This window comes from Paroedura picta, chromosome 15 (assembly GCF_049243985.1).
Source record: "Paroedura picta isolate Pp20150507F chromosome 15, Ppicta_v3.0, whole genome shotgun sequence".
NCBI classification, from domain to species: Eukaryota; Metazoa; Chordata; class Lepidosauria; order Squamata; family Gekkonidae; genus Paroedura; species Paroedura picta.
The window spans coordinates 25,287,430-25,358,908 of NC_135383.1; the positions used below are offsets into that span (position 1 = coordinate 25,287,430).

A 71,479-nucleotide genomic window follows, 5' to 3' on the forward strand; every position below is an offset into this window, starting at 1 on the left:
CTGCAGGCGTCCCCTTGTTCATGAACTGTCATTCGGGGTGGGGGGGGGTAGAATGAATACCAAATTGGGTCAAATAAATACTTGAGCTTTCTCATTGTGCATTCATCTGATAAGCCACTTCTGTTTTTAACGTGAGCCGGGTGCTTATCGTGGACAAAATGTTTGGCCGATAGGAGGGACGCTGGGTGAGAACGCAGGCAGGGGGTCAGAGCGGAAATCGGGGAAGGCAACTCTGTCTGGGCTCCGGGGTTGCCAACTTCCGTACTGGCCTCTGCTCCTGGGCCACTAATAAAAGTCTGATCCGCCAAATCAACCCCATTATCAAACTGTTTCAAAGCATTGCTTGCCGTTTTATGCAGAGCCATTGGTCGTTAAAGGCACAGGAGACAGGGAGAGCTCCAGGGGCAGAGGTCCCCCACATGGCTCCCCTGGGCACCACAGTACGACCCACCAGCACTTTTCCTAGAGCCCAAGAACATTTAGTAGGTGGGTGGAGCAGGCTGGGTCTTTGGCTTCTGGCTGGCCATGGGAGATTTGATTGGCATTGCCATTCTTAAAAAATGTTGCCTTGGCAGTAGCTGCTACAACAGAGCATGGGTCTTATCAGCGCAAAGGATGGTCAGGCACAGCGACCACATTGCGGCAACCGTTCTGTGGCTGACATGCAGGACATTCAGGAGGTATTAGAGGGAATTCTGCATTGCAAAGAGAGGGACTGAAATGCGGGTTTTGTTGCCAGAGGACCTAGTGATGGCCATAGGAAACATCAGCTAGAAAAGTTAGACAGATTTATGGAGGAAAAGTCTGTCAATGGGCACTAGCCATTGGGGCAGTCAGCCTCTGCATCTCTGAGCCAGGAGGCTACATCAGGGGAAGGGGAAGGCCTCGGCCTCTATACCCTGTGGCTGGCCCTGCAGGGGAACTGGCTGGCCCCTGTGTGAGATGGGAGGCTGGACTGGAGGGACCCTCCCTGGTCTGACCCAGCAGGTCTCTTTGGAGGGTCTTATCAGGGGAAGGCCTTGGCCTCCCTGCCCTGTGGCTGGCCCTGCAGAGGAACTGGCCTGCCCCTGTGTGAGACGGGAGGCTGGACTGGATGGACCTTCCCTGGCCTGACCCAGCAGGGCTGATACTCTTATGAAGGTTTTGGCCTCTCCGCCCTGTGGCTGGCACTGCAGAGGAACTGGCTGGCCCCTGTGTGAGACGGGAAGCTGGACTGGATGGACCTTCCCTGGTCTGATCCAGCAATACCTTCCCTTGTGGGACTTCCCTGCTTGCTTCCGTCCATGGTGAGAGCTCTTCATTGATGATAGCTCTTTGCTTCCTGTCATTACCCCAGTTTCCAATCCATAAGAGTGCCCAAACTTTGGCTCTCTATGGACTACAGTTACCATGAGCCCCTGCCAGCATGCACCGTTAAGAAACCCCAGGGCTTCACAAACACGGGTTGAGAAAACCTGGTGTGGAGCTTTGTTTCAGGATGGGTCAAGACGAAGGGGTCACAATACGGGGGGTCATGAATGTATACAAACTCAAAGGAGGAGAAGAGGACGTTTCTCAAACTTTTCTGACTCCATGACAGGAAAGAATCTCCGTTGCCTCCAACAAGCCCCTCCTACGCCTGGGGGGCGAAGAAGAAGCAGGCCCAAGATGGCAGCCAAGTGCCAGAACGCCAACGGGTTGGGTTACTGAAAGTGTCCAGTTCAGGATCTTGGCCGACACATGCAGGTAAGCTGGATGCCTCTTGCACCTGAGTCATTGTCAGGATGCCATTTAGCAAGGAAAGACAAACAGCTGGGAACCTGGATGAGGGTTGGGAAGTATCTGAACTGGGAAATTCCTGGAGATTTGGGGTTAGAGCTTGGGGAGAGGAGGGGCTTCTGCGGGGCATAAGGTCCCTGGGCCCGTAACCCGAAGCAGCCATTCACTCCTGGGAAAGTGACAGAGATCCAGGCCCCACCCGGAGGTTAGCCACCCAGGACACCAGGGGACGGGAAGGCGGCACAGTGGGCATCTACTCGCCTGACCATCTTGCACAGGGGCCAGGGAGTCTTAGTCATGCATGAGGACACCTAGGCCCATTCCGCACACACAGAATAATGCACTTTCAATGTGCTTTGGCAGCTGGATTTTCCAGTGCAGAACAGGAAAATCTACTTCTAACGTGTACTCAAAGCGCATTATCTAAGATATGCAGAATGGCCCTGGTCCTGGGTTCAGTTCCTAGCCTCTCCAGTGGAAAAGATCTCCTGTGGCAAAGTGTTTGTTCTCTTTAGCTTGGAGACATGACAACTGAGGGGTGACATGAGAGAGGTTTGCAGAAGAGTGCCTGCAGTAAAGAAGGCAGAGAAAGAAAGGATGGAAGAAAGATAATGCAGTAAAAGCAAGGCGATATATATGCATGAGCATTGCAATAGTTAGTTCCATGGACAATCCCCTTCCTGATTTGTTTGTTCTACTTCAGTTCAAACCGTTTTCTAAAAATTCCAGCCTGAACATTTTAGGTTTGCACCTTCCCTCAAGCAATAGGCTTGTCTACTTAAGTCTCAGAGACAATCCAGTTCAGCCCTCTACCTTCTCAGGGACTTAAAAATCACTCACTCCTGACAGGTGCTCATCTAATGTCCTCCTAAAAACCTCCGACAAAGGAGACTCCACCACCTTCCAAGGCAGCATAGGCTGTCTAGGGGTAGCCCTCACTGTTGGGAAACGCTTCCTAATATTTCAGTGGAACTTCCTTTCCCGTTATTTGAATCCATGGCTCCTAGTCCTCGTTTCTAAAACTGAAGTAAACAAGCTGGTTCCCTCTTCAACAGGTCTACCTCTTGCATACTTAAACACAGTTACTCTATCAGCACTTGTCCTCCTCTAGAAGGTTTTGGCCTCTCTGGCTTGTTGCTGGCCCTCCAGAGGAACTGGCTGGCCCCTGTGTGAGACAGGAGGCTGGGCGAGATGGGCCCGTCGCCTGGTCCAGCAGGGCTCTTCTGAAACCAATTTTCTGATGGCCTTTTGGTGACCAGTCTTTATTCTCTGGAGTTGGAGTGGGTTTTTCTCGAAAGCAGCTGAGACATCATGAGCTCAGTCAAGTGACGGTCCTTAAGAACGTTGTCCTTCCTCTGCAGATTCCCCAACTTCGGCATCAGACACAACTATTATTTCAGCGGCCTCTGAGGCAGAAGTAAAAGAAGCTCTAAATGTCATGCAGAAGTTTCTTCAGGAAGCTCATCAGGTATCAGCATTCTGCCTTCCTTACAAATAGAAGCTTCCTCAGGTTGCCAGCTCTGGGTTGGGGAATTCCTGGAGATTGAGGGATGGATGGCGGGGAGGGGAGAAACCTCAGCAGGGTAAGACACCTCAGACGACTCCCTCCGTCCAAGCAGCCATTCCCTCCAAGAGAACTGATCTGTCTTGTTGGGAAACCAGAGGCAACTCCAGGAGACCTCCAGACCCAACCAAAAGATAACAAAGTGGGAACACACAAAGGAGGATGTATGCAAACAGGAAAACCAAAACATGTGGATCTAGAAATCTCGCAGGTAACCGAAGAATTTGTGTGTGCCAACTAGAAATCAACATTAAACATGAAGAAAAGATCTTATTGTGAGTTTTCAATCATCATCCTCACAACAACCACTGACGAGAATCCGAGGTACCAGCTAGTTTCGTTGTGAGACTTCCTCAGCTTTGTATTCATGACTGTATGTGACCCAAAAATTCAAGCAGAGCTCAAAGTCTCTTAGAAACAGGATAGAGGTCATTCCGAGTCTAACAATAAAACTAGATAGTACCTGTTAATCTAGTCTGTGGTTTTCTTGAGGAGGTCTTTGAAAGACTCAGAAGATAAGAACTTTTCTCCATGCTTAATGCTGAGCCCCAGCTGGCACACAAAATTTCCTCAAAATCTAAACATTTATCAGGTGAGATGACCATATATGGACATGTTAACCTTCCCCCCCTCCCAAAATGGCCAGTGATGGGCCTGGGGGGAGGGGACGGGAGGGGCTCTGGGTGGGCGTGGACACAGCTCTGCTTCCTAACCATAGTCTGCAGGATCGCGCCACTTCAGGGGTTTCACATAGGTAAAAAAAGTTGAGAAAGTCTTCCTTAGACCCTCCATGCTGTAGTGAGTTTTTCCTGCATCTTCTCCAGCTGAAGACCCTTGATTCACCCCCTGTGTCCTCTGGGTGGATTAAGGGGGAAGTTTTAAGTAGGGGATAATTTTCAGAACAGAGAGACTCAGCCACACGTCTCCTTTAATCTGGAAGGCTGACAACTTCTCCAGCATGACGCGAGGGGGCCTGGCCTGTAATTCCTCAATAGAAACACAGGCGCATAGAAAGACAGAGCCGGAAGGCCGCCCCAAGAGTCATCTAGACCAACCCCCTGCACAACACAGGAAACTCTGCCGCTGTGCCCGCTTGCAGGGAGGGCAGTATATAAATGGAATTTAAAAATCTGAATAAATATATAAACGCACAGCTATATCCCTCACCCTTGGACCTCTGCTCTATGACAACAAGAAGGCAAATATCCTCCAGGATCCCTGAGACAATCTAACCTGGAGGGAAATTCAGGTTCAGGACGTGTCTGTCGGCATTATCCAAGGGCATGTAAGAAAGCATCCCTCCTCGCCCTCCCTCTCACGGTTTGTCTAAATAGCACGGGAAATGCACTCTGTGCATGCTCAAAGGCACTCTCCTGTCAAGACACGATATTGGTCTGGGGCCAGGGGACCTGTGTCCGGTTCAGGAGGAAGGAGATCAGCCATTTATGGGCTGTCCCCCGAATTCCAGTCCCGGCGAGCTGGTGCAACAAGCCGTGTTCCACGACGTCAAACGCCGGCAACAGATCCAACCTTCCAAGGAGTGCTGACCCGCCACTCTCGAGCTCGTTCCGGAGGTCGTCCATCCGGGCAGCCAGCACCGTCTCCACCCAGTGGCCAGGTCGGAAGCCAGACTGATACGGGTCAAGGGTCAAACTTTGCTCCAAGCATGCCAGGAGCTCATCCAGCACAGCCCTTTCCCAGAAACGCCCGAGGGTAACCGGGCCGAGATTTACTGGGTTGTGAGGATCCAGCAATGTGTTCTGTAGTAGCGGATAAACTGCTGCCCTCTTAAGCCTCTCCGGGAAATCCCCCCCCCAGATGAGAGAGACAGATTGAAAATCTCCCAGAGAGACCTTAACACTCTCTCCTACCCTCCCGTCACACGATTGGAGTAGCCAGGGATAAGGAGGGCTGGTGGTCACCCACACCAAATTCAGCAGCTTGGGTTAAAGAAAGCCGGCTGAAGCCATCAAAATGTCCCCCCTCCCCCCCCCCCCAAGATGGCCAAAGGCCATTTCTGAATCAAGCGTGGAGGGAAGGTCATGGCAGAGCAATGAGATGCTGTGATTCTCAGACAGGATTGGACCCTGTCCCGAAAACTGGGGCAGTCTAGCCACCTGGAAGATGAACTGTGAGTGGGGGCGGATGGGGAGGGGCAGGTGTCTCCTCTCCAGAGCAATGTCTTGCGTCACTCATAATTCCTACACTTTCAGGAAGGGAATTGTTAATTTCCAACCCTGCAGCTCCTTAGAAGAGTTGCTGTTTGCCCCCCACTTTTCTCTACTGAAGGAGTCTCAAAGTGGCTTCCAGTTGCCTTCCCTTCCTCTCCCCCAACAGACACCCTGGGTGGGAGGGGAGAGCTCTGAAAGAGTTGGGACTGGCCCAAGGTCTCCCAGCTGGCTGCCTGGGAAAGTGGGGTGCGGAATCAAACCCGGCTCTTCAGATTAGAGGCTGCCACTCTTAACCAGGCTGCACTTAGGGACCACCTCGCTCTTTCAGAGTTTGAGCTTTCAAGGATCAAATCTCCCTTCGCCAGGGACCGTCATTACGAGGTGGTTTGAGCCAAACGGCTCTAGGCCACGCCCCAAAGTGTGCATAAAGCAGTCTGCAGGCCAAGAGGGTTGTTAGAAAGGTGAACTGCCACGGGGATAGGTCCAATTGGGTCTCTGTGCTAGTCTGTCCGGAGCCGCAGGGAAGAGACAGACTCCTGCAGCACGCTGCTCCCTTCCTCTGGCTTTCCATTCTCTGTGGTTAACTGCAGTACTTTCCATAGATGAGATGGGTAGTCATGTCTGTCTGTCTGGAGCAGCAGGAAAAAAGCCAGAGTCCAGGAGCATCTGAAAGAAGGACGGAAATCTGTGGCAGGGGAGGTGCTTTTGTGAGTCGCGGCTCACTTCTTCTGATCCAAAGTGTTTGTCTTTAAGGTGCCCCGGAACTCTGGCTCTTTCTAATCTTTTGTACGTATGAATCATAACAAGGTGCTGTTGGACTCGAATCCATGGTTCATGTAAAATGTAGAAGAAGAAGAGTTGGTTGGTATACCCCAAAACAGATCCCAGTCACCTTGCCTCCCTCTCCTCACAACAGACGCCCCATGATGTAGGTGGGGCTCTGAGAGAGCTCTGTGAGAACTGGGACTGACCCAAGGTCACCCAGCTGGCTGCCTGTGGAAAATTAAACCTGGCTCTCCAGATTAGAGGCCACCCTTCTTATCACCTGTGCCACGCTCCTGGACACAAAACTTGCTGTTTTCCTGCAGACAACACAGATTGGGAAATACCTGGCGATTTGGGGGCGGGGCCTGAGGAGGCAGGGGTGGGGGAGGGACCTCAGTCGGTTATGATGCCGTGGAGTAAACCCTCCAAAACACCTGTCTTCTCCATGGGAACGAATTTCCGTCATCTGGCGATCAAGGGGAATAACAGGAGATCTCGGGCCCTCCCTTCAAGGGCTCTCTTCAGGATCCCTTCTTCCTCTTTCCCCCTCACCTTCACCTTTCTGACCTTTTGTTGGCTGGATTAGGAGGCGTCTTTCAGGGAGCGGTTCCTGGACTGCATTGATAGGATCACCTTCACCATCAACGAGAGAGGAGAGCAGTTCAAGGAGGAGATCTATAACGCTTCCTTAATTAGGGATGCTCTGCAGGTGAGTGGGGGCGGGGCCAAGCGGAAGCTGAAGGAACCCTGCCAAGGGCCTAGATGGGCCGCTTGGCTTGCAGGCCCCGCCATTCACGCCCTAGTCAGGAGGCCTTGCTTCCCGTGGGGCAGGGGAGAGGAAGAACCTTCCCCAGCGGCCTTCTCATGAATCACACCCTTGGCCCGTCAAGGTCACTCTTGTCCACTCCCTGCCAGAGGGTGTTGTGATGGCCACAGGAATAGCGGGATGGGGTGGATTCATGGAGGAGAAGGCTGCCAATGGTCACTGGTCATGGTAGCTCTTTTTATGTCCTTTGGACTGGCCGCAGCTTCCCAGAGTCTCAGGCAGGGTGCTTTCACGTCCCCTTCTGATTGGCCCTTTCAGCAAGAGATGCCGTGGGATCAAACCTGGGACCTCCTGCATGCAAAGTGGAGGCTCTGCCATGGAGCTACGGCCCCTCCCCTCCTCCTCATCCCGTTTCCCACCATGTTTCCTTGCTGCAAATCTCATGGCTGACAACCCTGCGAGTTATTTTCTTACATGTTCCATTATCAAGACTTCATAACTCGGCATTTGGGAGAGGAGCTTGGGGAAGAGAGGGGAGGGACCTCAAGGGGGTTGTTGTTGTTAGTTGCGAAGTTGTGTCCGACCCCATGGACAATGTTCCTCCAGGCCTTCCTGTCCCCTACCATTCCCCGGAGTCCATTTAAGTTTGCACCTACTGCTTCAGTGACTCCATCCAGCCACCTCCTTCTCTGTCGTCCCCTTCTTCTTTTGCCCTAAAGGGCTTCCAGCATTAGGCTCCTCTCCAGGGAGTGCTTCCTTCTCATGAGGTGGCCAGAGTATCTGAGTTTCATCTTCAGGATCTGGCCTTCTCAAGAGCAGTCAACTCAACAGGGTACAAAGCCCTAAAATAACTCCAAAGCAGCCATTTTCTCCAGGGAACTGATCTCTGTCACCAGTGACCATTCTGAGAGATCCCTAGGATACACGTAGACCTTGGCAACCCTCTACTTGCCTCCCCCCCCCACTCCCCATTCATCATTCTCAGGTTAAGGATGCTTCCTGCGTTGTGCTGGAGGGTGGACTAGATGACCCTGGAGGGCCCTTCCAATTCTATGACTCTATGATTCCCCTGATTCGGCTCCTTTCTCATCACCTCTTGCTTTGCTTTCCCAGTTCCTTCTTCCCTTGGCGTTCTCCTCTTGCTCCCACGAACGTGAAATGACCTTAGCCAGAATGACCCGGCTGATCGGCTGCATCCCAAACTGCGCCATTGGCAAGGTGAGCAGCCTCTCGTGTCCCGGAGGTGCCGGCCCGGCTTCTGCCAGGCATTCAGCGGATGGGGTGGGTGCACAGGGGCCGGTTGGGAAGCCCAGGTGGGGGTGTTTGTATTTGCATTTGTGTTTTGTGTGTCTGGGTGTCCCCCTGGAGCTGGGCCCAATCCTGCCAGTCCTGACAAGCTAAAAAATAGAAAATGGGATGCACAGGGGTTAATGGTTATACAAAAAAACACAATCCCCTGTGTAAAGACAACACAATAAGAACTAAGACAAAATGAAGGATAGCTTAAGAAGAAGAAGAAGAAGAAGAAGAAGAAGAAGAAGAAGAAGAAGAAGAAGAAGAAGAAGAATTGTTGGTGCTGGATAAAGGTTTTCTAAGAGCCTCTTGTGGCGCAGTGGTAAGGCAGCCGTCTGAAAGCTCTGACCATGAGGCTGGGACTTCAATCCCAGCAGCCGGCTCAAGGTCGACTCAGCCTTCCATCCTTCCGAGGTCGGTAAAATGAGTACCCAGCTAGAGGGTGACACCCCAAGGGTCAGACATGACTCGGTGCTTGCACAGGGGATACCTTTACCTTTAAAGGTTTTCTAAGCTAAGCAGGGCTCACCCCAGTAATTATTTGGATGGGCGATGTCCGTGGAATTTGGGTGGGAGTTCCGCCAAGGATTACTTGGGTTCGCGACATGCAGGCGAGATCTGGGAGCCCAGGTTGGAATCTGCCACGGATGCCCTTCGGGTGACCTCAAGCTGGTCGGGGGCATCTCTCAACCTAGCCTGACAGGGTTGTTGTGAGAGGACAACGGAGGAGAGGAGAAGGATGCAAGCCATTTTGAGTCCCAGGCAGGGTATGAATGAAATCACGGTCATAAATAAAAACAAGCCCATGGAAGCTACTTTGGTCTCTGAGCCGTCTCGCTTCCTTTGCCAGGGAATGAAGGCCCTCAAGCTCGGGCAGCTGGTAGGATGTTTCACCCTCTGCTGCAGTGACTCCTGCGATGAGGTGGCCCTCTGGGCGGCCGACGGACTCCACCACGTGTACACGCTGGTCATGCAGCTCAAGTGTAAGAGAAATCCCTGCCTATCCTTGGTGGGACCAGCACTGCTCTGAAGATTATGACCAAAGAATCATAGAATAGTAGAGTTGGAAGGGACCTCCTGAGTCATCTAGTCCAACCCCCTGCACTATGCAGGACACTCGCAACACTATCGCTCACCCATTGTTACCTGCCGCCCCCTTGAGCCTTCACAGAATCCGCCTCTCCGTCAGATGGCTATCCAGCCTCTGCTTTAAAATATCCAAAGATGGAGAACCCAACAACTCCCGAGGTAGCCTGTTCCACTGAGAAACAGCTCTGTCAGGAACTTCTGGATGTTTAGACGGAATCTCTTTTGAATTAAATTCATCCCATTGGTTCCGGTCCATCCCTCCAGGGCAATAGAGAACAACTCTGCTCCATCTTCTACATGGCAGCCTTTTAAATACTTGAAGATGGCTATCAGATCCCCTCTCAGCCGTCTCCTCTCCAGGCCAAACAGACCAAGCTCCCTCGACCTTTCCTCCCACGTCTTGATCTCCAAACCCCTCACCATCTTTGTTGCCCTCCTCTGGACATGCTCCAGTTTGTCTAGATCCCTCTTCAACTAGGGTGCCCAAAACTGAACACAGGACTCCAAGGAAGGCCGAACCAGAACAAGAACAGAGTACAGCAATACGATCTCCTCCCGTCATCTGGACATGATACTCCATTTGACCAGTCCCTGAGGGATCAGGAGACTGTTCAGGGCGCTTCTAGAAAGATTGTTCTTGAGGAACCGGCCCATTTTCCTCAGTTAGAAATGCCCCGTCTCCTTTACAGTATGGCAGGGCCGTGCCTGGTGCCCTCTTCCCTCTCCAAAGCCTCCTCCCCGCCCTTCCAGATCTCAGCCCCAGGCTACAACAACTCAGGTCCAGTAAGCTCAGGGTGCCTAGCTCCGAGGAGACCAAGCTGACTTCAGCGACGGCCAGGCCTTCCTTGGTGCTGTCCCCATCCTGGGGGAACGCTCCGCCAAATGTGATCAGAGCCCTGCTTGCCCTGTCCTGCCAGCCCCCTGGTCAAGTCCAGGATTAACATCAGGAACCGCTGACCCCTCTGTCTGACTCTGCCCGGCTAGAAACCCAGTTGAGGGCGGTCCCCTATGAACGCACAAGCACCCCGCCCCTATTAGGGGCCCCAAGTGGGATGAACCTGATAGAGAAAAGCTGTGTCTGAAACGGGACAATTTCAAATGCAAGAAACAGACTTGCTTGATATCATTTTCTTAATTTTACTTTGCTTGCAGCCACACACAGAAATGATCGTTTCTGCCAAACCTCTTTCATCAGTTGTGGCCACAATAAACAAGAGTTAGTGCGAATGAATAAGTACAAAAAAGGATGTGCAGGTTTCGTTGGTGGGAAGTAAATGAATTTTTAAAGAATTTTTAGAAGAAGAAGAGTTGGTTCTTCTATGCCGCTTTTCTCTACCCGAAGGAGTCTCAAAGCGGCTTCCAACTGCCTTCCCTTTCCTCTCCCCACAACAGACACCCTGTGAGGGAGGGGAGGCTGGGAGAGCCCAGATATTACTGAAGAAGAAGAAGAATAGTTGGTTCTTAGATGCCGCTTTTTCTCTCGAGTCTCGAAGCAGCTTACAATTGCCTTCCCTTTGCTCTCCCTACAACAGAAACCCTCTGAGGGAGGTGGTGCTGAGAGAGCTCTGAGAGAAATGCTCAGTCACAGCAACACTTTCAGGGCTGTGACTGGCCCAAGGTCACCCAGCTGGCTGCATGTGGGGAATCAAACCCAGCTTGCCGGATTAGAATTTACAGAGTATTACGTTCTCTTATCATGGACTTTTATTTCTTGTGGCCACAACTGATGAAAGCAGTTTGGCAGAAATGACCATTTTGTGTGTTGCTGCTAGCAGAATAAATTAAGAAAAAGGCAGCAAGCAAGTCTGTGCCCTGCATCTAAGACGGTCCCGTTTCAGACACAGGTTTCTTCTCTTGTGTCGGTCGTTTCCGACTGGGCCTCCCACACTGTTCTTGTTGCCCCAAGTATTCTGGACAATTTTAAGGTGTGATGTTTAACCTTGGCTTTTAATGTTCTAACATTTAATTATTAAATTAATACAAGTTTATTTCATTCTATATTTTTGCACTAATCATTTTGCATCACTTCAATGCAACCTAAGTTCCTGAAAATAGGGCAGAATATGAATTCCAAAATAAATAATGGAAGGGACACTTTCCAAACGTGGCCATCCCAACACCGACCTCTGGGTATGTGGGGGTGGGGGGAGAGAGAAAGAGACCCCGATGGTCCTAAGAGAGTCCTCGGTGCTGTGTCCCCTCTTTCAGGCAGGAACCTGACTGTGGACAGTCCGAAGTACCAGGCTCTGATGAAGGAGTGGGAAGAAGAAAAGACCTTCTGGCTGGCCTGGTTCTCCGATGGGAGCTACGCCACCATGGTGACCGCATTCTTGTTAAATCCTGCAGTTTGCACATTTGGGGTTCAGGGATGCTGCAGCACTGTCCCTCAGAGCACAGAAGCACCTTAGCAGCAGGGGATCCCTGGTAGGGCTGCCAAGATCGCCTGGCCCAGGAGGGAGGTGGGGCTGGGAGAACCCTGACAGAAATGCTCTGAGATCTAACAGGACTGTGACTAGCCCAAGGTCATCCAGCTGGCTGCAAGGGGAGGAATGGCGAATCAAGATGAGGAGACAGAGATCCGGTTGGAGTTGGATGGCAACTTCTGTGTCTTTAAGAAAATCGAGGCCAGCCCTGTGCTCCTAACAAAGAGACCCCGGAGACACAGGGCCTCCCAAGATGACTGTGGGCATCCTTGTGAGAAGGGGCCCCCTAGGGGCAAGGAGGGCCACCGATCAAGGTAGAGAACTGCAGCCTTGAGAAATGCCTTTACAGATGGCACATGGCGCTGGCACACCGATCCTGTGACTCTGTGAAGAAGCTTTGGAAGGATCATGATTTGCCAGTGGTTGAATGTGATGCAAGTAGCCATAGTGAGATTTGGGTCTTAGCAAAGGGAACGGCACCAAGTTACAGCAGCCATTTTGGCTTGGCTCCGCCTCCAGAGGCAGCCATATTGGGGTGAGGCTCACCGCCTTCAGTCAAGATCTCAAAGGTGCCTGCAAGCTCCAAGAGGTTAGGCGATGCCGGACTGCACTTGGAACTGAATGGTTCTGGAAATGGGAAGCAGAGGTGGCTGGCCTTTGCAGAGCCTTCCTTGGTGGTCTCCCTTCTAAGTTCCTACCCTCATCAACTTCCAACCTATGGCAACTCCAGCAAAGGGGTTTCAAGGCAAGGGAGAAGCAGAGGTGGTTGGCCATCGCCTTCCTCTGCAGAGCCTTCCTTGGTGGTCTCCCCCTTGCTTAGCTTCCGACTTATGGAGATGTCAGCAAGGGGCTTCCTAGGCAAGGGAGAAGCAGAGGCTTTGCCTTCCTCTGCAGAGCCTTCCTTGGTGATCTACCTTCCAAGTACTGACCCTGCTGAGCTTCCTAGATCTGATGAGATTGGACCACACCATGCTGCCTTCCCTTCCAGCACCTGCTTTCCCTCCCAGTTCCAGTTTGGTATAGAGGTTAAGGGCAGTGAGCTCTAATCTGGAAATCAGGCTGAGTTCCCCACGTCTCCTCCACACGCACAGCCAGCTGGGAAATGTTGGACCAGCCACAGTTCTCATGGAGCTGTTCTCGCAGAGGAATTACCACAGAGGACTCTCAGCCTCACCTACTTCATGGGGTGTCTGTTGTGGGGAGAAGAAGGGAATCAGGGGCCAGCCAGTCCCTCTGGAGGGCCAACAACAGGGCATGGAGGCCAAGGACTCCATAAGAACATCAAAAGATCAGAACAGTGAAGGTCCATCTACTCCAGCTTCTTGTCTCAGGGGCCAGCAACAGGGCATAGAGGCCAAGGCCTTAAGAGCTACTTCTAACGAATCTCAATACCTTGGACAATCCTGGCTCCCACTGGGGGGGGATACCTCCCCACCAACGCCTGGTTCTCCTGAAATCTTTATTCATTCATGTATTCATTTGGAAAAGAGCCACACCTGTCTCCTCTCCAAGCCCTGCACTTCTGTGAATCCACCCTGTAAACCTCCTGGAATTTCCCGGTCCAGAGCATGCAACCTTACCTGTAGGTGTGGAGATTCCTTCTAGTGAATCCCTGGGTGCAAGGCAATATACATTACCCCCCTCCCATGCGCACACTGGCTGAAGCCCCCTCCTGCTCTGTGGTTGAACCTCTTGTTGGCTTCCTTTTCATCTCCTGCTTTCCAGGTTTTCAAGAAACTGCTCCGTCCCGAGGAGCAGATGGATTTCATTCTGATGGCCATCAGAGGCATGAGGCACGACACTATCCACAACACCAAGTGTGCCGTCCGCATACTAAGAACCATGCTGAGGAGCCCCGTGCCCGATTTGGTGAAGGTAAGAGGCGGGGGGTGGGGGGATGTCCATTTGATTGTTGTTTCTGTCCTGTTTTGCCTTTCTTTCCCCCCAAAATCATCTTCTGCCAAAGTAGGTCTTGCAAAATTCCTTTAAGTCTGGTTTGGTGAAGAACATGTAAGAAGAGCCTTGCTGGAACAGACCAGTGTGTGTCCCTCTAGTCCAGCATCCTGACTTTCACAGTGGCCAACCAGCAACAGGGCTCAGAGGCCAAGGACTTCCTCTGATAAGAGAAGAGCTCTGCTAGATCGGGCCATTAGTCGATCAGTTCCAAGATCCTGGCTCTCATAGGGGCCAACCAGTTCTTCTGGAGAGCCAACAATGGGGCAGAGAGGCCAAGGCCTTCATAAGAATCTCAGAAGAGCCCCACTGGATCAGACCAGGGGTCCATCTAGTCCAGCCTCGTGTCTCACACAGTGCCCAGCTGGTTCCTCTGAAGGGACAACAAGAGGATGTAGATGCTGAGGCCTTCCCCTGATGTTGCCTCTTTAAGATTCAGAGGTTTAGTGCCTGTTAACGTGGAGGTGCCACTCAGTCACCACGGCTAGTTGCTATTGATACTTATCCTCCATGAACCAATCAAACCCTCCTTTAAAGCTGTCTATTGCTGAGGCCATCACTCCGTCCTCCGGCAGCAAATTTCACATTTTACTCACTCTCTGTGTAAAAGTCCTCTTTCCTTTTGTCCGTCCTGAACCTCAGCTTTGCTGGATGCCCTGGAGATCTAATCTTATGCGTCGTCTTATACAGCTCTCTCATGTCCCCTCCCCTTAGTTGTCTGCTTCCTAAACGGAAAAGTCCGAAATCTCTTCAGCCTTCCCTCCTAGGGAACGGGTCCCAAGCCCCTCCTCATCCTCTTGGTTGCCCTCCCCTACAATTTTGGCTGTTCTGCAGTGAACTGTTTGCGATCCGGTGACCAGAACTTGCACATACTTCCCCCTTCCCCCAGGAAGCCTAGGATCTGTATATTATTCATCTCCTTTATTTATATCCAGCCTTTCTCTATAATGAGAAAGTCCTTATCCTCACAACCACCACCTTGTGAAATAAGTGTTGGCAGAATTTAAATATGCAAAGGAGCCGATAACTGTCTGCTTAAGGAATAAATAGCTTTGTTCAAAGAGAGAGGGGAGAGAGAGAGAGAGTCCTAGTGGTCCGACTAACTGTTCTTAAGTGGGCTCAAAGGAGCAGGAAGTCTCCAGCTGTGCCGATCAGTGTTGCAATCAATACTGCATGCATAGCCCACCCCATCTCCACGGTGAGTGATCTTGCTAGTCTCCCACGTGGGACTGCACAGAACCCACAAAGATGAAAACAGGGTTGCACTTAACTGTAACTGTTGTTCATCGAGTGGTCTTCTGTGCAGTCACACAACCCTCCCTCCATCCCCACTGGGCTGCTTGTATTGATTGTTTAAGCAGCAAAGGGGAAGGACTGAGGGGAGAGCGCTGGCTCCTCCCACATCACATGACTTTGGGCAGGAAAGTCACTCGGTGAGGGGAGGGGCTAGCACTCTTGGGAGCTTTTTAAGCTTTCAGCTGGCTAGTTAATTCTCCGTGGCAGAACCCATGTGTGACTGCACAGAACACCACTTGATGAACAACAGTTACAGGTAAGGGCAACCCCGTTTTCTTTGATTCCTGATTGAACTGTGCTAACTTGACATCTTCCCAGTGCCCCCTGCAGGGTATTCTTTATATATGCTGTTGAATCATGCACATGGCAGATCTTGCCTGTTCAAACTGGAAGAGAGGATGCGCAGGCATCTCTATCGAAATGTTCTTGGCACGCAGGGCAAACTACCATTCCCGAGTTGCTTCAGGTGAAAGCCACCCCAGGGAAACCTGTACAAAACCAGTGCCTTTTACACATCTCAGCTTCTTCCTCCGCCTCTTCTGTCCTTTCTCCTAGGCAACGAAGGGCATCCAGCTCACCTACAAACATCTTGAGAACATAGCGGATGTCCAGGCCCGTCACGAAGTCTTCCACTATATCTGCCTGCTGGGAGACGCTTTCCCGGAAGAGACGGTGAACATCCTCCTTGGCTGCTCCCTTCAATGTGACAGGTGAGAACAGAGAGAGCCCCATGGGATCTCAGGGCGGGCTAGGGGGAGTTGACAGTGACACCGGCCTTCGGGGAGTCTGGGGGGGTGGCAGCCGGCCTCCTCTCGCCGCCAGGACCGGCTTTGCCGCTCCCGGGGTGAGAGGAGGCCGTTTTGGACTTCGGGGAGTCTGTGGGGGAGGCTGCCAGGACCGACTGCGCTGCTCCCGGAGCGGGAGGAGGCCGTTTTCGCCTTCGGGGTGGTTGGGGGGGTGGTGGCAGCCGGCCTCCTCTTGCCGCCGGGACCGGCTTCTCCGCTCCCGGGGCGAGAAGAGGCCGTTTTGGCCTTTGTGGACACTGGGGGGGCCAGCTGGCCTCCTCTCGCCGCCGAGAGCGAGAGGAGGCCATTTTGGCCTTCAGGGAGGCTGGGGGGGGCAGGAGCCGGCCTCCTCTCTCCGCCGGGACTGGCTTCGCTGCTCCCGGGGCAAGAAGAGGCCGTTTTGACCTTCGGGGAGGCTGGGGAGGCTTGCGGCCGTCCTCCTCTCACCGCCAGGAGTGAGAGGAGGCAGTTTTGTCCTTTGGGAAGCCTGGAGGGGGGCGGCAGCTGGCCTCCTCTCACCGCTGGGACCGGCTTCGCCGCTCCCGCAGCGAGAGGAGGCCGTTTTGGCATTCAAGGAGGCTGGGGGGGCAACAGCTAAACTCCTCTCGCCGCCGGGACCGGTTTCTCCGCTCCCGGGGCCAGAGGAGGCCATTTTGGCCTTCGGGGAGGCTGGGGGGCGGCAGCTGGCCTCCTCTCACGAAAACCGTGGCTTTAGTGATCTAGCCGGTTTATTTTCACAGGTTTTCTTTTTCTTTTTTTCTTTTTTTAGTTCGGATACATTTGTTTAATAGAAAAAACAGATAATTTATTTACTATTATACTTAAATAATGGTGTATTTACAATAGACTACCCTAATGTGCCTCAGAGTCCTCTGAGACATACAATAAGAGAAAACAAAACAGTAGGCGAGCACAATAAATGCGCCTTAGCATATTTCATCTACAAACAGGGTTGGTTCTCACGAAAACCGTGGCTTAAGTGATCTAGCCGGTTTATTTTCACAGGTTTTCTTTTTCTTTTTTTCTTTTTTTAGTTCGGATACATTTGTTTAATAGAAAAAACAGATAATTTATTTACTATTATACTTAAATAATGGTGTATTTACAATAGACTACCCTAATGTGCCTCAGAGTCCTCTGAGACATACAATAAGAGAAAACAAAACAGTAGGCGAGCACAATAAATGCGCCTTAGCATATTTCATCCTCAAACAGGGTTGGTTCTCACGAAAACCGTGGCTTAAGTGATCTAGCCGGTTATTTTCACAGATTTTTTTTTTTTTTAGAGTTTGGCATTGGTCTTCCTCTCCTTTGCACAAATGGATGAAGAAGAGCAGAGCTACATTGGGGGCAGCTGCAGGTACAGCAACCGCAGGTGAGTCCAGTGATTTCCCCTGGACTCGCTCCAGACAGCATGATGGCCATATGGTGGCACTATGTAGACAATGGTGAGCAATGCAACACATGCAAAAAGGAGGCCAGGAAGCACCAGTTTCTGCAAGATGAACAGGAACAGGCACACTATCGGTAAATCAAAGAACCTGTGGAGAGAGAGGACAGGTTATTCTCAGGTCTACTGGAGGGCTCCTTGCCCGAAAAGCCATAACAGTTGAAAGGGAAAGAGAAGGCAAAAGTCAAACATAAAAAGCTACTGGAGAAACTGTGGAATGGCTAATAGAAGGAATTACAGATTTTAAATAAATCAGGCGCCCACAGTTCTGCTTCCCGACCATATTCTACATGATTGTGCCACTTTTGGGGTTTCTTGAAGCCTGAATAATATTTCAGGGGTTTCTCAATGGAAAAACAGTTGAGAGAGCCTGCTCTAGAGGAAGGAGATGTTCTCTATTGGATCCAACCCATGGCTTGTGCTCAAAGTTCTCTCGTTTATGGTTAGTTCCTATAGGTCACAGCCAGAAATATGGAAGAAAATGCCTTGAATTGCGTTTAGGGTTTCAGACTTTTCTCTTCAACTTGAGCAAACAACACCTAAAATACTTTATGGATTCTTCTTAGAGAGAAGCAGAAAGACAAGAATTAAAGAGCTCCTACTAGGCTCATCAGACTAGCACTGCTGAAATGCCTGCTCTGGACAACTATTTTTGCACTTTACTGCCTGTGCCCATCTTCTTTTCCCACCTCTTCCTATTTTGTTTGTGTCGAGCTCTCAAGAGTGCTGCAACTGGTGTGACCCACTTATGGGTCTGACCCAGCAGCTGACTATGCAGAAGTGCTGTGCTGAACAGCAGTGAGACATACTCAGTGTTCTTGCCACAATCTGACACAAGCATTTGTGGAGGTTGCTTACCAGTCTAAGAGACTTGCACACCATTTGTTGCCTGGCTTCTTCCAGTCAGGCTCATCACTGGGTACTGCTTCATACCAGCTGGAACAGAAACTCACATATTTTGGAAACTGGAATGCTTTGGGGTGCTAATAAGATCGCGGTTCTCACCATGGGGGCAATAGGGCACACCTCAACTTGGAAAAGAGGGAGGGAGGGAGAGACCTTTACGGGGCCAAAAAGGGGAAGGGAATGCAAAGTCTGACACTGTCCCCTTGCTTGTAATGCCTGCAGAAGGAACATCCACATGGAGGCCCTGCTCAGCAGTGATTCTGCTCAGCTGGATCAAAAGTGGGGGGTTTTCTCCTATCTAGCTTAAAGGAAAAAGCTGAGTCGGGATTTAAAGCGGGGGGGGGGGGGGGGGCTGTATTCCACATAGAGAAAAATCTGTGTTGGGAATCAGCCGCAGGGGTAACTGGGCAGAGCACTAAACTGATAGGCTGCAGGTAAAAAAGCACAGCTATTTTCTCATAATTAGGATCAAAGCATTTCCCTCCTGCCTTCCCCTGGACTACCACAAGTACTTTTGATCAGATGTATGCTGCAGTTTCTGGATTTGGGACTCGTCCCCCAAGTACAGAAGGACCACCCTTATGGATTAGGGACGCTAGCCTCACGGTTAGGCCTAGGGACCCCCTGGAGTGACAGCTCATCTCCAGACTTTCTCCAAAGGATCAGTTCCTTTGGAGAAAATGGATGCTTCGGAGGATGTATTCTGTGGCGTTGTACCCCACTGAAGTCTCTGTCCTCCTCAGACTCCCATCTCCAGATCTTCTGGAGTTTTCTGATAGGAATCTGGCAACCCCAGTCGTTCCCCCCCCCCATCCCCTACCAATGGCCAGGAGGGGCCTGGCACCCGTAGTATTATCTGACTAACGTGGAGACTTACAATTCTGTTGAGACTTGTGTGACTTCTATTATCTCGGTGACTTCAGTTATTTCTCTCCATTCATCCTTTGGGGGGAAAACATTGATGCAATGAAGGTGCTTTAACGCAAGTTACACAAATCTGTTACCCCTTTCATTTAAACCTTGTGATGCCTTCGCCATCTGAAAACACCCGACAACTTTTGAGGGCATTTTTGGCATGCTCCTGAATCCCTTGATAACCTTCGAACTGTTACTTTAGTTTTTCAGCATTCTGCGGACGTTTGGATAAACCACTTCCGATGGGGTTTTGCAGCTGATTTCCCTGTGCAAGGGTTCTGCAGAGGCGGGCAAAGCAATCTGACAGAGAATAAACTCCTGCTACCCTAACTAGCCCATTTCGGTCACCAGGCATTAAATTATGACTGCTCGACCCACAACAATTGCATATAAGATGGTCTCTTACAACATATATAGTACCTATGACAAGAGCCTCTTGTGGCGCAGAGTGGTAAGGCAGCCGTCTGAAAGCTTTGCCCATGAGGCTGGGAGTTCGATCCCAGCAGCCGGCTCAAGGTTGACTCAGCCTTCCATCCTTCCGAGGTCGGTAAAATGAGTACCCAGCTTGCTGGGGGGTAAACGGTCATGACTGGGGAAGGCACTGGCAAACCACCCCGTATTGAGTCTGCCAAGAAAACGCTGGAGGGCGTCACCCCAAGGGTCAGACATGACTCGGTGCTTGCACAGGGGATACCTTTACCTTTACCTTTAGTACCTACGACAATAAGTCAGGGGTCCTGCTTGTTTAACTATGTGGGCAAAACCAAATTATTTTTGAGAATGCTAATGAAACCAGTGGGCAAGGGGTTCAGAAAAGAAAAGCCTCTTGGATCACCACGTCTAACAATTTTTCTCTCCTGCCCTTCAAAGAGAACAACTTAAAATACATTTAGGAAGAGCTTCACTTCATATTCTACTTCTTCCAGCTACTCAGAACTTTATTCCCACTTCATCTTTGGCCTTTGTTCTGTTTGTCCTGCTCCTGCCCCCAAACAACTGTGCTCGGGCCCCAAAATCCAAAGAGGGGCTGCAGTGTTTCTCGTCCGTTGTAGGGATATTTATTTATCTTACTTTTTGCAACGTTTTCATTAATGGCCATGCTTCTCTTGGACTGTGGCACTTCAAAGGAGAGAAGCATCACGTCCCAACATGCTCCCCAAAGGGAAGAAACACACTCTGCATACGGGGAACATAGCATATAGCTGAAAACGCTGCGCTAAACGCTTCTCCCTTGCAGTCATCTTCTCTCTGCCCAATGATTTCCCCCCCCCCAGCAGAATAGTCCAGTCTACTCCTTTATTTTTCTATAAACTGGCCCTTTTTCCTCTTTAAAAACAACCCCAGTTGCTTCACCCCACAGTAGCTCTTCAATAAGGCTGCCCACCACATCGAAGGGGCAAGCGTCAGCCATGGTCTGTCGCACCAAAGGCCCCGTAAGCTAGAAACTGGGGAGGCTGGCCACAATGTGTCTCATTGAGCCTGCGATACATGTCCACATGGTTGCCTTTCTCTACTTGGTGAGCCATTCAAAAAAAAAAAAAGAAAAGAAAAACCAGGACAGGAGGGGGGGGGGGTCTTTTAACTCAACTCCAGTCTAATCAAAGACATGATGGGATGATGGGGTCAGGTGGCAGTTACGGTAAGCAAGCTCCATTTGCAGTTGATACTGCATGGCTCATAATTGCGATAGCTACATAAATGGTGCTAGGTATCCAAAAGGAAGAGTCCTCCCCCCATCCATTTGGTCTTTTCTCCCCCCCCCCACCCAGCCTTAGAAAACTAATTATCTCTATGCAAGGCACATAACCCCCTCTCTACGTCCGTGCAGATGGGAAAAACAGCTCTTACCCAGGAAAGGGGTAATTAACAAATACAATAGTACAGATCTCATTGAGGAGATTCCATTAGTCTAAATGGAACGGTGAGAACAGATGATGGGGGGAAGAGATGGTGGGCTATATAGAACAGAAATGTCAGATCAAGACGTTCTGTATTTATGATCTCACAAGGCGTGCGCTTCCGAGGGCAAGCCCCTCTTCCCCAGAATGTGAACTGACCATCATGACAGTGGGAATGTATAAGCAGAAGTTATTGGTGTCAAAGACAAAAGAAGCAGGAGTCTTGTGGCACCCTAAAGAGTATTCCCAGTACAAGCTTTTGTGGATCAGAGCCCATTTACGTGAACTGACGAAATAGTCAAGATATCAGGCAACTCTGACGTTGGAATGAGAAAGGAGGAAGGACCCGTGACATTTTGAATGCTGTGCATAGGCAAGGCAGTCTGTGGCAAAAGGGGCATGAGCCGGCGGCGTTTCAGAGGACATGATTGCCACCAGGAAGATATGAGTCACTCAGCACCTCAGGAAGGATCAAATATTTGAAAATTGTTCTGGAGGGTATAATTCAATTCACCCAAGCCAGTTTCATCTTCTCTGTCCTGAAAGTACAGTGCAACGTCAGAAAGCAACGAGAAGTGTTTATATGTAATTCCTATAGGTGAAAAGGGTCAGGCACTAGGAAGTGTCATGCGTTTTCTGAACATCACTGAACTGCTGTTTCGAAACCTTCGGAAAGATTTTCTCTTATGCCCCTTGCTTTGGAGCAAGTTTCACTGAAAGCTGTAAGAGTCTCATCTTTCTTTTAAGATTTGAGCAAAGCACTTGAAAATAGGCTTGGGCACTAAGGGCCCAATTCGGCTGATTTGGCTTTGGCACCCATTGAAGTCAATGGTGCCGTTGACTATAAGGGGAATTTCAGCTTTTCCCCCTTTCCCAGGGCCTGGGGGGGATGGGGGTTTAAGTTATAACCTCCAAACTTTCAGGGTAGCTCTTCCCTGGCTCCCCTCCAAATTCTGAAATGATTGGCCCAAGGGGCCCACTTCTAGGGGCTCCTGAAGAGGGTGCCCCCACCCATCCCTCCATTATATCCGATGGAGAGTCCGTCCCATCGGAGTGGATGATTTCAGAGGCCAAATGACAGCAGCAATATGATTAGATTAGGAGTGAAGGACAGAGAGGTATCTGGGGGGAAATCAGCCCTGTCGATGAGCTATCTGTGTTAGGGACGGAGAGTAGTCCGTTCGTATTCTTGGTACTCTGCATCATTCCAAATCAAGAAGGGAGGCTTGAAGTTTCAGCACTTTTTTCATAACGGCATCCTGAATTCAACACTCAAATGGAAACAAGTACTTAAAAAAAACAGTTTAAAAAGCAGGTCAGGAAATCCTATCATGGGTGCCCCTCTTCCCAGAACAAAAGGGACCAGGAAAAAAGGTCTCTGTGTTCCATTTGTAATGGCCGCACTCACCTCTTCTTCCGTGTCAGTGCTGTCTTCTTCACTACCTGTCACCATAGGTGACGGCATCCCATCAAAAGGGTTAGGCAGACCGCCTTCTTCACCCTCCTCCTGCTGAACAAGCAAGGTCCTATCAGCTCAGGGCTCGATCAATATGGTCGGTGGTTTGAGTGTCTTCCCTCAAGGTAGCGTTTCTATGGCAGAGAGAGCACTGCTTCCCAGGACCAAAACGGCAAGGGGTCGTCCCCGAGAAAATGCTGTTCCCCTTCCAGGTAGAGTTTGCAAGGGCTGATTGTGGAACTATCAAGGGCCAACACTGGATATTCACTACACCAATGTTAACATGGGTCATCTTCTTACTTGTTGGGATTCTTCAATCTCCACAGAGAGGGGCTGGAATGGAACCAGTGCATGGTAGGCATTCTCATTTTCGGGGGAACCTCTCAGCAGCCTGCATTGAACAGAGATCAGACATAGCATTTACAGGAAGGAAACATTTATTTTGGTGTGACCCCCTACAATACAGGAGAGGAGCGTTCCAGATCTGGGATGCGGAATTTACTATCTTCTACTATGTGGTCTGGCTCAAGATGGGGGCAAATAGGGTGGGAACCCCAGGTATGGGCTGGGCAGGGGGGGGAGCATATATTTAGAAATACTTACGCTTCTTCTCCTTCATAGGAATCGCCCTGCTGCTCTTGAAGCCTGCAGACGTCCGATTTCAATTCCTGTACAAATGTCACAAAGAAAACTTGGTACGCCTGTTCAACTGCTACTGTGGCTACCTAGACAGAACCACAGGCCATCAAACACTTCAGGTGTCGATGCTTGCCTACTAAAGCTTGGGAAGTCTAGTTTTCTAGGGATGCCAGGTTTAATTGTGAGAATTCCCAGAGTTTTATGTGTGGAAACAGTAGGATTGTGTTAGAAGCTTTTTGCTTCGATATACCTCCTGCCGCCCGACCTAACAGCTCTCTTTCTTGGACAGGACTCCCTCCTACCCAAAGATAGGACAGTTGAGGGTTCACATGTATTTCTACATCCCACACTAAATTAAATGCATATTATACAATATATTACAGATAAACCACTCTGGGTAGGCTCCCCGAAGGTCCCAAATAAGGCCAAGGTCCCAAATAAGGCCAATGTTACCTGAACCATCATTTGGTATTCGTCTAGTGTCACTGTCAACTCTTCCACTTGTTTCTCTTTCTGGGAAAGCCAAAGATAATCGTAGCAGTCAGTAGAAGATTATGACAACCTCGCCTTAAAGCCAATTGCGATCTTACAACACAACAAAGCCAGAGTCCAGTGGCCCCTTGAAGACCAACAAAGATTTATTCAAGGCGTGAGCTTTTGGGTGCAAGATTCCTCAGATTGTCACTCGAAAGCTCACGCCTTGAATAAATCTTTATTGGTCTTCAAGGGGCCACTGGACTCTGGCTTTTTTTTTTGTTTTTTTGTTTTTAATAATTTCAAATTTTATTTACAATCCATTACAAGAAAAATACGTTTAGCCATCTCCAAAGTTACACACCAATAGACTATACTACATTTATAAACAATAACTTCCAACTGTATTTGTTAAAGAATTTACAAGAAAAAAACATTAATTCTCCTGTGCAAAATTTCAATCCATTCTCATTTCCCCTTAATAATTATAAATCGTAACCAATAGTCATAAATCCACAACTATACTTTTTTCTAATATACTCTATCCATGAGTTCCATTTTGTCTTAAAGTCTGTTATTAGTTTATCTTCGACATAAGTTGTCAATTTTGCCATCTGAGCAATTTCCAATGTTTTCAATTGCCAATCAAATATGGTGGGCGTCTCTTTTAACTTCCATTTTTTTGCCCAGACTATCCTTGCCGCTGTTGTCAAATATCTAAATAATTCTCCATATTTTTTATCTTTTTCATTTATCAGAAAACCTAAAAGATAAGCTTCAGGATTTAAAGCTATGGAGTCCTTAAAGATTTTTGAGATTTCTTTGTGGATATCCTGCCAAAAGTGTCTTGCTCTTTTGCATGTCCACCACATATGGAACATTGTCCCTCTCACTTCCCCGCATTTCCAACATTTGTCCGGTAGGCTTTTATTCATTTTTGATAATTTGTGCGGAGTCATGTACCAACAGTAATGCATTTTATAATAGTTTTCCTTAATATAATAACTGTTCGTAAATTTCAGATCTTTACTCCACATTTTTTGCCAGGTTTCCAATGGAATGTTGTGACCAAGATTCCTTGCCCAAACAATCATAAAATCTTTGACCACCTCATCTTCCGTGTACAGTAATAAACATAATTCATACATCTTCTTGATTAAATGATTATCATCTTTGCATAAATATAACTCTAATTGTGATTTTTCTACTTCAAATTCCCATAGCTTCCTATCCCTTTCATATCTATCCTTAATCTGTCTATATAGCCACCAATCTACATATTTATATTCTTGCGCTAATTTCTCGTGAGATTTAATTCTAAACTGTGTTATTCCTTCTTGAGTAAAAGTCTCAATTATATCCTTATAATTTAACCATTTAGTTTCTGGTGTTACTTGCCCTCTGAACAGAGCTTCCTGTGGTGACAGCCATAAAGGAATTTTAGAATATAATTTTCTTTTATACTTATTCCAAACCTTAAATAAAGCAAATCTTATAACATGATGTAAAAATTGTTTATTTGCTTTCTCTTTTTCGTACCATAAGTATGCGTGCCAACCAAACCTCAAGCCTGCACCTTCTAATGTTAATAATCTCTGATCTCTTAAAACTATCCATTCCTTTATCCAAACCAGACTACATGCATCAAAATACATCCTTAAATTTGGTAATGCCTGTCCTCCCCTCTTTTTAGCATCACAAAGAATTTTCATTTTTATTCTAGGTTTTCTCCCTCTCCAAACAAAACTTGCCAAATCCCTCTGCCAAATTCTGAATGGCTTATCCGATTTAATAATTGGAATATTCTGATACAAATACAAAATTTTTGGCAAGATATTCATCTTTATGGCGGATATTCTACCCATAAAAGATAAATTGAGAGTCTCCCATTTTTTAAAATCTTTTTTGACCTCTATCCATAGTTTCTCATAATTATCCTGGAATAGATTCAAGTTTGTGCTAGCAATATTGATACCTAAATATTTATAAGTTTTAACTATTTGGCATCCTGTTTTCCCTTCTAAATCTTTCTGACTCTCCTTATCCATATTTTTCACAATTATTTTTGATTTGGTTTTATTTATTTTTAAACCAGTTACCTCTTCGAAATCTTTAAGCTTACCTAATACCACATCTATACAATCTAAAGGATCCTCCAAAATCAATATCAAATCTGCATAAGCCCTCAATTTAAAGGTCTGTTGTTTAATTTTCAGACCTGTAATATTTTTGTCTTCTCTTATGTCTTGATTAAAGACTTCTAGAGCCATGATAAAAAGTAAGGGTGAGAGTGGGCAACCTTGCCGTGTTCCCTTCTGAATATTAAATTTCTCTGTAAGCTCACCATTTACTATTACTTTTGCCCACTGTTCTTTATAAATCTCCCTTATCCAATTTATAAATGTTCCACCACATTCCATCCTTTCGAGTAAGCTAAATAAAAAACTCCAATCAACAGAATCAAAAGCTTTTTCCATATCGATAAAGAATAACGCCAGTTGTTTATCCGGTCTCAGTTGGTAATATTCGATAACATTTAGTATTATCCTTATATTATTTCTAACTTGTCTACCGGGCAGAAAACCCGCCTGGTCTTCATGTATTATCTTAACCAGTATCCCTTTCAGCCGATTAGCCAGTATATTCGTAAAGATTTTATAATCTATATTTACTAAAGAAATAGGCCTAAAATTTTGCACCTCATTTGTCTCCAGTTTAGGTATAACCGTAATATGTGCCTCTTTCCAGGAATCTGGGATGCCATCAATTATAATCTTGTTCATTGTCTCCTTTAAAGCTATTAATATTTCTTCTTTAAAAACCTTATAATATGCACTTGATAACCCATCAGGTCCCGGAGCTTTACCATCTTTTAGATTGTCAATTGTGTTTATAATTTCCTCTGAGCTTATAGGCTGATTTAATAATTCTAACTGTTCTGAGTCCAATTTCAAAATATTCTGTTTTTCTAAGTATTTCTCTCTTTTCTCCCTAGAGATGTCCTGCTTCTCATATAATTTTAAATAAAATTCAAAAAAACCTTGTTTAATTTTTTCTTCCTCCAGTAATATATTCCCATCTTTCTTTAGTGCTGTAATCAATTTATTTTGTTGTTTCTTCTTTAATTTCCAAGCGAGCCATCTGCCTGGTTTATTTCCCAGTTCAAAATGTTGTTGTTTTACTTTGTTTAACTGTTCACCTAATCTGGCCACCTCTAAGAGTTCCAGTTGTTTTCTTAATAGCTTTAATTGTTGTAGAGTATTTTTATATTTTGGTTTTTCCAACAACATTTTTTCCTTGTTTTTTATTGCCTCTTCTAGTTTCTGCCTTTCTTGATCTTTAATTTTTTTTAATTTACAGCTGTGGGATATCAATAGCCCCCTCATGTAGGCTTTACTTGTATCCCACACCGTTTTCATTTTAATATCCTCCTGCATATTTAATTCAAAGAAGTCTTTTAGTTTCTCTTTACAATCTTTCACAACTTCTTCATGTAATAGTAGACTATCCATCATTCGCCATCTTTGATTACTTTTCCTTCTCTTGGACTTCAAGCTCATTAGTACAGGTCTATGATCTGATATTAATCCTGGTAGTATCTCAATTTTTCTTACATCTAAAACAATATCTTTTGTAACCCAAATCATATCCAATCTGGACCATGAACTATGTCTCTCAGAAAAAAAGGTAAAGTCTTGCATAGTTCTATTATTATTCCTCCACACATCCACCAATCCCCAATTATCAACCAAATCAAAGAAACTCAATGGTAACTTCCCTCGTTCTCTTCCAGTATTCCCGTTACTTAATCTCTTATCTAATTTAGGTTCAGTTACCACATTTAAGTCCCCCATTAAAATAACACTAGAGTATAATAAATTTGACATTTCACAGGCCAAATTCTCAAAAAATGTACTTTTACCTTCATTTGGAGCATATGTCCCTACCACCAATGTTTTGATGCCATTTATTTCCATTTCTAACATTATATATCTTCCATCTTTATCAGATTTTATTAAACATGGTTTCAATTGTTCCTTAACATATAACACAATACCATTTTTCTTTTCCTTTTTCATTGCTGACACAAAATCTAAACCCAAATTCATAATAACTAAATATTTTTTAACCGATTCCTTTATATGTGTTTCCTGTAAGCAGATTATTTGGAAATTCCCCCTTTTCAAAAATTGGAACACTTTTTTACGTTTTTTGGGGTCATTTAAACCATTCACATTCCAAGTTATTATATTCATATCTTTATTACACAACATAAGTAAGTTAGTTTTGCTTTGTTACAAACAGACCAATATTTTAATTCAGCTCTTTTTTATGTTTCTTTAGGAATTCTCTTGCTTTCTGTTTGTCTTTGATCTTAACTTCCCTGCTTTTAAATTGGAATGAAATACCTTCTGGTATTTCCCATTTAAAATATATCCTATTTTTTTTTCAACACTTCAGTTATAAAACTGTATTCCTTTCTCAATTTCAAAATCTTTGGTGGCATTTCCTTCAACAAAATAATTTCCTTCCCATCCACTTGGAACCTTTTCTCATAATGTGCATGAAGTACAGCATCCCGTATAGATTTCTTAACAAAACTTATAAGAATGTCTCTTGGCAGATTTCTTTCTTTAGCATATTTTGAGTTTACACGAAAAATTTCATCCACCTCCAAATTCATTACTCCCTCATTTTTCTCCAACATCTCACACAAAATATTAACTACTCTTCTATGTGTATCTTCTCCTTCCAGCTCTTGCAGTGAACGCAGTCTTAAAAGTCTTTCCTTTTGTTTCACTTCTATCCACATTCTTTCTTGATTTTCTCTCTCCTTCTCATTTTCCAGGCTTTCCATCCTATCTTCTAGACTTTCCAGTTTTTCATTGACAATTTTAAAGTCCTCTACTAGTTGAGATATGCCATGTTCCAGCTTTGAAATCTTTGCTGTCTCCTGTTTAATATTGCTTAAATCTTCATCAATTTTATTTACTTTTCTATTCATGTCATTTAAAGTCTCAGTCATTTGTGTTAATTTTATCATCATCTCCTGCATATTCACTTTATCTGGCGTGGGGACAGCAAACTGCATTTGTACCTCCTTTTTTTCCCTGGGAGTCATTATTCCTTTTAGATAAGTAGTAACACTATTCAAAAGTTAATAAGGCAACAACAAAAATCTTCTGTACCGTCTGTGACTTTATACATCAGCTTTCCCTTCCCCTCTTCAGTTTCTCCTTCAGCGTCTTAATGAGGGGTGGGGTGTTTCAATCAGCCTTCGGGAAATAAGAATCTAGCTCAGATGAGTCAGAAGGATTCTTCAACAATACAGCCTCCACTTTACATTTCAATTGTTTAATCACCTAGTTTTAGGAAATGAAAGGTCGCTCCAGCCTCAGTCCCCTCAGGGTCTTTCATGTTGATAGGGAGTTCTTTTTCTCCTGCCGGGATGAAATGCTGCTCTCGGGTTACAGTCACTACGACTGTTTCTCCTTCACAGCTTTCACCTTTATCAGGCACTGGAGCTCCCCCGTCGCTTCTCCTTTGTACTGGAGAATTCTAATTTGCAGGTTAAAGAGTTTTTACCTGCATTCTCTAACACGAAGAAGCTCCGTTGATACGGAGCCAGCCAGCTGGAGCGGAAGTTCCACCGGAAGCCTCTGGCTTTGTTTTGTTGTGCTGCTCCAGACCAACACGGCTACCCACTTGAGGCGATCTTACCATTTATTTTAAAAATGGCTTCTTGTCACCGACTTATGCCTAGCTATGAGGCTGCAGTGACACCTAGTGATCCATGAAGGCAGGTGTGCCCTGTTAATACACACCTGCAAATGAACAAATCCCGCCAGGACAAGCTACGAGACTCACTTCCATTTGCACTTCCGTTTATCTAAGATCATGGTTTTCAGCGAGGTCTAATGGAAGCACTAGGAGAAGAGGAAGTGAGCTCTGGGTCAGCAGAGGCTGTCTGGTGGGCATGGGACTTGGCCATGAGACCCAAGTGTAAGTCCTGATTAAACCGATAAAGTAGCGAGCTTTCACACGAAACAGAATTCTTCTCTGCAGTGTGCCTCCTGGTAGAGAGTAGCGGGAGATTATACTGCTGCCCCAGGTACCCCAACATCACTGAACCCCACAGGCCAGAGCTCTCGGCTCCATCAGCATGACCTTACCCAGAGGTGTACTCTTTTAAGCCCAATTAAGGCAATGAATTTACACAGGTCAAAGAGAGTTAACCCTTTCAGTTTGGTTTCACTTCTAATTTTCAGGTTGGTGTTATTTGTTAGATGCAGCTCACCTTGTCAAGGTCTGCATTTTTGCAAGAGATAAGCTCTTCACACTCAGAGAGTTGTCTCTGCAAGAAAGAAACACAACAAGTCATAACATAAATGATAAGAACAGAGTTTATCAGCCAAACTAAACATGTTAACAATGCTGCATAGGCTCATCAGGTCTCCCGTACCTGCATTTCGGCTTTCTCTGTGCTCAGCTGTCTGATTTGATCCTTAAAGTTTTCTTTTTCCTGAAGCAACATCTGGTTCTGTAGAAAAAACACACCAGAATTTGTACACGGTCATCTCGTGCTGAATCAACTATATTGATAATTTTTCGGTTGGGCTTTTTCTCCAGCTGAATGTGGAAACTGAGAACATCAACTATCCACTTTGGTGGGTTTCCGCCTTATGCATACTTAAGAGAAACAGACACGTACATTCGTCCCATGTCGTTTCCTACCGTTGGTCACGGGTCAACTATTCCCCACCATTTGGCTCTACATTTGGTGACCAGAAGCTACAACTGTAGAAGAAACAAGGTCCTTCCCGGAGCCCGATATCCCCTTTATAAAAAGAAATTTGTTTGGGTCGTGCTCTTCAAACACTGGCCTGGCAATTGGGGTCCTTTTTGCCCTGCTTACCTCGTCGAACAGTTTATCTGCTTGACTCAAAAGGCAATGCTGTTCTTTTTCCTAAAGTTTGAAGGGGAAATGTCTTAGTTCGTTCATTTTTTTTAAAAAAAGGACATTGAGTTCTGACATCACATTTTACAGCACCCAGGAGTGGTTCAGGAGTCTGCATACATATGGGAACTTGTGAAAAATGGGTCATCAATTATAGACCTCTTGTCCCATGAACAGCAAGTACCACAAATTCAGAGATAGTTCACAAGAAGCCACATGGATAATATATTTACACCACACATTTTCAGACATTTTCAGATGTATTTACACAAAACGGCTGCAATAAACAGGAGCCTGCCCACAGTTTCACAGTAACTAGGAATCTACACTCTCTAATCCCCCCAAAGTTGTGATTTCAGTAACCTACTGCAAATTACGACAAATGCACCTACACCTACATGTTTATGGATAACCTCCGCAAGTGAATATCAGGAAGTACTGACCAGCTGCCTTTCCTGCATGTGAAGTTTTCTATTCTCCTCTTCCAAACTTCTGGAGAAAAACTTCATGTCTTCTAATTCATCTGCCATTGCTCTAGCTTGTTCTAGGGCTTGCTGATTGCTGTAATAAAGGGCAAATAGATATTTACTTAAAATGCTCACATTTCAAACTTTGCTGGGTTTACAGGTATGCAAACAAAGAGTGTCGGTGTTAAGAGGAAAGAAGCACAGTCCAGGCTGGAAAATATAGGTTGCCTCCACAGTTTCCATTCTGCTAATAATGGGGTCTTCACCTAGCATGAGGAGCCTTCCTCTGGTAAGAGAAACCTGTTACACTGGACGAAGGCTCCCACCATCCATGGACAAGAAACCTTGGCTTCAGTACATTGATTAGAAGGCATTATAGGGGGGTGGGAACAGACCTGAAACAAGGGGAGAACAGAAAATACAAAGGAGCCTCTTATTGGATTACATGGACCTCCTTCAACTCAGCTCTCAATATTACATAATCTCATATCTTCTTTTTTACTAAACCCTCTGGCCTAGGAGTGCCAACCTCCAGGTGGCATCTGGAGATCTCCTGGGATTGCAACTGATCTCCAGTCAACAAAAATCAGTTTCCCTGGAAAAAAAATGGCTGCTTTGGAAGATAAACTTTATGTCACTGTACCCCACATTCTCTCCCCTTCCTCAGGCTCTACCCCAAAACCTCCATGTATTTCCGAACCCTCTACCTCCTTGGATCAGTCCTAATTATTAGTCAGCCAGTCAGTCTGTTTTGACGTACCCTCTCAGCTTTCCTTTCAGGTCAGCAATCTCCTCAGAAAGTCGCAAATTGAGCTCTTCTGCCGTCTCGATTGTCCTTTGCAGCTTGGCATTTTGCATGGCTAGCTGCTTGTTCCCCTGCTGCAAATCTGTGATGCTGCTCGTCACATCTGTCCCCTCCTCTCTTTTGTTAGGGGAAAAAAGGATATGGAAAAAGTAGGAAATCAGAGATTTCTGCACACTATTCTGTGAGAATGCTCACTAGACACCGCAACCATCTTCATCAATTTGTCCATTCCCCTTTAAACAACTCTGGTACCTGCTTCCTTGAATATTGTGCTGCCCGTAGGGTTGCCAGCTCTTAGGTAGGGAAACACCTGGAGCAGCCTTTTTCTCCAGGCGAGTTAATCTTAATTGTTTTAAGAAACATAACTTTAATAAGTCTCTTTAGAGACTTTCAATCTCTCTTTTTTTTTTACTTTATTAGTAATTTTAACAGTTACTAATAGTTAACACCCAGCATGTTCTTAAGTTCTACATATATTTTATTCCAAAATTTAACCATCCCTGGGCAGCTCCACCACATATGGGAAAAGTGGCCTTCATTTATCTTACATTTCCAACATCTCTTGTCAGAATCCTGAGACCATTTTGCCAATTTTGACGGCGTTAAGTACCACCAGTGGTCCCCAACCTTTTTATCACCGGGGACCACTCAACGCCTTTTACTGAGGCCCGGTGGGGGGGGGGTAGTTTACTCCTCTACTCTCAACCACTGCCCTAGCGCTCTCTGATCGCTAAGGTAATGTTTAAACATCCCTTTAAAATAAGATACAGACACGCCACAACAATGAACATAAGGAACATTTTATTTTCATGGAAATTTTAACTCCTGACAATGACAAATCAGTGGGAACCCTGAGCTTGTTTCTCTGCAATGAGATAGTCCCATCTGGGAGTGATGGGAAACAATGACACCCGAAGTGTGTTGTAAAGGGCCGGGGGGGGGGGAGGTGTCCTTCGGGGCCCACCTCCAATTAGTCAAAGGACCACACGTGGTCCGCAGCCCACAGGTCGGGGATCGCTAGTTTAGAGGATCCTCTAAGAAGAAGACCACGTCATCAGCAAATGCTCTCAATTTATATTCCTGCTGACCAATTTTAGTGCCCTTAATCCCTTGTTCAGATTTAACTTTATTACATAATACCTCAAGAACTAATATAAAAAGTAGGGGCGAGAGTGGACACCCTTGCCTCCCCGTCCTTCTATATATTCTAAATTCTTCTGATAAATCACTATTTACTATAGTTCTTGCCTTTTGATCTAAATAAATTGATCTTATAAATTAATCTTAATTGCCAGGAGATGAGATGTTGGGAGATCGCCCTGTTTTGGTGTCTTTGCAAAACAGGTCCCTCCTGGAGGTTAATAGGCGTCTGAAACGCCACAAGCTAAGCTGAGCTATTGTATGACCTCAAACTCTGTCAAGAGATTTCTTAATAAGTTGAAGATGGTCCTTAGATATAAAAAACATTGTCCCTTGAAAAAGGCGTAGGCGAAACACGTCGGGACTTGTATGAAAAAGGATTAAAGAATAACTGAAACTGAAGAGAGACGACTCAATATAAGTCCAGTTTGGATATTTTTTATTGCCATATTGGTTTCCCAGTGCTTCTGTACTATATTTGTCTCTTCACTGGGACCCACCCCTCCCAGTTCATCCATTTTTCCTCCTGGAGGTTGGAAACTCTTTTCTGCAGATACTACAGGCAGCCTCTTCTCGTACACAGAGACTAGCCCACAAAGATCTTCTAGGAAACAGAAAAGAAATACAACAGCTTTCTAGAAAGGGAGTCCCTGATCTGAATCAATGCCCTTCAGGCCAGACTGCTATTTCTCTTTTTAAAACTCCAGAAATGTCTATTTACAGATTCCTCTCGTGTCACATGTGTTTGGGTCCTCAAAGGCTGGAACTTACAAACTTTCCCTGGCCAGCCCCCATAAATGCTTCTAACCCATCAGGACTTTCTGTTCAAAAAAGTGAAATTGTGAAATCACACCTGCCGCTTTCTGACTCCCTTTTGCTGTCGGTATGCGCGTGTGAAAAACAGAAAGGCAGCTTTAAGTAAACTTGTGTCAGGCTCTGACTGTATTGATTGATGGCCATCCAGGAGGGCTAATTTAAGAGCACGTTCTGACCATCCAGCTCTTTTCATGAGATTTCAGCCCAAGACTGACCAGCTGCTTTGCAAGGACATCAAAACATGCTGTTGATGTCTTTATTTACTAATCAGCACACACATGTATATCTTCGGAAGGAGAATGCTATCCATTTGGCAGTTCTCTACATGGGCTTCCCTTCCCCACCCCCCCCCAGCCCCCACCCCCAAAAAACCCAACCCGGAAAATTCTGAATATCTTTCTGCCATTTTAAAAAACAAATTTTCTTAATTATTATCGGGATTGATTGAAATAAATACATCATCCTTGGCAACACATTCATTTTTATAGCTGAAACCCTTCCTAACAAAGAGAGGTTAAGTTTATTCCATAAAATTAGATCTTTCTTAATATCCTCCCATACTTTCTCATAATGAGCCTCTTGTGGCGCAGAGTGGTAAGGCAGCCGTCTGACAGCTTTGCCCATGAGGCTGGGAGTTCAATCCCAGCAGCCGGCTCAAGGTTGACTCAGCCTTCCATCCTTCCGAGGTCGGTAAAATGAGTACCCAGTTTGCTGGGGGGTAAACGGTAATGACTGGGGAAGGCACTGGCAAACCACCCCGTATTGAGTCTGCCATGAAAACGCTATAGGGCGTCACCCCAAGGGTCAGACATGACTCGGTGCTTGCACAGGGGATACCTTTACCTTTACCTTTTACTTTCTCATAATTATTACATCAAAACATGCTGTTGATGTCTTTATTTACTAATCAGCACACACATGTATATCTTCGGTAGGAGAATGCTATCCATTTGGCAGTTCTCTACATGGGCTTCCCTTCCCCACCCCCCCAGCCCCCACCCCCAAAAAACCCAACCCGGAAAATTCTGAATATCTTTCTGCCATTTTAAAAAACAATTTTTCTTAATTATTATCGGGATTGATTGAAATAAATACATCATCCTTGGCAACACATTCATTTTTATAGCTGAAACCCTTCCTAACAAAGAGAGGTTAAGTTTATTCCATAAAATTAGATCTTTCTTAATATCCTCCCATACTTTCTCATAATTATTACATCAAAACATGCTGTTGATGTCTTTATTTACTAATCAGCACACACATGTATATCTTCGGAAGGAGAATGCTATCCATTTGGCAGTTCTCTACATGGGCTTCCCTTCCCCACCCCTCCAGCCCCACCCCCCAAAAAAACCAACCCGGAAATAGATTGCATTTTAAACAGTGACAAGTTTCCTCACAAGAGAGGAAGCCATCTGTGCAAAGTCAGCACCATGTCCCAAAAGAGGCTGCATCACTGACCACACTATATTTAGAAAGCGAAGGACAGTGTCCTCTCTTTCTTCATTTGCTCCTTTTTCTTTTTTCAGCACAAGCATTGACCAGATGGCAACATGTAGATATAGCCTATAAACGTCTTGGGTACTGTCTAATCTCATATATAAGACACAGATTAACAGCCATCTCTTCTGCCTTATTATCAGCCTGAGAAAGTAAATCGACATTGGATGATCTTTCTTTGTTTGTCACGCTCTTTCTTACAGTTGTTTTCCTCTACTTTGTGCTGGGGAAAAAACATTGACTTACCTCCGATGCACAGAAAGTTGCCCCCCTAATCTTAATGATATTGAAAAGTACAAATTAAAGAGTAAAAAACCCTCTGAGGACCAAGCCCCATGAGTGAAGGCTGAGGGACTTGGGAATGTTCAGCCTGGAGAAGAGGAGGTTGAGAGGAGACATGATTGCTCTCTAAGTCACTTGGAGGAGGGCAGGGAAAGGTTCCTGTTGGCAGCAGAGGATAGGACCCACAGTAATGGTTATAAACTACGTGTTGTACGATATCAGCTAGATATCAAGAACAAAATTGTCACATTCAGAGTAGTTCAGCCGTGGAATCGACTGCCTAAGGAGATGGTGAGCTCCCCTTCACTGGCAGTCTGCAAGTAGTGGCTGGACAGATAATTAAGGATGCTTTAGGCTGATCCTGCATTGAGCAGGGGTCGGACTAGATGGCCTGTATGACCCCTTCCAACTCTATGATCCAAACTGTAGAGAAAGAGTATTGCATGTTTTTATTCATTTATTAAATGTTCTTACATCATGAATTCTCTCTGATCTCTGTAAACACACTGTGCCTATTCCGTCTTGTTATCAGAAGTGTCATAATGTAGAAGGCCATTCCCGGAGTTGCCATAGCCCAAAACTGTAATAAAATGTAATTGATTATTGACTGTCTCCATGATAGCTTGTAGGGAAACAAGGCAACCAGGTGGAGTCTCTAAACGACACCACAAGTGTAGATGTGCAAATCTGTCCAGGGGGAGATACTCTTTGATTTACTGGGACCAGCGGTTACTACTCAGTTTGTTCTTGATCCCTGCCCAGGATTGAGGGGAAAGGACAGAGAAGGATGTCAAAACAATTAGTAAGCCAACGCATATGACTTTTGTTAATACAAACCCCTCTTTTTGGCATTCGGCTATCCATTCCTTCATGGCTTGACAGAAGGTAGGAAACTCAACAAAAATGCCTCTCTCTTCTGGATCCAGTCTTCTATAGAGAGACTGAAACCTACAGTCTTCATCACTCTGTCCTGTCATCTCCTGTAAGTATTCAATGATTCGGAAAACAGACACCACTCCTATAACCAGAACACAGGTGAGCAAAGTCAGAGGTAGCCAGTAAAATCCAAGGACATAAAGTTATTTAAAACTGGATCTTTCTCTCATTTCTTGTTTACATTATTCAGTATTTGTGTTCCTGTTTCTCCTATCTAGAAGAAATTTGGATTAAACCATCTGTGTCAAACTGCTGGAGACAATTAATGCTTGAATCGTGTTTTTCTGCGCAAGAACCACCGTGGCAGCAGTTCCAAGAGGATTCGATTGCACTCAAACCTCTTGAAACAATGACATTCTCCCATTTTATTTGCTTTTGTAAAAAACAAAAACAAAATAATGCTGGTAGTTGCTCATCACACCACATAGACCTCCACCATTCAACTATACCATTCCAAAACAGGCATCAAGGGAAAAGAGGCAGTCTGTTGCTAAAGTGCTAATTCCCTGTAATTGCAGTAAACCATCATTGGGTAACAGGACATGGACACTAGAGTCTTTAATAGGCGACACAAAAGGAAATCTGGGACTGCTAGTCTGCTTGTCGGGTAATTATAAAATTGGCCATCTGGTAGCAGTGTACATAAGGGGAGGAGCAGGATAACCCCTCCAAAGGTTCAGAGCATGGTATGTCATTGGGTGGAGACTCAGGATGACTACTGGTGCCTAGATGCCTCAGAGAATTTAAGCAGAGCAGGGTCTAGGCTGTTCTGCCACAATAACTTTGAAGTGGTTATCATCAATTGAATAACTGAACATATGGACCCATGAAGCTGGCTAATATTTGGTCTATCAAGTTCAGCATTGTCTTTTCTGACTGGCAGCAGCTCTCTAGGAAGAGACCCCTCATCTCACCTACTACCTGATCATTTTAATGGAAGATGCCGCAGACTGAATCTGGGACCTTCTGCTTGTAAAGAAAATGCTGTACCACTGAGCAGCAGACCCTTGATAAAAGCTTAGCCGTTTTTTTTTTTATCTATCTTTTCTTGCAGGACGTAATGTCATTAAATAGTTACTGCTGCTATTTTTACCCGGTAATATTTGAGAACACTGAATTGGGGTAAAGAGTGTGATGCTAAAGACTTCTTGTGCTCATGCTAACCAATTAGGAAACAGATCTCTGCTCCTGCTAGATTTGAAGACTGGATGTCTCTACGTGGCACGAAAACACTTTCTACCTGCTTCTTCCGGATCACAAGCCTGGAATGTGCATTTAAGAACATCATCCTCAGAGCACTGGCTGGCACTCGGAATTATGCTCTCGCTGCTGACGCCAATGTTGTCCCATGGCTCCACTAAGGTACAAGAGGAAGTAACATTAAATGTAAATTAGATTTTTTTATTCCTAAACCTGGATTATCTGCAGTCATCCTTCCGGAGCTGTTATGAAATGTATTTACAATCCCATTACTAAGGTGAGGATGTCTAGAATAAAAACTACTTGGAAAAGGCTCGGTGGGGAATTATATTAATTTGATATATCTCTGTCCAGGGAGGGGAGCAAACCAGCAGTGAGGTGGTTGTTGTTGTTGGTTGCGAAGTCGTGTCCGACCCATCGCAACCCCATGGACAGTGATCCTCCAGGCCTTCCTGTCCTCTACCATAGCAGTGAGGTAAGGCAGTGGCAAAGACTGAAGGGGGATCTGAGTTTACAATGCCAAAAAAGCAACTGTCTGTTAAGTTATTTTTCTTCCCTCTTCATAAGGGCAAATGAGACATGAGGGTTCCATGGGCTACAGTCCCTAGTTCACCCAAGATGGTAAGATAGCCCCACTTGCCATGAGAACCTAGCCATTAAGACTAAACCATAAGGTGACCAGATTGTCCCACTTTTAAAGGGACACCTGGGGGCACCTGGCAAATTGTACTTATGCTGCAAGTAAATATATATATATTACAATACTATTTTTGCGTTCTATGACCATTTTTGTTGCTCCATATAGACCCCCCCCCCAGTCAATGGTGTCCCACTTTACCAATGTTAAAATCTGGTCACCATATTAAAGCAGCTACCTGCCAGCTAGCCTTGGGTTGGCCTGTTACAAACCCATGAGGGAGATGCCCTTTTCCATGAAACTGACCAGGGAGAGCAAACTGTCTCCCACAAGAAGTTTCTCACATCACATAAATGGTTACAAACTGATCTTTTCAGAAATGGCTAACACGTACTTCCTGTCGATTCCGCAGTTAATTCTGTGTATTCGGTACTCTCGAAAGAGCTGTAATATGCGTCCTCCATCACTGCACAGAAATACGTTCCTGAGTGAGGAATTTCGCTTCACTGGAAGCAGTTTGGAAAGGAAAAGCAGTGCGTTAAAACCCATTTCTCCTTCTATCTTTAGCAAACGAAATATGAACACACAGAGTTCTAGTATCTGCACAGCAAAAAGCCTCTTCGGGTAATTCTTTACCAGGTTTTGTTAATCCAATACAAACACTTAAATTATCTCTCATTCAGAACCAGAGTAGACAAACCAAAGCATGAAAATCCCATATGTTTTAGGACCATCATTCTGACAAATCATTCTGACTGGTTTAATAGCTACATTAAGAAATCTCGTGCTGATAAAATGGAAATTAATTTCCGTTTCCTTTTCTTGAGGGTATAGTTGATTAGCTGCCATCAGAATGGTATCAGTTATGAGAACTCAGATGCATTTGAGTTTATTTGTAGGCCTCACAAAATTTGGACTAGGAAAATGGCTAAACAAAACACTCTCTCCTCTAGCATTCTGCAGTGCATATACATGAAAGGCAGAAGTTTTCAACTCTCTCATACATGCTAAGGGAGTACCAAATACAAGCCATGGGAAACAAACACTTATCACAGTTATATGCAAAAACAACCCAGTATTTCAAATGTGTTTAAATCCCAGGGGCATCTATTTATGACAACATCCATTTATAAGAAGGCGCTGTTATAGTAAGAATTTTCCAGCTTATTTGGAGTATCCCAGGCTAAGTTTAGAGAACAGAAATGCTATGGCAAGAAGCAGCAGCAGCTTTTATATGCCGCTTTTCTCTACTTGAAGTAGGCTCAAAGCAGCTTCCCTTTCCTCTCCCCACAACAGACACCCTGTGGAGTGGGTGAGGTTGAGAGAGTCCTGATCACTGCTCGGTCAGAACAGTTTTATCAGTCACCCAGATGGCTGCATTTGGGGGAGTGCAGAATCGAACCCGGCATGCCAGATTAGAAGTCCACACTCCTAACCACTACACCAAACAGGCTCTCACTTTGAGGAGGACTTAGTGGATAGCTGAGAAAAGCCCCGATGAAAGGCTGGCGTTTTTTCAGGTGGGGCAGCTCAACTCACATAACCCTGGGACAATCAGAATAGAAATGTCATGGGCTACTACACTAGGGGGAAATACTCGATTCCAACTGCGTTTGAACAAGCAGCAGCCTAAATGCAAAATCCCGAATGGTGGGATTGCCCCTGCTGAGGGAAAGGCCACACAGAGCAACGAGGCAAGAATTATTACTAGCAAGCAGAAATATCTGGAACTAGAGCTAAAGGAGGTACAGGGAGAGGAACCCTGTGAAATGACAATTTGTACACAGCCCGAATAAAAGAGTAAGGGGTAGTGGGGAGGAGTTAGGGCGGGACCGGTCCAGGATAAAAACTCGGAGTGTCAATCCCGCCCCATTGCCTGCTTCACTCGCTCAGGGAAAATGGCGGAGCGGCTGGTGAGAGCCTCAGCTGGGGGGTGGGCCGGGAAGCCTTCTCTCGGCCGCCGGAGCGGCCTCGCAGCGTCGTATAGCATACTCTCTTTAATAAGGGAAAGCAATCTTGAGCTAGCAGCTGTTCTGGTGGTTAGAAAGCCTGGGGAAAGGTTTAATTTAAATTTGCCTGAATCTCTCTATAGCCTGAGTCCAGTTCTCTTGAGTGTCCTCAACTGGCGAGCCTCCAATCACTCAATAACAATTTCTCCACAAGAAACATCAGGGTGGATCCAAGCAAGCATGATTGGCGCTCCTGGATTGTGCGCTGGGAATACTTTAGACAGCTGCTTTTATGGTCTTGGCACAGAATCTCACTTGCCTGCTTCTTCCATCCCTACCCCCTTCAAATCAATTTCTTCTTACAGCAAATATAAATACTCAAAATTAAAATATCAAGAGAGACATTCATTTTATAGTTGTATAATTCAACGTATATTTGTTATTGAATGACAGAGAACTGAGAAGCCAAAAAGCTTGCCACAGTTAGCAGCTGCAGGCCAGCTCATTCCCTAGCCATGAGGCAGGCTCTCCAGGGGTGATGGCACAGAGGCTGCCAAAGTGGCTTCTTTCAGTCGCTTTCTTCTTCAATAGGTGAGACACTCCAGGCAAACTTTAAAGGATGGATTTATGGTGTGGGAGAGAAGCTGTACAGAAACATCAAGCTGTAAAAGGACACAGCAGTCTGCTTCTTGCCATGTGAGCCACTGAGAGCAAATTGGGTAGCCATGTTGACCTGAAGTACCACAACAAAACTTGAGTCCAGTAGCACTTTTAAGGTTGACATTCAAGTATCTGCTCTGGATTTCCTCTCTGCAGCATAGTTTTCGGTTGCACCTGGGTGTGATGATGCTCTAGATTATAAGCCCATTTCAAAGAGTAATAAAATGGGCGCTAGGAGGACTCGGGCAGCCTCGGGTGGGGGGTGGGCCGGGAAGCCTTCTCTCGGCCCACACAGGCCCCTTTCGCCATCGCCGTGCCCTTGCCGGAGCCCTCCAAGCGCCCATCTTATTACTCTTTAAAATGGGCTTATAATCTAGTCAGTCAAATAAAATAAGACTTGGATATCTTGTGCGATAAAAAAAACATCCAACTACACAACAGCTCTGCAGACTTAAGAAAAATGTAGGACTTTACGTCAGATTGTTTAAGGCACCTTACACAGACTGGTAGGAAATGCATAATATACTTTATCTTTGTATCCATTTATGACCCAAGCAGCAATGGTCAGTCAGTGCTTTCGTATATATACTCCTTGCGCGTGAGACCGCCCTTGAATTGACAATATTCTCTTTCTTTGTATGGTTAGTTTTGTTTTTAGTATTTTAACCGCTATTGTATTCGTTTATTTAATCTGTCCAAACTGTTTACTGGGAGGGGGAGGTTTATGAATCCTTAAAAGAAGAAGCAATTCGGGTTTGGTAACCAAGACAGCCACAAGACGCCGTCTTCGGGCTCTCCTAGTGATCCCGGGCTCGTGTTTGCTTTAGCAGCGCCTTGTTTCCCCCCAACCCACAAGGAGGAGGCAAAGACGGAGCTCCCTTCGCTACGAGGCTCCCCGCGGCTCCCCCTCCGCGCCTTTCGCACCCACGGCCCTTAGGGGGCGCTGCCTTCTGTAGCCGCTCTAGGGGGCGGGGACGATACTGACCCGCGAGAAGGGCGTGAAAATGACAAGCGGCAAAGGGGTCCAATCGCTGGGCAACTCGCCACAGTGAGAGGCGGGTCCAAAGAAAGGGCTCAGAGACGCTCCCTCTCTCGCGGCGCACTCAGCAACGCTCAGTCGCGGCGGGGAGCACCGGGACCGTCGCCAAGGCGATGGGCACGCGCATGCGCGGGACCGGTCGCCGATAGAATCTTGCTTTGCGCGTGGGTTCCGCGGCTTGGGAGCGACGTGGCCGCGCTCCCGAAGCACGTTTAGCATTTGAGGTTTTATGCAAGGCGCAGGATTTAATGTGCAAGGATAATTCTTCAGCAAAGCGGATGCCTTGGATAAAACTCGGCTGCTCTTCAAGGCGGCGCTGGTCGTCTTCTGCCGCCGCCCCGGCGTCTCTGCACCCCCCTTGGCATCCTGCCATTCCTCAGCTGCCCCATTTATTCATTTTTTGCATCCCACCCGGATCCTTTGCACGCTCATCCCTCTTTCCCGTCTGCACTTTCTCGCGGGTTGGTTTCGTTCCGCGTCCCATCAGCGGTCTTGTGCCGTTTTCGCTCCCCCCGTAGCACTTTATCCTTCCTCCCCTTTTGCAGCCTGTCTAGGTTTGCCACGTTTCCCATGGCCAAAGATGGGCTGGCGGGTGAGTTATCAGATCCTGGCTGGGGAAAGTGCTGGAGATTTGGGGACCCTCCAAAGCATTTTGTCTGGAGGGACTGATCAATGTGCTCTGGGAAAGACCTGCAATTCCGAACCACTCCTTAAAAAGCACTCCTTAAAAAGTTGCCAGAACATCGTGGTGTAGATTGAGCAAAGAGGCTGCTAGGTGATGAGTCCCCCCAGTTACAGCTGGCCACATTTTGTGTCACCACCATAAAAATCTGATGCTCCAAAGTAGCATAGTTTTAAGTTCTATTTTATGATCTGTTTTAAATTGCATTTCATTAAACGACCATATTCTTTTGGTCTCTTATGTACTGACTTAATAGAACTTGGCCTGAACGACTGTAATAAAGTTTGATTGATTGATTGATCTGTAATTCCAGGGGATCTCTTGGTTTCAAGTGGAGGCTGGTATCTCTATCATCATTATTATTAACATTTATATAGCATCCCATGAAACCACCTGGGTGACCTTGGGCTCATCACAGCCCTGATAAAGATGTTCTGACCGAGCAGTAATCTCAGGGCTCTCTCAGCCTCAGCTCCCTCACAGGGTGTCTGTTGTGGGGAGAGGAAAGGGAGGGCGACTGCAAGCTGCCTTAAGACACCTGGTAGAAAAAAGTGGCATATAAAAACCTTTCCCGTCAACCCCCATGATGTATTGTGGAATTTGTTTTCTATTCTCTAAATCACATTTTTCTGGTGCTATATTTTTCTATGGAAAACTTTCTGACCAATATACTCTACCTTTAGTTGTCAGGCCTATTATTTATTATATTTTTATACCACCCTCCCCTTAGGGCAATTCACATGGAACATAAACATAAACAATCTTATGCTGCAGATCAATCATATTAGATGGGCTAAATGTGAGAGACAGAAGACCGAAGACCCATATTAATGTTCTGACCACTCCTAATTGCCCCTTTGATTTCTCTCTTCAGCCTTGCCATTCTGTTTCCTGCCCACAGGTCTTCCCATCTTCAAGGTTCCTTACAGCAGTGGTCCCCAACCTTTCTGAGGCTGGGGACCGGCAGGGCATCGGGCTGCGCCCACAGGCCGCACCCGCGCATCGGGCCGCGCCTGCAAATTGCGCATGCGCAATTCGCGGGCGCAGCCCAGCCCTGATTCCCTCTCCTCGCCCTCCCGCAGTAAGGAGCTTCCCGGGCCGCAAGCTTGCGGCCAGGGAAGTCTTTTACTGCGGGGGGGGGGCGGGGAGAGGGAGCCGCGGCCCGGCGCCATGGCCCGCAGGTTGGGGACCACTGCCTTAGAGGGTTTGGGTTTTGTTTGTTTATTAATGAAACGGGATCCGATTTTTTTTCTTCGCCGGAAAGCCTAAGAATGACGGTCAAAGCATAAACAGAACAGCATTGTCACATTAATGCTTTTATTAACAAAAACAAACGTTTGTCATGCACAACGTAGACGTCAGTGGGATAGGAGGGGCAAGGCCAAAGAGGGAAAGGAGAAAGATGAGGATGGCAAGGAGGAGGAGCAAGCTGTGAAAGTCTCAGGCAAAAAAACCTCGAAGTTAGTAAAAGCCGGGACCAAAGTACTGTCCCATTTGGTCAGCCAGCTGCTCGAGTTCCTGGAAATCCGACCGGTTGGGATCGTCCCTTTCCTCCCATGGAGACAGTCTCTTCTCTTCGTAGTCTTCACTCAACTCAGCATCTTCCATAGAATAAAGGCCTCTGGGCAGGCTGACTATGGCCAGTTGGCCCTCTGGCCTCGAGTCACCATAGTAAGCCTCCTCCTTGTTCCGGTTCAACAGGATAGGCTGTAAAACAGGCAGCTGTTCACCGAGGCTGTTGATCTCCATGCTGTTCTCTGGCTTTTCACATGTAGAAACGGCATATCTAGGAGGGAAGGGAACACGGTGGCAGAAGTGGGATTAGTGGGAGACATACAAATGTAGTATCATTTCATCCCGGTGCAGATCTGTTGCATTCCTGTGTTCTCTGTGTTGTTTGCCCTTCTTTTCTCAGACCCAATTTGTGGTTGGTTAGAGATCGTAGTGCCTGCATGCCTTGCTCAGAACAGCAAAATGCTTGCAATCCCAGGGCTATTTTCATGGAAATAAAATGTTGAATTGCTCTGGGTTGTTCAGCAATGACGAACATGAACCAAACGTGAAAAAACAAGGACATAAACCTGATTACCGAATGTAGATTAGTTTGATCTATCGTATTTCCAATAGCCACTTATAGCTGTGAAAATTGGACATTGAAAACAGACAAGAGGAGAGTCCATTTGTTTGATTTCTGGTGTTGGAGAAGGCTTCCACTGATTTTGTGCACAGCAAAAGTTACAAACAAGGGAATACTATAGCGCATAAATCCTAATATATCACTGGTAGGCGAAAAGCACGAAACTATCACTATGTCAGCTCAACGGAGAAGGCAATTATGCTAGGATTGGTCAGTGGAAAAAGGAAACCAGATTGACATCGTGGTGGTTAGATGCAATCAAAACGGACACCGGACAGAGTATTATAGAACTGAAAGAAGAGTGCAAGATCAAAAATCATGACAACAGTTGAGCCATAGGCTCGCCACAAATTGGACGCGACTGAATGGCCAACGTTATCAGCATTTTCAGTTGCTTTCTGTTGACATGGCAGGAGTTTTGCCAGGCTGATCTTCTCTTTGCAGCTGCAAAGCAATTTCTCATTATTATTTTTATTTTCGATCACACACAATTGCAACGCTAGAAAAAAAACCATTCTAAAAATGGTATGCATCGCTCTAGCAAAGAAATCGGGAATTAAATCCCATCTGCCCAATCCAGCCACAACTAGGAGTAAACGAGAATCAGCTAATTGAAACAGCAGGAGCCACTTTAAAAGAGCCTTCTGTTCATTTTAGAACTAAGTGACACAACAAGGAAGGGGATTCTTTTGACAGAATTAATCCTCTTACCTTTTACTTCTGCACTGCAAGCCCTGGGCACATGGACAATACTGCCCGGATTTGGCAAATGCCGCCTGGTTACCCCAGCCCATCAGCCCAAAGAAGGTTGTGCTAGGTGTCTGGCATGCTTCTCCTTCTTTCGGATATGGAGCGCAGACTGGAAATGATAAAGCTGCAAGGAGATAGGGCAGAAATTGGGAAACCGTACATGTGCAAAATGCAGCGATCAAAAGAAGTGCCGAACGTCCCCTCTGTTAGCCCTACTTGAAATGAATGGGGTTTCTGCAGGAGAAGTTCTCTGGATAGTCAAGAAATGTTGGCTTAATTCTCAGCGAAATTCAAGGAAATGTAGGCAAGAATTTCTCAAAGTTATTGTTAGGAGGTAGCATTGTCCAGATCAGAGGTCCTCAATATGGAGTCCGCTGGCACCCTTTCTGATGCCTGCCAGGACTTCTGATTACTCACTGGAGGCTGGATTCCCTGTGTTGACTTTTTAACCATTGTTTTAGCATCTGCTGCCACCAAAACATAAGGCTCTTTGCTGCATCTGATGGTAAATTGTTGTATGCATAAAAATATTTTCAAACAATGTTTCTTTTAAAGGCATCCTCCCAAACAGACTTTCGGCCCCGAAGTGTTGAAGAGTTGCTGTTACACTTACGTTGGACCTCACTTCCTAACCTTTTGTGGTTGGCTCCGCCTCTTGTGACAGCCATTTTGGAGTTGGCGGTCCCTCCTGCGGCAGCCATTTTGTAGTCATACCCAACAGTGCTAAAAAACGAAAAGCCAGAAGACTCCTGCTGCAGACATATGTCCTTACGTCCCCCAAAGAGGATTAAGATCTAGTAATCAAAACCGAAAGGACCGGATGAGGGTCCATGGGGGCCAAGGGGAAGCCAGTAAAACTCAGTTGCCACATAGGTTATTGCCTTTTTGCAGAGGCTGTATCCACGAAATGTAATGCCTAGCCATGCCCCCCAGCAAGTAACATCTGGGGTAATCAGACTGCCCAAAGCGCCCCCTTTTATTGCATCACTAATCTGCCAGGAGTTCCGGGGAGAGCAAAAGGGGAAGCATGTAAAGGCATCTCACAGCTGCTGGTGGCACAGCACAATCCTGAAGCACATTCGTCTCTGTTTGGGTCGCATCTCGTCCCACTCTCTCCTTGGCTCACACCTTCTGCGCACTTGCCCCAGACGCACAGGTAACCCAAGCAGCATTCGCCATCCTTTAGGCAAGTCTAGGAGACAGGACAAGCGAGGTGCAGGGAGCTTGTACCCCATTCCTTGAAACACCCCAATAGTCTATTCCAGCCTTTCTCAACTTTTATTTTACCATTGAGAAACCCCTGAAACATTTTTCAGGCTTTGAGAAACCCCAGAGTGATATGGTATGTGTCAGTAGCTTCTGTACATTTAAGCTTTCGTACGTGCTCAGAAGCTACTGGCACACACTAGAGCTTTTTAGCAGCTGTGGAGAAGGAGACTTACATTTGATAAGTGGACATCTATTTTTGTTATTCGTGCAGAATTTTTAAAATCTCACTGGCTGCTTTCTCTACTCTGTATCATGTGGGCTGTGTCTATGTTTTTCACTTTATAAATTTGCACAACGAGGGTTAATATAATCTGAACATTTTTCGGATATTAGATTTCAGATTATTATAATATGACATTTTGCGGACACCTAACCCTCCAGGAGGCAATATCACCAGGGGGGAGCCATAGCTTCTGTTCCTTCATGCAATACTTTTAAAGTCACTTATGCCATTAAATGTTGAGTCTACATTTAAAGTCCCTGCATTGTCATGTCCAAGTCTATGCTGGTTCTGACTTTACCGTTTGCATACTTCAATTTCAAGATGTACGCACGGAATCAGGAGGAGAACATTCCATGGAGATGAAAAATTTGCTGCGTCAGAAAAACCAGAGGCCGTTCCGACATGCGTGCGTTACACAGTGGATGGCGTGGCCTGCTGGCAAGTGGGAGTCACAGGACCGCCCATGTTCAGCACTTCCCTTCAGGGGAAAGACCATGTTCCCACAATGGATGCAGCATCGAAGCCGCATGCAAACAATGCTCTGTCAAGCATACCCCGATGTACTCTGTTATAAGGTACTTCCATTGTTTTTCATATGCCTCTGATCGGAATTTTTACTTTTTGTTGTCTATGCACATCGAATTCTATGCCAATAAAGGTTTTCTGCATCTCTGTCTTTACCCCAGTGTACTCACCATATCCTCAGCCTTGCACTGCTGACACCGGGATGCAAGCAGCGACCGGAAACAGAATTGATCCTTTTGACAATCATTGTCGTTCTCGCACACCTGTCGGGGAGGAAGCAAACACATTAAAGGCCACTGGACTCTCAGGTCAGCTTTTCCAGTCCTGGGGAATAGCTAGAATTCCAGCAGATCCACTCTCTTGCCGCAAGCCTTACGTGAGGAAACGGAGATCGGGGTTTAGAGTTGCATGCTTTGCCAGGCAAAGGGGCTGGGAGCAGGGATGGAGCACCTGCAGATGCTGGTGGGCTCACCTACCTAAGCTTGAGATTGGCCAGGATCATTGTGTCACCTGATTGGTTTGGTCTCTCTCTCTCTCTCTCTCTCTCTCTCTCTCTCTCTCCAGTGACTGCTGGCAGAATGCTTCCTGCACGGCCTGAGTGTAAATCTTATACAGGAACTTGCTCCTGATTTAGGTTGTTATCAGTCAGAAAGGAAAAGGAAAAGGCACCTATTCCCTTCTTTTCCGTTTGGTTCTCCACTCCGACGCCACAGACTGCTCCAGTGTGAGATAATACGGCAAGGACGAGAAAGCATTCAGACTTACTGGCACTCAGCAAATGTTTTTAAAGTTTGACTCATGCCGGCTGCAGGAAGTGAAAGCGAGAGAGCGCGTTCAGCGTATAAAAGCACGGGAAACGGGTTAGTGGCCAACTTAGGGGCATGCAGGTCAGTGGAAGCCAACTTAAGAGGAAGGAACATAGAAGGAAGCCAGAACACAGCCCTGTCGTACGCCTACTTGCTGACTAACCGATGTAGAAATCTTGGAAATTATATTGCATTTCAACGAGGAATGCTTAACAAGTTGTTAATTAGGAATACGAGGGTCAGAGGTACCGTTGGGACTTCTTCTGTTCAGGAAACTGAATCAAACGCTGAATCAAAGTTGATAAATACCATATTGAGCTTTCCCTTTTGAGAAGATGAAATCAAACAAGACAAAACTAACATGTGGTGCAAAACAGAGCTATTTTTCCTGAAGCCTATCCGTTCCAGACCCAAAATCTCAGTTGCCTACGTCTGAGGCTGCCATCTCTGGGTTGGGAAATACCTGGAGATCTGGGGCAGGTGAGCTTTGGGGAGGGGAGAGCAGGATATAAGGCCCTATAGAGTTCACCCTCCAAAGCAGTCATTTTCTCCAGAGGAACTGATCTTGGCTGTCTAAAGAGCACTTGCCGGTGATCTCCACATGCCACCTGTGTTGGAATACTCAGAGGGGATACGTAGTCAGCATGCTTAGATTAGGAACTTTCTGGTATTTTTCAAACACGCTCCTATGTCCTGATTGGCTGGATTAGAAATTTTCTGCTTCCCTGAGTACACTTCCTGCCTGCTTTCCCCTCCAGTACATTAGTTAGGACTCTCCGTCTCTCCTTTCTTACTCACAAAGATTGTTTCTCTTCTCAATAAAACTATTGTGTTTTTTTAAGCTGCAGGTGCACCTCTGTCTCGCATATTTGAACTCTGCGAACAACCTGGAAGATGGCGCCCCTAGCTGGATCCAGTTATCCAATTTAATTTGCACAAGGGAAACATACAATTTACCCAAAACAGAGAAAAGGCTAAGAGGATGATAATTAGGAGGGTTGTTTCTGGCTGGGAGTGGTGGGTGAATGAATGAATGAATGAATGAATGAATGAATGAATGAATGAATGAATGAATGAATGAATGAATGAATGAATGAATGAATGAATGAATGAATGCTGCCTCTGATCCGGTATTATCCTATCCTATTATCCTATCAAATGCTGGGAGGAATCAAATCTGGCCCAGGGGCCATAACAGTCTGGTTAATCCATAGCCAATTTTGTCTGGTCGTAATGGAACCCAAACAGACAGATCCACTGGCTTAGGATACATCTGTTAAAACTGCACTGGAGTCTTCGAATAATGGGCTTTTTCAATACTTGAAAAAATACTTGTGGCATTGTTTAAGTGATGGAAGTCTTCCCTAGGGTGGTGGTGGGGGGGGGGGTTTGCAAAGGGAAGGTAGCAGTGGCCAGGCGGTAGCTTTCCTTGGGGTTGGTTGAGGCCTGGGGCTCTTAACCTAAGGTGACCAGATTGCCCCACTTTTGGAGGGGCATCTGGGGGTACCTGGCAAATGGTACTTATGTTGCAATTAAAAATATGTATATTACAATACTATTTTTGTGTTCTATGAAACTTTTTGCTGCTCCATATAGACCAAATTTTTAATCAAGAACCCCCCTGGTCAGTGGTGTCCCGCTTTACTAATGTTAAACCAGCCAATGGGAGGGGGTATCTCTGTAGCCTTTGGCCCCTCGTATTTTATTTATATTATATATATATATTTGTATACCGCCCTCCCCGAAGGCTCAGTGCGGTTTGCGTGAAACAGAGCAGAAACAAAACAGCAGGTAACTTAGATTAACAATAATGAATGAAGTGAAACAACCAGCAACATGGAACCGTAGAAAAATTAAACATTGAAGTGACTCCTACTGAGAGCCCAGTGGGTTGGACGGTGGGTGCCATAGGAGGGAGGCTCAGGTGGGCAGGGCCCTTGGGAAGTGGTGGAGCTCTCTTCTGCAGAACTGTTCATAGGGTTCACCTGTACTTTAATGCCACCTGTGCTGCTTCTGGGGATCCTGCTAGTCCTTCAACGGCTGTGGAGGTATTTGTAGTTATCCGACAGATGAGGTAGACCCCCCCCACACACACACACACGTGTGACATGTGTGTCTGTGCCGGGTGTACGGACACAGCAAGCCTACCCTTTTCAACCAATCTATCTTTACTGGTCTGGTAAAGGTCACCAGGACGTCGGCTCTCACCCTCTGGTGCCATCGACCTACCCATCTCTTCCACCACTCCGAGGTCGGTACCCAGCATGCTGGGGGGTAAACGGTAATGACTGGGGAAGGCACTGGCAAACCACCCCGTATTGAGTCTGCCATAAAAACGCTAGAGGGCGTCACCCCAAGGGTCAGACATGACTCGGTGCATTTTGCAAACGTGGCCATCCCAACACCGACCTCTGGGTATGGGGGGTGAGGGGAGAGAGAAAGAGACCCCGATGGTCCTAAGAGAGTCCTCGGTGCTGTGTCCCCTCTTTTAGGCAGGAACCTGACTGTGGACAGTCCGAAGTACCAGGCTCTAATGAAGGAGTGGGAAGAAGAAAAGACCTTCTGGCTGGCATGGTTCTCCGACGTGAGCTACGCCACCATGGTGACCGCATTCTTGTTAAATCCTGCAGTTTGCACATTTGGGGTTCAGGGATGCTGCAGCACTGTCCCTCAGAGCACAGAAGCACCTTAGCAGCAGGGGATCCCTGGTTGGGCTGCCAAGATCGCCTGGCCCAGGAGGGAGGTAGGACTGAGAGAACCCTGACAGAAATGCTCTGAGATCTAACAGGACTGTGACTAGCCCAAGGCCATCCAGCTGGCTGCAAGGGGAGGAATGGTGAATCAAGATGAGGAGACAGAGATCCGGTTGGAGTTGGATGGCAACTTCTGTGTCTTTAAGAAAAGCGAGGCCAGCCCTGTGCTCCTAACAAAGAGACACCGGAGACACAGAGTCTCCCAAGATGACTGTGGGCATCCTTGTGAGAAGGAGAAGGAGCCCTCTAGGGGCAAGGAGGGCCACGGATCAAGGTAGAGAACTGCAGCCTTGAGAAATACCTTTACAGATGGCACATGGCGCTGGCACACCGATCCTGTGACTCTGTGAAGAAGCTTTGGAAGGATCATGATTTGACAGTGGTTGAATGTGATGCAAGTAGCCATAGTGAGATTTGGGTCTTAGCAAAACACCAAGTTACAGCAGCCATTTTGGCTTGGCTCCGCCTCCAGAGGCAGCCATATTGGGGTGAGGCTCACCGCCTTCAGTCAAGATCTCAAAGGTGCCTGCAAGCTCCAAGAGGTTAGGCGATGCCGGACTGCACTTGGAACTCAATGGTTCTGGAAATGGGAAGCAGAGGTGCCTGGCCTTTGACTTCCTCTGCAGAGTCTTCCTTGGTGGTCTCCCTTCTAAGTTCCTACCCTCCTTAACTTCCGACCTATGGCAACTCCAGCAAAGGGGTTTCAAGGCAAGGGAGAAGCAGAGGTGGTTGTCCATCGCCTTCCTCTGCAGAGCCTTCCTTGGTGGTCTCCCTTCCAAGTACTGACCCTGCTTAGCTTCCGACTTATGGAGATGTCTGCAAGGGGCTTTCTAGGCAAGGGAGAAGCAAAGGTGGCTGGGCTTTGCCTTCCTCTGCAGAGCCTTCCTTGGTGATCTACCTTCCAGGTACTGACCCTGCTGAGCTTCCTAGATCTGATGAGATTGGACCACACCATGCTGCCTTCCCTTCCAGCACCTGCTTTCCCTCCCAGTTCCAGTTTGGTATAGAGGTTAAGGGCAGTGAGCTCTACTCTGGAAATCAGGCTGAGTTCCCCACGTCTCCTCCACACGCACAGCCAGCTGGGCAATGTTGGACCAGCCACAGTTCTCATGGAGCTGTTCTCGCAGAGCCATTACCACAGAGGACTCTCAGCCTCACCTACTTCATGGGGTGTCTGTTGTGGGGAGAAGTAGGGAATCAGGGGCCAGCCAGTCCCTCTGGAGGGCCAAAAACAGGGCATGGAGGCCAAGGACTCCATAAGAACATCAAAAGATCAGACCAGTGAAGGTCCATCTACTCCAGCTTCTTCTCTCAGGGGCCAGCAACAGGGCATAGAGGCCAAGGCGTTAAGAGCTACTTCTAACGCATCTCAATACCTTGGACAATCCTGGCTCCCACTGGGGGGAAAATACCTCCCCACCAACGCCTGGTTCTCCTGAAATCTTTCTTCATTCATGTATTCATTTGGAAAAGAGCCAGACCCGTCTCCTCTCCAAGCCCGGCTCTTCTGTGAATCCACCCCGTAAACCTCCTGGAATTTCCCAGTCCAGAGCATGCAACCTTACCTGTAGGTGTGGAGATTCCTTCTAGTGAATCCCTGGATGCAAGGCAATATACATTACCCCCCTCCCATGCGCACACTGGCTGAAGCCCCCTCCTGCTCTGTGGTTGAACCTCTTGTTGGCTTCCTTTTCATCTCCTGCTTTCCAGGTTTTCAAGAAACTGCTCCATCCCGAGGAGCAGATGGATTTCATTCTGATGGCCATCAGAGGCATGAGGCACGACACTATCCACAACACCAAGTGTGCCGTCCGCATACTAAGAACCATGCTGAGGAGCCCCGTGCCTGATTTGTGCATTTGATTGTTGTTTCTGTCCTGTTTCGCCTTTCTTTCCCCCCAAAATCATCTTCTGCCCAAGTAGGTCTTGCAAAATTCCTTTAAGTCTGGTTTGGTTAAGAACATGTAAGAAGAGCCTTGCTGGAACAGACCAGTGCGTGTCCCTCTAGTCCAGCATCCTGACTCTCACAGTGGCCCATCAGCAACAGGGCTCAGAGGCCAAGGACTTCCTCTGATAAGAGAAGAGCCCTACTAGATCGGGCCATTAGTCATAGAATCATGGAGTCATAGAGTTGGAAGGGGCCATACAGGCCATCTAGTCCAACCCCCTGCTCTACGCAGGATCAGCCCTAAGCATCCTAAAGCATCCAAGGAAAGTGTGTATCCAACCTTTGCTTGAAGACTGCCAGTGAGGGGGAGCTCACCACCTCCTTAGGCAGCCTATTCCACTGCTGAACTACTCTGACTGTGAATTTATTTTCCCTGATATCTAGCCTATATCGTTGTACTTGTAGTTTAAACCCATTACTGGTGTCCTCTCCTCTGCAGCCAACGGAAACAGCATCCTGCCCTCCTCCAAGTGACAACCTTTCAAATACTTAAAGAGGGCTATCATGTCCCCTCTCAACCTCCTTTCCTCCAGGCTGAACATTCCCATGTCCCTCAAGCGATCTTCATAGGGCTTGGTCCCTTGGCCCCAGATCATCTTCGTCGCTCTCCTCTGTACCCTTTCAATTTTATCTGCATCTTTCTTGAAGTGAGGGCTCCAGAACTGCATACAGTACTCCAGGTGTGGTCTGACCCGTGCTGTATACTATGGGAGTCTCTTGTGATTTTGGTGTGATGTCCCTGTTGTTACAGCCCAAAATGGCATTCACCTTTTTTACCGCTGCATCACACTGCCTTCTCATGTTTAGTTTACAATCCACAAGTACCCCAAGTCACACACAGTGTTACTTAGAAGCGTATCCCCCATCCAGTAGGCATGCTTTTCATTTTTCTGACCCAGATGCAGAACTTTACACTTATCTTTATTAAATTGCATCTTGTTCTCATTTACCCATTTTTCCATTGTGTTCAGATCTCGTTGAACTCTGTCTCTATCTTCCGAAGTATTTGCCAGTCCTCCCAATTTGGTGTCATCTGCAAACTTGATGAGTAGTCCCTCCACCCCCTCATCTAGATCATTAATAAATATGTTTAAAATACCTGGCCGAGCACCTCCCTCCAGACTGATGAAACACCATTGACAATGACTCTTGAGTGCGGTTCTCTAACCAATTCCCTATCCACCTAACTATCTGAAAATTCAGTCCTTCAATTTATGCATCAGAACATCATGGGGAACCTTATCAAAAGCTTTACTAAAATCCAAGTAAACAACATCAACCGAATTTCCACAATCCAGCAAACCTGTTGTTATTGTTGTTGTTATGTGCGAAGTCGTGTCCGACCTATCGCGACCCCATGGACAATGATCCTCCAGGCCTTCCTGTCCTCTACCATTCCCCGGAGTCCATTTAAGTTTGCACCTACTGCTTCAGTGACTCCATCCAGCCACCTCATTCTCTGTCGTCCCCTTCTTCTTTTGCCCTCGATCGCTCCCAGCATTAGGCTCTTCTCCAGGGAGTCCTTCCTTCTCATGAGGTTTCCAAAATATTTGAGTTTCATCTTCAGGATCTGGCCTTCTAAAGAGCAGTCAGGGCTGATCTCCTCTAGGACTGACCGGTTTGTTCGCCTTGCAGTCCAAGGGACTCGCAAGAGTCTTCTCCAGCACCAGAGTTCAAAAGCCTCAATTCTTTGACGCTCGGCCTTCCTTATGGTCCAACTTTCGCAGCCATACATTGCAACTGGGAAGACCATAGCCTTGACTAAACGCACTTTTGTTGGCAGGGTGATGTCTCTGCTTTTTAGGATGCTGTCTAGATTTGCCATAGCTTTCCTCCCCAGGAGCAAGCGTCTTTTAATTTCTTTGCTGCAGTCCCCATCTGCAGTGATCTTGGAGCCCAGGAAAATAAAATCTGTCACTATCTCCATTTCTTCCCCTTCTATTTGCCAGGAATTGAGAGGGCTGGATGCCATGATCTTTGTTTTCTTGATGTTGAGTTTCAAGCCAACTTTCGCACTCTCCTCCTTCACCCGCATCAACAGGCTCTTTAGTTCCTCTTCACTTTCTGCCATTAGAGTGGTATCATCTGCATATCTGAGGTTGTTGATATTTCTCCCTGCAATCTTGATCCCAATTTGTGACTCCTCTAATCCTGCATTTCTCATGATGTGCTCTGCATACAAGTTAAATAGGCAAGGCGACAGTATACAGCCTTGCCGAACTCCTTTCTCAATTTTGAACCAGTCAGTGATTCCATGTTCAGTTCTCACTGTTGCTTCTTGACCTGCATATAAATTTCTCAAGAGACAAATAAGATGCTCTGGTATTCCCATCTCTTTAAGAACTTGCCACAATTTGTTGTGCTCCACACAATCAAAGGCTTTAGCATAGTCAATGAAGCAGAAGTAGACGTTCTTCTGGTACTCCCTAGCTTTCTCCATGATCCAGCGTATGTTGGCAATTTGATCTCTAGTTCCTCTGCCTCTTCGAAATCCTGCCTGTACTTCTGGAAGTTCTCGGTCCACATATTGCTGGAGCCTAGCTTGTAGGATTTTGAGCATAACTTTGCTAGCATGAGAAATTATTGCAATGGTGCGGTAGTTTGAACATTCTTTGGCATTGCCCTTCTTTGGGATTGGAATGTAAACTGACCTTTTCCAATCCTGTGGCCATTGTTGAGTTTTCCAAATTTGCTGGCATATTGAGTGTAGCACTTTTACTGCATCGTCCTTTAAGATTTTGAATAGTTCAACTGGAATGCTGTCACTACCACTAGCTTTATTGTTGCTCAGACTTCCTAAGGCCCATTTGACTTCACATTCCAGGATGTCTGGCTCCAGGTCAGTAACTACCCCATTGTGGTCATCAGGGATGTTAAGCTCGCTCTTGTATAGTTCTTCTGTATAATTTTGCCACCTTTGTTTAATCTCTTCTGCTTCTGTGAGGTCCCTACCATTTTGGTCCCTTATCATACCCATCTTTGCATGAAACGTTCTCTTCATATCTCCAGTTTTCTTGAAAAGATCTCTGGTCCTCCCGATTCTATTGTTTTCTTCTATTTGTTTGCACTGTTCATTTAAGAAGGCATTCTTATCTCTTCTAGCTTTTCTCTGGAATTCTGCATTCAATTGGGTGTATCTTTCTCTTTCTCCCTTGCCTTTCACTTCCCTTCTCTCCTTAGCTATTTGTAAAGCTTCCTCAGACAGCCATTTTGATTTCTTGCATTTCTTTTTCTTTGGGATGGTTTTAGTTGCTACCTCTTGTACAATGTTGCGAACCTCCGTCCATAGTTCTTCAGGCACTCTGTCTATCAGATCTAATTCCTTAAATCTATTTGTCACCTCCACTGTGTATTCGTCGGGGATATGATTTAGTTCATACCTGAGTGGCCTAGTGCTTTTCCCTACTTTCTTCAATTTAAGCCTAAATTTTGCAACAAGAAGCTCATGATCTGAACCACAATCAGCTCCTGGTCTTGTTTTTATTGACTGGATAGAACTTTTCCATCTTTGGCTGCAGAGCACATAGTCAATCTGATTTCTGTGTTGACCGTCTGGTGATGTCCATGTGTAGAGTCATCTCTTGGGTTGCTGGAAAAGAGTGTTTGCTATGACCATTGTATTCTCTTGACAAAATTCTACCAGCCTGTGCCCTGCTTCATTTTGTACTCCAAGGCCAAACTTGCCAGTTATCCCGGTTATCTTTTGGCTTCCTACTTTAGCATTCCAATCCCCCATGATGATAAGCACATCATTTTTGGGCGTTGCTTCTAGAAGGTGTTGTAGGGCTTCATAGAACTGATCAACTTCATCCTCTTCAGCAGCAGTGGTTGGGGCGTAGACCTGGATCACTGTGATGTTGAATGGTTTGCCTTGGATTCGAACTGAGATCATTCTGTCATTTTGGGGATTGTATCCCAAGACTGCTTTTCCTACTCTCTTATTGATTATGAAGGCTACTCCATTTCTTCTGCGAGATTCTTGTCCACAGTAGTATACCTGATGGTCATCTGAATTAAATTCACCCATTCCTGTCCATTTTAGTTCACTGATTCCTAAAATGTCGATGTTCAGTCTTCTCATTTCTTGTTTAACCACGTCCAGCTTGCCTTGATTCATGGATCTGACGTTCCAGGTTCCTATGGAATAAAAATCTTTACAGCATCGGACTGTCTTTTCGCCACCAGTTACTTCCACAACTGAGCGTCCTTTCGGCTTTAGCCCAGCCGCTTCATTCATTCTGGCGCTACTCGTACTAGCCGTCTGCTCATCCCCAGTAGCATATTGGACACCTTCCGACCTGAGGGGCTCATCTTCCAGCGTCATATCGTTATGCCTATTGGAACTGTCCATAGAGTTTTCATGGCAAAGATACTGGAGTGGTTTGCCATTTCCTTCTCCAGTGGATCACCTTTTGTCAGAGCTCTCAGCTATGACCTGTCCGTCTTGGGTGGCCCTGCACGGTATAGCTCATAGCTTCACTGAACTACGCAAGCCCCCTTGCCACAACAAGGCAGCGATCCTTGAAGGGGGGCAAACCTGTTACTTGGTCAAAAAAGGAAACCAGGTTGGTCTGAAAGGACCTGTTGGAGACAAATCCATGCTGACTTCCTTGGATCACCAAATTGTCTTCCAGATGTTTGCAGATCGATCCCTTTAATATCTGCTCCATTATCTTCCCCACAACAGAGGTCACACTCACTGGTCTGTAGTTTCCCGGGACTTCCTTCCTCCCTTTTCTGAAGATCGGATTAACATTTGCTCACTTCCAGCCCTCCGGGACATCTCCAGTCCTTAAAGAGGTCCCGAAGATGATGGACAAGGGTTCTGCAAGTTCTCCAGAAAGTTCTTTGAGCATTCTCGGGTGCATTTCATCCAGCCCAGGGGATTTGAACTCATCCAATTCAGCTAAATGCCTCTCGACAACCTCTCTATCCATGTCTAAGAGGACCAGAAGAGAGATCTCCCCCTCCTCACCGTGATCGGACACGGGGTCGAGAGGACAGTCTCGAGTCCGAGAAACCGTTTCTGTGTCGGCCGCGGAGCATGCCGCTGTATCGCCGACAAGGGGCACCTCGACGTGGACAGAGGTGCTGGTTCGGGCTCAAGAGCCTTCGGCGTTGAGAGATTATCTTCGGTGGCAGTGGAGCTCCCGCTTTCAGCTGAGACCCACAGAGATGCCTCGGTACCTCGATGTCGACATTCGCTGCTGAGGTTGAGATTGCACAGTTCACCATTGTTGTCTGACGAGGACGTACCTTTGAAACCTGCTTGTCCATGGACCCCCCCTTTCTGCAGGTATTCCGGGACAAGGTTATTTTGCGCCCTAGTGTTACCTTTCTACCAAAAGTGATCACCACGTTTCATTTGGGACAGTTGTTGGTGCTACCAGTTTTTTTCCCAATCCAAGCTGCATAGAGTTTCTTCCTACCTGTATGAAGATATTTGTCGGCAAGAGAATAGAGGGCTAAACAGTGGTCTAGAGTAGAACAATTTTTAGTAAAGCCAATTTGTTTGGGACCTATTAGGTGTCTTTTCTTCAGTGTCTTTCCCCCTCTAGTTTTTAAGGCTTCTACCGTCTCCCCACTGGGGTTTCCCAGTGATCCTTCACCAGACTCAGCATCCTATGCCGATGTGTGCAATAGAACAGAACTACCAGAGTTTCATCCCCTGGCAGAACGCTCGGCCCCTGTATCTCCCTGCAGCACACTGGTGATAAAACCTAGGGTCTCATTAACAGAAGGTTTGGCTTTTGGCACAGGTCTGCCTTGAGAACATTCAACGCTCTGGTGAAGAGTGCATGCCATGAGGATCAGGTCCTAATCATGCTCAAGAGAAGAGGGTCCGAGTTTCTTTTGAGGCCCTCAACTCACCAGAAAGGTCTCTACCTCTTTGCTAGGTAAGAACTAGGCTGCTGCAACAAAAGACTAACTTGCTCCCCATTTTGCGAGTGTCTCTCTGCCAGTGTTGTTTATTATTTATTTATTTATTTATTTATTTATTTATTTATTTATTTATTTATTTATTTATTTATTTATAACGTTTATATACCACCACTCCCAGAAATATTGGCTCGTGGCGGTTTATTAATTTATATTTATATACCGCCTGCCCCTCAGGCTCAGAGCGGTTTGCATAAAATGTAGAAACAGTACGTAGAACTTAGCTGTCATAACAACTTACATACAACAGTAATAATATGAACATTTACTGTAAAACAGGTGCCAACTATAACAATGTGCATAGGATCAGAGCAGAACACATGGGTGGAATTTTTTTTAGGCGGGAGGGAGCAGGGGCCCTGCAGATGCTGCTTGTTCACTCGGCCTCAACCAAATGCCTAGTGGAGCTCCCTTTTTGAGGCCCTGCGGAACTGTTTTAGCTCCGTCAGGGCCCTGATCTCCTCCGGGAGCTCATTCCACCAGGTGGGGGCCAGGACCGAGAAGGCTCTGGCCCTGGTTGAAGCTAGGTGGGCTTCTTTAGGGCTAAAGATAAAAACCCTATACATATAAAATCAAGTAAAACATTCTAATAATAAAAATTTGAAGCCAATGGTGGTGCAAATACTTTCTGATGACGTCCACTGAGCCTTGATCTCATAAGAGCGCTGCGTAACAGTGCTGCCGGCATCAATCTCATAAACAACAGTGGAATGTCCAAACTTTGTCAAGGAAAGGGGTGGGGGAGCATCAGTTTGAGGGAGAGGACCAGCCTGATCTTATCACTCCATTCATTCCACCCGGCCTCAACCAAATGCCCGGTGGAAGAGCTTCGTTTTGCAGGCCCTGCATAACCCAGAGAGTTCCGACAGGGACCGCAGCTCTTCTGGGAGCTCGTTCCACCAGGACCACTTCCCTGTGGCCTAGTAGTTGTAGTAGTATATCACAATATTTAATTTGTATACCCCCCCTTCCCATATGAGATTGGAGAGGTTCACAATAAAAACATTGTCCAACAATAAAATGGCTTTAAAATGGCAAATATTGTGAATAGATTGCTGGCCAGATGCAGGTGGCAGGTGACATCATGCAGAGCACCCATAATATAGCATCTGCGGGGGCTGAGTATGGCACTGAATTTATGGTGTGCGGAATGGCCCTAAAAATTGCTCCAGCTGATTAGGGTAGCTTCCTGATGACATGAACTGAAATCTGAAATGAAAATAAATGTGCTGTGTGTGTGTGTGTGTGCTAAGGTCAAAAAAATAAAGGCCATGCCTACGTGCTCTCTCTTCCTTGTGCATCAACAGAGCCATGATCCGGAATGAGGACTGCGGGAGCATCCTGCCCTACCTCCTGAAGACTCTGGAAAGCCCAGAAGATTTCCGGCATGTCACGCTGATGACCTTCCTAGTTGAGGTGAGCTTCGCTGGTGTCTACAGGACACGGAGGCAGGAGAGACCCAAGTCATGTGTTTTGAATGAGAGGTGGTGGGCTGACAGAGGGCAATGGCTTCGTTTCAAGAGACAGAACCAATGGATGAAATTAATCCAAAGGATGTTCCGTCTAAACCTCCAGAAGAAGTTCCTGACAGGGCAGTTTCTCAGTAGAACAGGCTTTCTTGGGAGGTGGTGGGTTCTCCATTTTTGGAGATTTTTAAATGGGGGCTGGTAGCCATCTGACGGAGAGGCTGATTCTGTGAAGGCACAGTGCAGGGGGTTGGACTATGAATCCTATGAAGCAGAGGCCCCTCATGGCTATGAGTTCTAGATGGAACACTCTGTCTGCGGCAGTGGCACTCTGTACTCTTGGTGCTTGGGAGAAGGTTTTCTCAAGGGCTGATTATGCACTGACTTTGTTTTTTCCATTGTGGATCCTGCTGAATTGATTTCAACTCGCGTCGTCCTTTATCCCCCACCAACAACTGAAACTGAAATTGTTCTGCACTCGATTTGGAAAGCTTTTCTAGAATGGGGGGGGGGAGATTGGAGACAGCAGAGGTGGAAGAATAAATCAAAGAGGCAAATCTCTCCTGAGAGAAGTTAGGTCTTCTGGAGTACAGTCACTTTAAGACAAGCCTTGCAACCGGGAACCAGGAAATCTTTGAACTGACACCCTGGCCAATCAGGGAAAACTGCCTTGCTATGAGGCATGGAGAAGGAAGTTAAATCTCAAAAAGCAGGAATCTGCACACTTCCTGATTGCTATTTTTCAAATATCAAGAGTTTTATCCACTTCTGGATATTGTGGGGGAAAAGGTAAGGTCACTCTGGCTCAATCATGCATGCTGAAGGGGGGAAATTTAAAGCAACCAAAATCAAAATGCAAATCGAATTCAGTGTAGATGGGAGGGATTCAATTGAGCTGGGAATGGTTAAAAAGCCCCGTGCTGATGACACCAACGTCTGGGCCTACTGGTGAGCTTCCTGATGGCACCTAGTTTGGATCCCTGTGTGACCCAGAAGATTAGACTTGATGGGCCATTGGCCTGATCCAACACGGCTTCCCGTGTTCTTAGAGATTCCTAGTCACAAGGTCTAGATGGAACACTCTGTTGGGAGCAGTGAAGCTCTGTTTACTTGGTGCTTGGAGGGCCACACTGGGAGGGATTCTGGAGTTCTGCCCCTGGTCCTCTCGATGTCCCCTGGGTTTGGGCCCCTGAGTGACACAGAATGTTGGACTGGATGGGCCACTGGCCTGGTCCAACTTGGCTTCTCTGACGTTCTTAGGTGGCAGTGGGGTTGCATGGGTGAGGGTCCTCCTGAGGGCCAATCCTGGGGAGAAGGCAGGGAGCAAGGCAGCCTGCGAGTGAGTTGCCAGTCCTGCTTTTCTTCCCCTTCTTCTCCAGCTCCTCCGCCACCAAACCTTCCACAGCACCACCGAAGACCACATCATCCGGCAGCTGAGGAAGCAGCTGAATGCCACCAAAGAAGAACTCCGGTCCCTGGCTCTAGACGGCATGCTTCAGCTAGCTCCTCATTCTGAGAAGGTGCGAGGGGCTCAGCACCCCCACGGGGAGGGGGGCATCAGAAATGTCCCACAGGGGCTCAGTTCCCACAGTATGTGTTTTCCTCCGGGGGCCAGGAGCCTTCCCCCAGGCAGGCTCTTTCTGCTGGGGTGGGTGGGGGATGTATGTCGGCAGAATTTAAATATGAGAAGGAGGAGCTGGGTGCTGGCTGCTTAAAAAAATCTCCTGGTATTTCCCAACCCAGAATTGGTAACCCTATTCCCGCTTTTCTTCCTAATGGGAACCCAAAGTGGCTTACAAGATTCCCCTCTCCCCTAATTTACACTCACAACAACCCTGTGCGGTACGCTAGGCTGAGAATGTGTAACTTGTTGGCAGAGTTTAAATAATGAAAGTAGGCTCACAGCGCCGGCTGCTTAAAGAATGAATCATTTTATTAAGAAAAGAAACAAACTTGTTTGGGTAGGAGAGAGATAGTCCTACCTGTATAATTGACTAATATTCAGGAGGGAAAAGAGAGCAGGAAGTGTGCTCAAAGGAGAAGGAAGTCTCCGAATGGACCAAGCAGGAGGAGATTATTTGAAAAACACCAGGAGGTTCTTAATCTGAATATGCTAATTACACATCTCCTCTGATGCCCCCTACAGGATATGCTCCACATGTTGTTGAATCAGGCCCTCTACAGATCTAGCATATTCCAACATGGTCATCATAGGCAAGAGAGACCCGCAAGACCTAACACGGTTGCCCTTTCACACAATAATACCCAAAGAGCAGTTCAGTCCCTCCCCAATAGCGGATTCAACCATCCCTCTGGCTCTATTCAGAAGTAACTCTCTCGAGATTACCCAAATATCAGTGGTCTTCACCACAGAAAATGGGATGGGGGGGGATTCCTAGAATGTTGCTGACGATGTGATATCACTTCCTGGTACTCGGAAATGACATCAAGGCATCAGCAACACTCCCCCTCCCCTGCCTCCCCCTCGATTGCCGACATCCAAATCAAGCTCTGGAGAGCTCCAGGAATCACCCCTGAGGTCCAGATTTCAGACTAGAGTTCTCTAGGAGAAAATATTGGCTTTGGAGCCTCCCCCCCTCTCAGGGCATCTGTGGTGGGGAGAGGAAAGGGAAGGAGGTTGTAAGCCACTTTGAGCCTCCTTCAGGGAGAGAAAACCAACTCTTCATCTTCGTGGGTTCTGTGCAGTCCCACATGGGTTCTGTGAAGATCGCAGGCCTGCTTCGGAGAAATAACTAGCCTACTTAAAGCTCAAAATACTCCCAAGAGTGCTAGCCCCTCCCTTCTCAGAGTGACTTTCCCGCCTGAAGTCACGTGATGTGGGAGGAGCTAGCAATCTCCCCTCAGTCCTTTTCTTGCCGCTGGTGGAGAAAGGACGCTAGCCGACTAGCTCTGTATTTTACCTCAGGGGAGAGAGATATTTCTGTGAGGATTCCTTTCTGTGAGGAATAGATTTCTAATGTCTCTCTTCATAAAGTGTAGTCAGTGTGGGGCCAAAATGGCTCAGACTGATCATCACTTTGTGTCTCCTTTGTTTGGGTGAGGGGCAACCAACTGCCCCTCATGCAGGAGACTAATGCCTAAGACCCATGACGAAAGGGCCAGGCGTCTTAAAGCGGCCTTATGGGAGAAATCCTTAATGGCTTCGGACACCCCCGGGCCTTCAACCTCCTCAGCTCCCACTCAGCAAGCCGTAGCAGTGGTGGAGAGAGCGACCTCAGAGCCACCGAGGAAGAAGAAGAAGAAGAAGAAGAAGAAGAAGAAGAAGAAGAAGAAGAAGAAGAAGAAGAAGAAGAAGAAGAAGAAGAAGAAGAAGAGAGCTGCCCCCCCCCATCTAGGGCCCGCTCGCCCTTGTCTTCAGCAGGAGCCAGGAACAATAGGAGGCAGGCTTCTCCTTTGCCGCCGAGACATCGGTTGGAGTCGAGGGGGCTACCACGAGGTTGACAGACTGCATCTCAGTCGGCCGCCGAGCAGCCTGACTCCCCTAATCGGCCCTCGGCGCCAAGACTTTCGGCGGAGCCCTCGTCGTCGAAGGAGCCCGCTTTGCCAACGTCGGAGGAGCAACTTGAACCGTTGCTTACGGAGCGGCACGATTCGTCGACCTCTCATCGTCGAGGTTCGCCACCAATGTTTCGGCGTCAACATTCGCCATCATGGTCTGATGTTGACATGCCAGCAAGACCACGGCATCGATGTCGACTCTCTTCGTCTCCCTCTTCAGCCGAGTCCTGGGTCCTGATGCTGGTCCCGGCGTCCTGGCGTCGCTGGGGGAAAGATCTTCCGACGTTGAAAGACTTTGCCACAACAGGACGACGACAAGTGCGAATGTCTGGGCAGATGTGCTAAGCAGGGATGTCAACTAGCTGCAGGAGTGGTCCCTAGCATCCCAATACCTTACCCCTGTTTTTCAAAAGTGGGGAGAACCTACAATAGATTTATTTGCAACAGCAGAAAATGCAAAGTGCCATCTGTTTTGCTCGAGGGGAGGGGCAGATCCCAGGTCAATAGGGGATGCCTTCCTCCGCCACTGGGAAAATTACCTTTTCTATGCATTCCCTCCCTTCGGGTTGGTAGTTTTATCAGAAAACACACATTGTATTCTGATAACACCCTTTTGGACCCAGAAAACATGGTTTACCACACTTTACCGATTAGCCGGAGGTCGGTTTGTGTACATGCCTCTTCAGAAGGATCTATTGCATTGGGGAACGTTTCTCCGCCCCGATCCACACCCTCTACACTTAACAGCATGGCTCATACGCCCCAGAGTACCCTTTCAGTAGAACACATCTTGGAGTCGGCAAGGAGGCCTTCTACACGACGCTCTTATGCATCCAAATGGGGGAAGTTTGTGAAGTGGGCCACCTCTTGAGGTTGTGATCCTCGTTCCTGTACAGTGGCTAATGTCCTGACTTACCTGACCCTTCCGAAGGAATCTGGACTGTCGGACTCATCTGTAAAGGTCCACCTGGCTGCTACCTCGGCTGCACATATTTTAGTAGATGGCAAACCAATTTTTCCCCTCCTAAAGTATGTTTGTTTATGAGGGGGTTAATAAACTTGTTTCCCCCAGTTTCTCATGTTATTCCCCAATGGAGCCAGTCCCTTGTTTTGTCTGCCCTCACCCATAAACCTTTTGAACCTTTGGCAACTACAGATTTGTTGTTTTTATCATACAAAGTAGCTTTTCTGACTGCCATTACATCTGCACGTCAGGTAGGAGAGCTGGCAGCGTTGTCCATGGACCCCCCCTTTCTGCAGGTATTCCAGGACAAGGTTATTTTGCGCCCTAGTGTTACCTTTCTAACAAAAGTGATCACTAAGTTTCATTTGGGACAGTTGTTGGTACTACCATTTTTTTCCCCCCAATCCATCTTCCCCATTCGAGAAACAAATGCACACCTTAGATGTCAGAAGGTCATTGCTTTTTTATTTGGACAGGACAAAACAATTGAGGAAGGACAAATCACTTTTTGTATGTTTTCGTGGCACTAATAAGGGGAATAAAGCGTCTTCTCAGACGATATAGTGATGGATTGTCCAGGCTATTCGTCACGCTTATAAATTGTCGAAGCTGGATTGTCCTTTGAAAGTTACTGCTCATTCCACCAGAAGACAAGCGACATCAGCTGCGTTTGCTGCAGGACTTCCGATGTCTGACGCCTGCAGAGCAGCCACCTGTTCAACGCCAGGCACATTCATAAGACACTATTCCCTGGATGTTTACGCTACGAAAGATGTGGGGAAAGCAGTACTCCAATCAATACTGCGCTCGTAGCCCACCCCATCTCCACGGTGAGTCCTCTTGCTAATCTCCCATGTGAGACTGCACAGAACCCACGAAGATGAAAACAGGGTTGCACTTACCTGTAACTGTTGTTCATCAAGTGGTCTTCTGTGCAGTCACACAACCCTCCCTCCGTGTCCACTGGGCTGCTTCTATTGATTGATTCAGCGGCAAGGGGAAGGACTGAGGAGAGATTGCTAGCTCCTCCCACATCACGTGACTTTGGGCAGGAAAGTGACTCTGTGAAGGGAGGGGCGAGCACTCTTGGGAGTATTTTGAGCTTTAAGTTGGCTAATTATTTCTCCGAAGCAGGCCTGTGATCTTCGCAGAACCCATGTGGGATTGCACAGAACCCACAAAGAGGAACAACAGTTACAGCTAAGTGCAACCCTGTTTTCTTCTTCATCTTCTTAGGTCCCACTGAGGTCCCTCCCCCTTCACAAAGCTGCCATCCCCAGGCTCTAGCCCCACATCTTCAGGAATTTCCAAACTCAACATTAGCAACCCTACCCCTGCTCCTAAAAGCCCCCAGAGATTGCCAGCACAGAGGTGGTGATCGTAGATGGGGAGGGGCTGAGCCCTTCCAGTCGGCCTTCCTGGGGGCACCTGGTTGTCCCCTGTGTGAAACAGGAGGCTGGAAGGGATGGACCTTTGGACTGACCCAGCATAAAGGCTCTCCTGTTCTCCAAGCCACAGAGGTCAATTCCCCTGGAGAAAGCAGCAGCTTTACACGGTGGCCCTCTATGGCCCTGTGCCCCACTGGGGGTTGCCCGTTCCTGGCCACAGGCAGGGGCTAAGAGGGTACGGTTGCTAGATTTAGGCTGAGAAACTGCTGGAGATTTGGGGATGAAGGCTGGGGAGGATACGGGCCTCATTGGGGTGCAATTCCATCAAGCCCATCCTCCAGAGTTTCCCTTTTCTCCAGGGGGACAGACCAGTATCGACTGGAGATGCGCTGTCATTCCAGGGGATGCCTAGGTCCCACCTGTAGTCTGGTAACCCCTGGTCCTTCCCCCAATCCCGCCCTCCCCAGACTCCACCCAGACATCTTCAGGAATTCCCCACCCCAGAGAGGGCAAACATGACTTTTGGGAGGGTTGTCATGCCCCGCACTTCTTGGTCGTGCAGATGGCTAAGCTGGAGCCTGCCGTGCCAGACATCTTGAAAAGGCTGAAGGAGTCCAACCGAGCCATCAATGTGAAGGCCCTCAAGGTCTTGCGGTACCTTTTGAAGAACCTGGAGGGTCAAGCCATCAGCCACCTCGCCATCCAAGTGGCCAACCAGATCGTCCCGCTTGTTGATGACGTGAGTTTGGCCAGTCGTGCGCGGAAATCATCTCTGCATGTTGGGGGGCGGAATGAGGATTGGAAACTCGCTTTTCTTTGCCTCTGACTCTTCTCTCCCTTTTCTTTTCACTAAGAGAGATTGGAGGGGGGTGTTTCGTCGTGTCAGTCCAAAGTTCAATCCCTGGCATCTCCAGTTAAAAAGGCCCGGGCAGGAGGTGATGGGAAAGACCCCGGGAGAGTCACTGCCAGTCTCAGTAGACAGTACAAACCTTGCTGGATTAAGGGAAGGGCTGGTGGCTCCACAGATCATCCTCTGCTTGGCATGCAGAACGTCCAAAGTTCAATCCCCGTCATCTCCAGTTAAAGGCTCTAGCAATAGGAGGTGTGAAAGACCTTGGACTGAGACCCTGGAGAGCTACTGCCAGGAGATAATTTGGACCTCAATGGACCAAATGTCCAGTTCAGTGGAAGGCACTTTCATTGGCCATCCAATCCCTGCCATGGGACATTGGCCACTGTATGAGATCACTCTACGGTGATTTGGTGGCAGGCCCCTTCCTTAACTGGATGTCTCTCCACCTTTTATCCGGCTGAGCCCAGGCATCGCACAAAGTGAGACTGGAGGCCATCTCCACCTTCAGTTCCCTCATCGACAACATCAGGAACGAGGACAAGGGGAGCATGAAGGAGCTGGCCGTGCAGACCCTGGTGCCGCTCCTGGTGCACCTGCACGACGTTAGCCCTCAGGTAACCCAGGTGAGTTGATCTGCCCCTCGGCAGCCTCTGAAGGTCCCAGTCCATCCCTCTCTGTGGCTTCGAAGTCCTCCCCGCTGCTTTCAATGGTGTCATCATGTCCTGCCACGGGCAACCGCCAGGACCCAGGATATATGCCGACCCCCACCCTGTTCCCCCCTTGTCCCCACGCATGATTCCAGCTGCTCCTACGGCTGCAAGAGATCTGGAGTCCTTGGGGGTGGAGCCCGAAGAAGGCGGGGCTTGGGAGGGGAGGGACCTCAGTGGGGTCCATGTCCTCCTTGTAAGAGGCCCTTCTCTCCAGGGGGACTGATCTCTGTGGCATGGAGATGAGCTGTAATTCCGGGCTGGGGATCCCCCGGTCCCCTCTGGAGGCTGGCATCCCTAGCTGCTTAGGTTCATTCCCGGAAGGTGTGTGAAGGGGCAGAATCTAGCAGGACCCTCCAGGACCTTGGCTCGTTCCGGAGCACTTCGGCCAGGGAATAGCAACAGGAAGGTGCCAGCCTCCCTCCTCCTCCGATGGAATTAATTACTCTCCACTGTTTAAGTTAATTAAACTAAAACAGCAGACACACCAAACATTTAACAAGTAAAACAAATCAATTAAGTTTTAAAAGTATTGAAATATGTTGAATCTGCCTATTTTGGTCGGTGAATTTCCTCCAGGCCAGGTTGGATTCTGGAGATGTTTGGTGTAGGGATCACTCGGGCCAGAAATTGGGGTCACTGTGGATGAGCAGGTAGCTGTGAGTTCCTGCATTTGGGGGGGGGGGGTTGGACTAGATGACCCTGGAGGACCCTTCCAATTCATGATTCTATGATATCCTCAGGGATAAACAGGTTGAAAGGGGGATTCATAGAGGATATGTCTATCAATGACTGTTAGCCATGTTGGCTGAGGGGAACCTTCACCTTCAAAGGCACTAGGTCTCTGAATCCCAGAGCCAGGAGTCAACATCGGAGGAAGGCCTCAGCCTCTTTGTCCTGTTGCTGGCCCTCCGGAGGAGCTGGTTGGCCACCATATGAGATGGGAGGGTGGACTAGATGGACCCTCCCTGGTCTGATCCAGCAGGGCTCTTCTGTTTTTATGGAGGCCAAGGCCTCTTTGTCCTGTTGCTGGCCCTCCGGAGGAGCTGGTTGGCCACCATATGAGATGGGAGGGTGGACTAGATGGACCCTCCCTGGTTTGATCCAGCAAGGCTTTTCTGTTTTTATGGAGGCCAAGGCCTCTTTGTCCTGTTGCTGGCCCACCAGAGGAGCTGGTTGGCCACCATATGAGATGGGAGGGTGGACTAGATGGACCCTCCCTGGTCTGATCCAGCAGGGCTCTTCTGTTTTTATGGAGGCCAAGGCCTCTTTGTCCTGTTGCTGGCCCTCCGGAGGAGCTGGTTGGCCACCATATAAGATGGGAGGGTGGACTAGATGGACCCTCCCTGGTCTGATCCAGCAGGGCTCTTCTGTTTTTATGGAGGCCAAGGCCTCTTTGTCCTGTTGCTGGCCCTCCAGAGGAGTTGGTTGGCCACCATATGAGATGGGAGGGTGGACTAGATGGACCCTCCCTGTTCTGATCCAGCAGGGCTCTTCTGTTTTTATGGAGGCCAAGGCCTCTTTGTCCTGTTGCTGGCCCTCCAGAGGAACTGGTTGGCCACCATATGAGATGGGAGGGTGGACTAGATGGACCCTCCCTGGTCTGATCCAGCAGGGCTCTTCTGATTTATGGAGGCCAAGGCCTCTTTGTCCTGTTGCTGGCCCTCCGGAGGAGCTGGTTGGCCACCATATAAGATGGGAGGGTGGACTAGATGCACCTTCCCTGGTCTGATCCAGCAGGGCTCTTGTCATGTTCCTATGTAGGCCTCCCGAGATGCTCTCAAGAAAGTGGACCGATTTCTCAAATCCATCTTCCAGATGACAATCGGCAAAAAGGATAGCTGGAAGTACTCCATCAGTTTGGTGAGTAAGGAGGCCGGACTACAGATGGGGCTACAGAGGGGGCCTTGAGGTGGGCGCTTTCTCCCTGCTCAGTCCTACCTTACAGGGCTGTTGTTGTATTCGATGGTTCAAAAGTCAAATGGGATTTTGGTCTCCATCAAACGGAGTATCGTGTCCATGGGAGGTGATGGTACCGCTTTACTCTGCTCTGGTTCGGCCTCACTTGGAGTCCTGTGTTCAGTTTTGGGCACCCAGTTGAAGAGGGATGTAGACAAACTGGAGCGTGTCCAGAGGAGGGCAACAAGGATGGTGAGGGGTTTGGAGACCAAGACAAATGAAGAAAGGTTGGGGGAGCTTGGTCTGTTTAGCCTGGAGAGGAGACGACTGAGAGGGGATTTGATAACCATCTTCGAGCATTTAAAAGGCTGCCATGTAGAGGATGGAGCAGAGTTGTTCTCTCTTACCCCGGAGGGAAGGACCGGAACCAATGGGATGAAATTAATTCAAAACAAATTCCGTCTCAACATCCGGAAGAAGTTCCTGACAGTCAGAGCAGTTTGTGGAACTGGAGATTTTTAAACAGAGGCTGGATAGCCATCTGACGGAGAGGCTGATTCTGTGAAGGCTCAAGGGGGTGGAGGTGACAGTGGATGAGCGATAGGGATGTGAGTGTCCTGCATAGTGCAAGGGGTTGGACTAGATTACCCATGAGGCCCCTTCCAACTCTTTGATTCTATGATTCTATTCTGTTTATTTTATTCATTTATTCCTTCAATTTGCATATGGCCCTTCTTGAAACATTTGATGAGACCTTAAAAATGAGCAATTTGTGATTTTTCCCTCCAGGGAAGGAAAAGAGAGCTTCACACGTGTACGCACTCATGCACCCCTTCGTAAGAATGGAATTTGAATGAATTTCAATCCCCCCCCCTCTTCTATTCTAGTTGAGGCGCTACAGAAAGCTTGGTGAACACCTTTTCGTAGAACAGGCTTTTTTCTACCTGGACAACTCACAACACTGTCTTAGAGAGGCATCGCTCAAGCTGTTAGGCAAGGCATATGGGGTTTATCTTTATTGTTGTTGTCGTTCTTACCATTACTATTATGTCCCACCTCACGGACCCTTCCAGTCCAACACTCTGTGACACACAGTGGCCCAAACCCACCAGGAGGTCCACCAGTAGAGCCAGAGCTCCAGAAGCCCTCCCACTCCTGCCCCCCCCCCCAAGCATCAAGAGCATGGAGGATCACTTCTATTCAAGTAGAGCCAGTCCACATTCAGGATGCAGTCAAAAGGGGAGAGAGGGGCCAATCCAAAGAGTCCTTCCTTATCACAAATGGCCAGCTTTTCCTGGGAAGAAGAGGTCATGGTCCCTATATGGGGGGGCCTGCAGAGACCTGTGTCTCGATGGAAGGCTATGTGGAGAAAGGGAGGGAAGGCCAAGTGAGGAGATGGAAAGGACAAAGGGAAGAAGGAGTGGGACAGCTCCCAGGTGAAGACAAAGAGAAGCATCCCGGTCAAGAAGATAGCACCTATACGCCCAAAGAGTGATGTGATCCCCCAAAGTCTAGGTTTGCTGACTCATTCCAACCCCACCCCCCCGAATTCTTGCACAGTAAAGGAGCATTTCTTGGCCCCATCTTTGAGGTTACCGAGCAACCAGGTCTGTTCAGAAGGCAGCATAGGAAGCTCATTGGGTCACCTGGGGCCTGTCAG

General features: G+C 47.2%; 1 protein-coding gene across 1 annotated transcript; it reads right to left on the minus strand.

The window, feature by feature from the left end:
* Nucleotides 1-16,587: 16,587 nt before the first annotated feature.
* On the minus strand, nt 16,588-41,863 carry LOC143824537 (protein KASH5-like). Its single transcript, XM_077311918.1, has 16 exons — nt 41,478-41,863; nt 38,737-38,848; nt 37,746-37,862; nt 36,407-36,587; nt 31,787-31,948; nt 31,003-31,120; nt 30,518-30,568; nt 30,065-30,142; nt 29,900-29,956; nt 23,581-23,640; nt 23,092-23,156; nt 22,789-22,879; nt 22,441-22,542; nt 19,097-19,161; nt 18,172-18,249; nt 16,588-17,404 (listed from the first exon to the last, which is right to left on the minus strand). The coding sequence occupies exons 2-16, from the start codon at nt 38,804-38,806 to the stop codon at nt 17,203-17,205; spliced, it is 1,497 nt and encodes a 498-aa protein (XP_077168033.1). The 5' UTR covers nt 38,807-38,848; nt 41,478-41,863; the 3' UTR covers nt 16,588-17,202.
* Between the last annotated feature and the right edge of the window lie 29,616 nt (nt 41,864-71,479).

What these genes read in the sequence shown, in the direction of transcription:
- LOC143824537 (XM_077311918.1), bottom strand. Translation starts at nt 38,806, where the DNA reads ATGGAGGACGCATATTACAGCTCTTTCGAGAGTACCGAATACACAGAA. An exon ending in AATACCAAATGATGGTTCAG is followed by an intron (nt 23,157 to 23,580) that starts GTAACATTGGCC and finishes ACATTTGTACAG; the next exon opens with GAATTGAAATCGGACGTCTG. An exon ending in TGTGCAAGTCTCTTAGACTG is followed by an intron (nt 17,405 to 18,171) that starts GTAAGCAACCTC and finishes CTCTCTCCACAG; the next exon opens with GTTCTTTGATTTACCGATAG.